The sequence below is a fragment of the Malaya genurostris genome, chromosome 1 (assembly GCF_030247185.1).
Source record: "Malaya genurostris strain Urasoe2022 chromosome 1, Malgen_1.1, whole genome shotgun sequence".
In the NCBI taxonomy this organism is placed as follows: Eukaryota; Metazoa; Arthropoda; class Insecta; order Diptera; family Culicidae; genus Malaya; species Malaya genurostris.
In genome coordinates, this window is record NC_080570.1 from 102,808,700 (window position 1) to 102,880,788 (window position 72,089).

Below are 72,089 nucleotides of genomic sequence, written 5' to 3' on the forward strand. Positions count from 1 at the left end.
GTACAGGATAAATTTTGAAAAGACGCCCCATATAAAAGTAAGTCGTATTCACGACAAAATTATTCCGATTTGATTTTGATCAAATCTGAGCTCAAATGTATGGAAGAATACACTTTTTGGGCACTCCTACTTGTGCATTTGGAATCGAAATTCATATTTTTCACAAAACCAGATTTTTCCGCAGTTGAAAATACCTCACCAGCTCATAAGTTTTCTTGCACTTGACACAAATTTGAACTTTGAAAATCACCTTTATAGTTTTATTATCTGGGAAGCTACTCATAATCCATCTTCACGTTCATTTCTGTGTCTGTAAAAATACACCCATCATATTTCATAAGAAAATCATTGTACAACTTCCGGGAAAATCATTTGGGAATCGAATTTTGTTTCAGTTTGCCATTTGGTTGTTCACAGTCCCGAGAACTTCTAGAATTCTGTACCGCAGTTTTTCGACCTCTTTCTTCACAATAAAGTTCGAAGGCTTTCTGTGTTGTGCTGGAATGAAATAAATTAATGTCGGACGGGTACAGCGTGATGGGTAAGTCGATGTTTTTCACGCAGCCCACCTGGGTTCGAATCCCAACCCCGAACATAGGGTCAAAAAAATTTCTGGCCCGAAAAGGTGAATGACCTCAAGGTTAAAACCTCTGTAATCGAAACAAAAAAAATACTATCTTTTTGAATAAGAAAACAGTAACTGATTGTAATATGTTAATTTAATTTTTTCTCTTAATTTTTTTTAGCTGACTGTTCGGCAATCAGTCCAATAAGCGTTCGGCAATCAGTTTCAAATATAATTTACAAAACAGCTCTAGGATCACTTTACCTTTTTCATTTTAGGGCAAAATTTGCAATAAAAATCTATATTAAACGTTGATAAGTATCAACGCAAATACAGTATAATCACCGGTTTTGTTAACAAAATTTCACAAATCTCACGTTTTTCAAATTTACAAAATGGTCGCAGTTCAACAGTTACTTGACATTGATTATTCAATTTAGTGAAACTCGGTAATTATAAGTTGATTTTGGTCTTTAAGTTGTAATTTTCCTGCACTCAGTGATTATCCAAATTTATCGTATAACTTGTATTTTTATTTACAATGTTCTTTACAACAACTTTTAGTCATGTGATCCTTCGGTAAAACTCGCATAATTCCTTTAAAATTATTTAAATTCATCGATTAATTGGCAAACAACGAAATCAATTTTGTCTACATTATTTATTTAGGTTCCATCTAAACGATAGTTTGTGAGAAAATATTTCGTAATTTTATAAATATTATTAAATTTAGTAAACCTACAATATTCCCGAAGACACCTATTGAATTGTACCAACCATTTTTGAAACATATGTTTTTGAAAATTTCCTAGAAGTTAAGTTAGAGTCAAAATAGTGACCTAATGAAACAAATTTACAAGTTGACCTAATGAAACAAATTTACAGGTTAGTTAAAAAGAATGTTTATGCAAAGTTTGAGTAAAATTAAAAACCTGTTTAATCCACTTACTGGTGTAAAAGCGCTTTTCTCATTAACATTTCACGAGAAATTGATGCATGTTTCATTTTGGACATTTTGAATAACTGTTATTAGATCCGGGATACGGAGACTGTCGCAGTTATAAGTTCAAGTAGTTTTGCAATTTTTTTTTCGATAATTTCGTACATTTTGTGTCGTCAACTATGCGATGGTTGAACATTTTTAAATTTTGCTAGATGAATTTACTAGCTGGTTTTAAGAAATTTGTTCCATTTTTTATTCATGCTAGCATAAATCCAATGAAACAAATGTTTCATTCTGAATATTAATTATAGAGACAAAGTCTTTGTTTTAATTCCAGTTATTTGGCTTACCTCTCTTGCTCAATTTCGATTAAACAAATCATTCGAAAACAAACGAACCACGCAAAATCCTGTACTTCTGTTAGTTTTGTATATGAGATTCCATCTCAAAAGGGTATCATTTTTTTAATCAGCCTATGCGGCGTGTTTCGCGATCAAGGCTGCAATCATCATTTTAGTACTTCATCATCAGTGAGTTCAGCTCACCTGCTAATCGCTTTCAGTAGCGTCACTGAGCGAGTTGAGTGATTGGGAACCCATTTGGATAGAGAAAACATCGTCTCAACCTTGTAGTATCAAGCATTCAGCAGATGAGCGCTGAGTGCGCGGTAAATATCAAAACCCACTGGAGAGACGATTTGTGACTTTTGATTTGATGTGCTTGTACATCAACACATTGCATCAGATACTTACGACACTGTCTCGCTTGTATTCTCATCCACCAGCGTTGCCATGGGCGGCCGATGTTCAAATCGATATCATGTCAATTCAACTTTCTATACATGTTCTCGTACGCTGCATACCGTGTTCGGTTCAATAGCCAGTTGTTTTTACCTCGAGACATGAAATTCAATCGTGTACCGTATACGTCACGCTTCGGTTCGGTTTCGTATATCAATGCTCGTGCTCCTTTTGAACACTAGCAAAAACAAAACCGAAAATCTTGGTCGTGTTGGCAGCTCTGTAGTGTAAACATATACTCACAAGCGTAGCTCAGTACGGTGATGCCAAACTCAGTACTCACTTTTCAAAACTCGGATTCTGAGTTGATTGAGGTATTATGAAATCAAAACTGAGAACCATCAATACCATCACAATTTGGTGTCAGTGATGCTCTATATAGATGTATAGGATGACAGATCGGAACAAAAAGTTCATGTCTGCACCGTGATTCTGATTTCTTCAAAATAGTTGAGAACTTGTGCCGATGTTTGCTCGGTGCCAGTGAAGTCGCTTGTGTTTTCAAAACCGAGCTTGCTTCGTTTTCTTTACCGTGTGTGCGAAATCGAATACTTTCGCGCTTTGTTAGTAGGAGCGGTGTTGTGTTTTCTTCTTCCGTACCAGCGCATGCACGTACTCATCACATTGTAATTCTGCAACCGGAAGACAGATGAAACTCAGGAGTTACATATAAAATCATAAGACCTTTCATTTGAGCCTAAGTTTGTTGAAATCAGTCGAGCCATCGCTGAAAAAAGTGAGTTTGTTCCATTTTAGAGTTTGTTATCACTATTTCTGGTGCTTCCGGAACCGGAAGCCGGGGAATGGTATAGCCGGAATGGATACGTTTGGTCATCTGAATTTCTTCCCATGCATCTGTTTCAAATAAAAAAAAACAACTCTGCTTCAAAATTGTTTGTTCGTTGTGAATATACGTATTGATAAAGTTGTAATCAATTATCTCGTTTCGCTTTTTTCACTTGTGGAAGTTTCCTTTTCGTATAGAACATTGTGAAAGAAAAACTTCAATGACTAAGCTCGTGGTAATTTTTCGTGATCATTATGGTCCCTGGGCCGCTGGTTTAAAGTATATGGCATTGGGCTCGTAAAGCAACTTCTCAATGACGCATTCCGATCTTTGGCTAATTCGGAGTATTTTGCTCCACTTCCGGCTATCAAATATTTAAATTATTCTGCATTATCTGCAAAAATCGAAGAAGACAAAAACTAATATCAAATTAGATGATGAATGTAGAAATTGTGACAAAACATGAATTAAACAACTAACAATGACTAAGCTATGAAAGTGTACCTAGAAGAATTGGTGGTAATTTGATTAAAATCCATCTTTTTGTTAGGAGCCTTGTTTATAACCGTGCAAACGATCGATTGTTTCTCTACCTCAGTCGAATCGTATCAAACCCAACAAGTCTTGAGTAAGGCTTTTCTAATGCCAAAAATAAAAACAAACAAATAAAACTGAAAACCCACCGCCTCCGGTAACCTACCGCAGATAATTTCTTGCTTTTCAACTTTGGCTATTGGCAACTGCTACTGGCAAATTCGAGTTTGCGCGGTTTTTTATGAAATACCACCCTGGTGCAGTGGTCATTGGCATCCTGGAGGTTTCGAGAATTCATCCCATTCGGCCTGATAGAAGATTATAGCTGTACAAACGAAAATACAGCATTCAAAAGACACGCTTACCATTTGAAGCAGAGTCTGCAATTCACCACCGGGGAGGAGACCGCCACTAATTAAATTCTGATACCTTTTATTTACCACTCATCCGAATATTAACACAGGGTGAGAGAGAGAAAGATTACATAAGTCCACAGACCGGGAATCGTAAACCATTCGTGGAGTTCGAACGGTCATCGGCTTCGTTGGTCTGCCGAGCAAGATCCAGTGCATTCATAGGATACCGTGGATCGCATATCTCTTATAAAAGCAATAAAACGAAAGTAATATAATAATTAGTAATTTCGTCTTTCGCGATTATCGTAAAATGTTCGCTACGTTGCAGGTAGATTTTTTTTCGGCCGTGTAGATGTCAAACCAAAATATTTTTCGCAACTAATCGATTGCTCGCTTCAACCACGAAGCGAAATCTTGGGACGATGCGGAACGGAATGACTTAATTAAAGAAGTGTGCTCGTAAACCTTCCTTCCCGGAGGTTTGTAGTTTGTTTTTAATTGTAGAAGCAAAACTCTAAATTAACATTTAAATTTTATGACATGCACTCACTAATGCACGTACACACTCGTATCACGTCTCGCCGAAGAAGACTGACGGCAGTGCAATTTAATGATTGGTTACCTTTGCCATCACTGACTGGAACAGTCGACGAAGGTCAGGATCTCATGCAAATTTGGACCGACAGCCGGGTTGCGATTACTTGCAGAGCTTTAACCGGTCATGACACGGAAAGGGAGGTGTTCATTTGGAGCACGTGGTACAACGATAATTCGTGAAAAAACCTTTTTTAATCCACCTGGTGATGTAATGATGCCTTTCTCGTATTAATTACATTTTCAAAAACATCACTAGAAAGTTCGGTCAAAATTTTTTCTTTAAAACTTGAAGAAAATCTAAAACTTCCTTTGGGTATAAATTACCATAACCTTTTCAATTTGTAAATAATTATGTTAAGTTAATATAGATTTAAATGGGGCAATCCGGCACGCTATAGCACGCTGTGCGCTAGGCAGTGATGTTTTCTTCTTCCGTTCCAGCACGAACCAATACGTACCGGTTTTGCATTATTTTGTAAAACAGTTTGAAAGTTTTGACACTCATCGTCCTATAATTTCGGATGTGGATAAAATTTCACAGTATCTTTTAAGACAATAAGAGCTTTAATTTGAATCATGATTTGTGAAAATTGGTTTAACCGTTGCTGAGAAATTGAAGTGAGTTCCGTTTCTGGAACTTTTCTTCACTAATATTGATGCTTCCGGAAGCAGAAACCGGGGAATGATAGCTTCAAAGTAGATTTATATATCGACCAACTAACAAGTTCTGCCGACTAGATGAATTTACCAGTAAATTTTATAAAAATTTGCACCTTGTTTCGCCATCACTTATGAAAAAATGTTCATGAAAATGAAAACTTTTCACTTATCGTGTTGTAATACCGAAACCAGAAACCGGAACTGGATCAACTTTTCGGGGTCCTGTTAGAAAATTTCAGGACCTTTTAATTGCACCACTGTTTTCGGTACTTCCGGAAACGGAAACTGAAGGTGGGAATAATGGAATTCGGTTCGTTTAACCTTAACTAATATAATCTGATATTGAAACAGTTTCGAGTCTATTTCGGAAGAATTCTCAAATTTCCAGCAACGTCATTTTAGCGATGGTTTGAAATTTTGAAAACTAAATAAGGAGTGTATCGAAAATAAGCTATCCACATACATTTGTGTTGTACGCATGTATTTGTGATGGCTTTTTCTGTTTAGATCACAGCATGCTGTGCGTTTGACTGTCAGCTTTCGTTTGTTTACTTGTTTGTGCGGTTGAAATTCTGCGTTCTCGAAATGTCGCGTATTGAAAAGGAAGTAAAAATTAAGTTTCTGGACACATGGTTAAGTGAGAAGGGTATTACTATGCGAAAATTGGCGTTGCGGTTTGGAATTCATCATATCAAAGTTAAAATCATCATTAATGAGTTTAGGGAATACTAATCTTTGGATGAGGTACCAGGAGGTGGCAGAAAACCCGGTTCTTCCAACCCGAAACTGGACCAGAGAGTGGTATCTCTAATCATGAAGAACAAATCAATGTAAATACGTGATTTGGCAAAAAAAGCAGGAACGAGTGTCGGAATGATCCAACGTATCAAGAGGCGAAATCACCTGAAGACCTACAAGAAGCAGAAAATCTCGAAACAAAGTGTAGAACAGAAGAAGCGAGCAGCATCAAGGGCCTGGAAATTGTATTCGCGTCTTTTGCAGTGTCCGGATGCATGCATTTTGATGGACGATGAGACTTATGTAAGGGAGTACTCAAAACCCCTTCCAGGTCTACAATACTTTACTGTCGTCGTTGGGGAGGATGTGAGCGATGCGGACAGGTCGATTCAAGTGGAGAAATTTGGTCAAAAGGTACTGGTATGGCAAACAATATATTCCTGTGGTTTGAAGTCAACCACTTTTTTACACTTTTGGAAATATAAATGCAGAAATCGATCGATCTGAGTGTCTCCAGAAGAGATTTCTGCCTTTGTATAAGAAGCATATTACACCTTCACTGTTTTGGCCGGATTTAGCGTAGGCTCAGTAGGCCAAAATCACAGTTGGCTTGCGGAAAAAAATTTCGTTGAGAAAAATATCAATCCACCAAATTACCCTCAGCTTCGACCCATCGAACGTTACTGGGCAATCGTGAAGAGGGTCTTCAAGTAGACTGGTAAGGCAGCTGGGAACATGCAGTAGTTCAGAAAAATTTGGGCTCAAGCGTCCAAAAAATGCGATGCAACACGGAACTTGATGAAGAGCGTTCGATCAAAAGTTCGAAAATTCGGAAAGGAATAACTTAAATTTGAAGCGTTCCTTCTTAGTGGAACAACAACTAGACCAAATTGGTACTGCATAAAGCATGTCTGGTCTGAAAATTTGTTTATAAATTAACAATTTGTTTTTTAGACAGAGCTTAGAATTTCTGTTTATAAGAGGATATAAACATTTAATATATTTATTACATTTTGCCTGGATTCCTTCTATGTGTTCTTTGAAAGTGAGTTTTTGTCATACGTTAAACCTAAGTATTTAGCTTGATAAGACCATGTCAATTCCAAGCCATTCAATTTGAAAATGTGATTATTGTTTGGTTTAAGGAAAGAAGCTCTTGGATTATGAGGAAAGATAATTAATTGCGTTTTTGCTGCATTTGGTTTAATTTTCCATTTTGACAGATAATCACTGAAAATATTTAAACTTCTTTGTAGGCGACTGCAGATCACTCTTAGATTTCTACCTGTGGCTAACAGACTTGTGTCGTCACAGAATAGCGATTTCTGACAACCAAAGGGTAGATTTGGAAGATCAGAAGTGAAAATATTATACAAGATTGGAGCTACGCTCGAACCCTGCGGAACACCGGCTCGTACGGGTAGCAATTCAGATTTACAATTCTGATACCTGACCTGAAGAGTACGATCAATTAAATAATTTTGAATCATTTTGATCAAATAAATAGGAAACTGGATATCAGACATTTTTGCTATTAAACCTTTGTGCCTAACACTGTCGAATGCTTTTTCTATGTCTAGAAGAGCACCTCCAGTGGATAACCCATAAGATTTACATCATCTGAAAAGTTGAGGAGTAGTTGAATGTTCATGACGAAATCCAAACTGCTCTGGTAAAAAATTGAATTCTCGTTTATATGATACATCATTCTCAACAAGATAATTTTTTCAAAAAGTTTACTGATAGAATAAAATAAGCTAATTGGTCGATAACTTGATGTTTCTGCTGGATTTTTATCAGGTTTCAGGATAAGAATTACTTTGGCGTTTTTGCATCTTTTTGGGAAGTAAGCTAACGAAAAACACTTGTTGAAAATTTAACCAGGAGTCTCAAGGCAACATCGGGAAGATTTTTAATAAGAATATTAAAAATTCCATCATTACCAGGAGACTTCATGATTTTAAGTTTCCTAATAATTGATTTAATTTCGTCAAAATTCGTCTCAATAATATCATCTTGTGATAACACTTGGGTTGAAATATGATCATATTTCAGTGAGACTTCATTTTCAATAGGACTCACAACGTTCAAATTAAAATTGTGGACACTCTCGAACTGCTGAGCAAGTTTTTGAGCTTTTTCGCCATTTGTAAGAAGTATTTGATTTCCTTCCTTGAGAACAGGAATTGGTTTCTGAGGTTTCTTAAGAACCATAGAAAGTTTCCAGAAAGGTTTAGAATATGGTTTAATTTGTTCAACTTCTTCAGCGAAATTTTCATTTCGCGAAAGAGTAAATCTATGTTTAATTTCTTTTTGTAATTCCTTAACTATGTTTTTCATAGCAGGATCACGAGAACGTTGATATTGTCGACTGAAAGATTTCTTGCTTCGATAATGTGTCGATGTCCGCAGAATTTTCTAAAATAGTTTCACGATCCACATGATTTTCAATGTGAGATCTGTAATCCAACCAATTAGCTCTATGATAATTGAATATAGAACTAATTGGATTAACTATAGCTTCGTTGGAAAGTCTGAATGTTGCAGGAAAATGATCTGCGTCAAAGTCAGCATGTGTAATCGGTTCACTACAAATGTGACTTTGATCTGTTAGAACCAGATCAATTGTAGACGGGTTTTTCACGGAAGAGAAACAAGTCGGATTACTGGGATGAAGAACTGTGAAGTAACCACCTGAGAGTTGATTATGAAGTATTTTACCATTACTGCTATTTTGCCTACAATTCCACTGGACATGCATGGAGCATTTAAGTCCCCTATTATGAAAAATTTTGGTCGATATCTTGTGAGTTTTTGCAAATCGCCTTCAAAGAAATTTAACTGATCGCCGGTGCATTGGAATGGCAAATATGCTCCAGCGATGAAATAAATTCCATGAATAGTTTCAACTTCGATTCCCAAGCTTTCAATAACTTTAGTATTGAAAGAAGGTAAAATTCGATGTTTAATTTGCCGTTGGATAAAAATGGCAACTCAACCACCTATTCCAGTAAACCTGTCAAATCGATGAACCACATAATGTGGATTACATTTCAATTTGACATGTGGTTTGAGAAAAGTTTCTGTCACAATGGCAATATGAATTTTGTGAACTTTTAAAAAATTATAAAATTCATCTTCACTCGATTTCAAAGATCGAGCATTCCAATTTAAAATATTCAAACAATTATTTAACATCACTGTTAAATTTTAAATTTATTATAATATTATTTGCAAATTGCCATCCGATTTGAAATGCTTCAAAAGTGATGAAGTCGAATTAATTCGGATAATCATTTGAAAAGGTTGATATTGTAGGTAGATCATTTTATTTTCGGTTATATCGCCTAAATCAACTTCGTTTAAAGAAGCGAATGGCATTGAAGGAATATTTATAAGCAAACTGCCATTAGAAGAAAATGATATGGCCGATCTACCTATTAATAAATTGTTTTCGTTAGAACATGAACTGCAAGGCGGTCCTGTGTTTTGATTATTTACATTAGAAGAATTAAGTGGTAGATTCCTACCTGTTATACTGGCATAACTGATACTAGAAGCGAATGATGACGAGGTCGATCTACCTGTCAATAAATTGTTTTCGTTAGAAGACGAATTGGCAGGTGTACCTGTTTTTTGTTTTAAATTCGAAGAAATAAGAGCCTTAGAAGAATTGGGCGTGGCATTTGTAACGGTTTTTTGATTCTCAGGTATGTTCTGTTAATTTATGGTCGTTGATATGACTTGTTGTCTAAGCGAACGAGCGTTTAAATTTTTTTCCCTGACAGGACATTTCAAATGATTGGATTTATGATTTCCATCGCAATTTGAACATGAAAATTTATCAGTGGCTTCATTCATTGGACAAACGTCTTTCGAATGCGATTTACCACAATTCAAACACCGTATATCCATATGAAAATTTTTGGTTCCATGGCCGAAGCCTTGGTAACGACGACATTGCGTTAAGTTTGCAATACGATGATGCCGTTTATAATGTTCCCAATGAATTTTAATGTGGGAAATGAAACGTACTTTTTCTAAAAGTTTCAAATTGTTTACATCACTTCGATTGAAGTGTATTAGGTAAAGTTCATGGGAAATTCCAGAGCGTGGTTTAGAAGTACCATTCGCTCTTTTTTTCATAAGTATTACTTGGGAAGGGGCAAAACCAAGCAATTCTTTTAGTTCATTTTTAATTTCATCAGTACTTTGATCATTTGATAATCCTTTCAAGACAGCCTTGAAGGGTCTGTCTGATTTTATATCATATGAATAAAATTTATGAAGTTTCTCGGACAAATATCGAATAAGACGTTCGTAATCTTCCAATCCATCAACCAAGACTCGACATTCTCCTCTTCGTCCGATTTGAAATGAGACTTTTACTTCCGTGAGAAAAGTAGAAAGCTCAATCCGGAATGCTTTGAAGTCGGAAATCATCACCGTCACTGGTGGCATAGATTGTTGTTTCTTCCCAGAACGACAAGCGTCCATTTTGGGAATTTTTGAAGAATTTTCTTCTATGTCGCTACAATCAGATTCAGGAAAAATCTCGTAAATATTGTTAGACGGCATAGGATCAGCGGAAGAGAAATCCGTCCGTTGTCTTTAATTTTTACATTCAGATTCTATAAGATCGTGAATGTTATTAGAAAAGTGTTGAATAACGGATTGTGATTTATTCTGTATTGAATTATTTTTTGCCTTAGGCTTGTTGCCTTTCCGGTTGGTCTTCGATTAGACTCCTAGCTAGCCTTAAAAAAGGCTGATTAATTTCTTAGTCACTCTAATATCACTCTTTGCATCACTTAGTCACTCTAATATCACTCTTTGTATAGCCTCGAGAAAGGCTGACTAATTGTTAGTCTTTAAAAAGACTGTTAGTGATTCAAGTAGCCTTGAAAAAGACTGAAAAATCAATGAAACTCAAGGTAGCCAGAAAAAATTTTCAGGAGTTAAAAGCTATACGCGTGCTGTGCGAACGACTGTTCAACACCAACGAACAAATTTTCTTTGGATTGCTTCAATGCGTTGAATATTGTTGTGGTAGTATGGTGCCCAGACAACCGAGGCGTATTCGAGCGTAGAGCGAACTAAGGCACAATATAATGCTTTGAAGCAATGTACATCATCGATTTTTTTAGTAACGCGGAAAATGAATCCTAGCAGCTTGGAGGCTTTGGAGATAGTAAACTCATTATGCTCCTTGAAATTTAACTTAGAGTCCAGGAGGACACGAAGGTCCTTCACAGATGACGTACGTTCCAAAACAATTTGTGGAATATTATAGTCGAAACTGACTACAGACTGTTTGGGACTAAAAGAGATGACGGAGCATTTGGAAAACCAGTTAGTCTAATTATTCAACTGCTCTTGTAGCAACTCTGCGTCAGCTGTGGATTTGATGACATTAAATAATTTGAAGTCATCGGCGAACGATAGTTTCATGCACTTGATTGAAAAATTTAGATCATTGAGATAAAGTAAACATATAAACGGTCCAAGGTGATTTCCTTGAAGAACTCCAGAGAATGATAGGGTTGTACAGTCTCCTATTTGCTCCTATTTGCTCCTATTTCGCGACCAGTAAGATATGAGTGAAACCAATTCAGAAAGGACCAATTAAATCCTAGTCTATTTTACTTTGAGATTATTATGTGATGATAAATCTTGTCGAACACAGCGGAGAAATCGGTGTAGATAGAATCTACTTGTAGTCGTATGATAATGAAAGTATAGGATACTAAATTTGTAGACGTCGAACGATTGGGTATGAAACCATGTTGAGTTTCAGATATATAGTTAGAGCAATTATGTGTTATAAAATCAAGAGCTATAATTTCAAACAGCTTAGATACGGCGCACAAAGCTTCTATTCCACGGTAGTTGGACTTCATCACAATATTGCAATTGTTGTTTCACACCCTTGTTGTTTCTACTAAAATGCTGTTGATTTAACTAACTTTGTTTTCTTGAAGTAAACAAAATTTCTGTATTCAAATGCTTTCACTTGGCGAAGAACGTAAACACCAAACCGAAAACAAAAATCCTATTCATTTCATCAGAAACGGTTCACATTGAAAATTTTCAATGACAAATGAACGCCATTTATGTCAGCTACGTAGTATCCGTAAAAGTATGCAGAACATAAGAGTTAATTGTAGAACAAGCTTTCCATGTACTGAATAGTTCATGTCAATGCAATTAAAAACGCTTAATGCCTAAAAATTGCTGCTATAGTTAAGTGACAGTATTTGTATTTTTTTTAAATGCATCTGTATCATTCGCTTGTCAGCAACAATTTTGAAAACGGAATCAAAAAAGCTCTTTCAGCGAACCATACTGCAAGTGAAGGAGAAATTTCTTAATGCCCTGTGAACATTTTGCTGATGAATTCTCTATGGGAATTTTAATCTTTTGTTGCATTTCTATATCATCTGTGAGTTTAGTGATAAAGCTATAAGCAGCTACTCAGGCAAAATTTCGTTGTTCAAGCGGTGAACGATTAGCTGCCGCCCGAAAATACTAGCAATAAAAAAAAAACTTTATAGCAATAGGCGTCTTAAGTTCAAATAACTGAATAATTGGTTGGAACAACTGAGACATTTTTTGCTTTCATGCATACAGGTAACTTTTTTGGGATTGTGTCATTACTCAGTTGCACGAGTGACACCTCATTAAAACGTCTCATTTTTTCCTAAGGGTGTAAGTCATTGCTTAACTGTAACTTTTTTTCACTCGTTTGTGGTGCGATCGATTAGTAGTAGCAAGTTTTAATCAATCAGATTCAGAAAAACAACTTATATTTTAGTTGTTTTGCGATCGCTGGCTTTCCCGTGTATATCCGATGTGAATTTGTGAGCTTTCCAACTAGCCAGACATGTGAACGAGAAGAATTTGTTTTCTACTTTTGAGAAATTAACTCATCTTTTCACATTTTTATGTAAAATCTAATTATTAAATTTGCATTTTTTTATGATCTCGAGTAACTGATTCAAATGGTGTATGACACTCGTCTTTCGGAGTCTCGGTTAAAGAGTCGGGTTTCACAGTGATTGCATATCCTTCATATAGGAGAAGAACAAAAAGATCATGCTGGAGTAATTTTCGAACTAATTAAAAGTAGCTTCAAAACCAGAAGTTCATACACTGCACATAAACGACATACTATGTAAACAAAAACTGCAACTATATCATATTAAAGTTTTTCCTTAAGAAAACTGAACACACATTTCATTATGCATTCGAGGCCATCCGCAAGAGTTCAAAATCGAGCTCCCGTCTACGGTTCGAGACTTTCTTACTTTCTTTCTCTTTTTACATATTCAAGCGGCAGTAACTAATTAGAATACAATTAGGAGTCTATTGATATCAGTACTGCGGGCAATGAGAAAACTGCATGTACATACTCGGGTTCAATTGCACTTACAGTTTCAAATTATTCGACGGAAAATTGCTTTGATTGTGACCGGCACATTAACCTTGCAGCAGAAAAAGTGACCGTTATAAATAAACCGTTTCGCATCGTAAATTAGCCCAGTCAATTCGGAAACGCGCCGAGTGACACAATCGCTCCCGATTTCACTATCCGCTATTTGTCGCAAGACTTTCGTCTGTCCACCGGCAAATTAGTTCAAGGAGGGTGCACACTCCGGACGGTTGCCAGCCGATGCCGAGTGGCCACGGAGTGCAAGGATGTCGACGATGGAGCTGGCTTTGGAACGCAGTGGATTGACTGCACTGGCAATGCCGACATTAGTTCTGATGACTCTGCTAGTAGTGGCCAGCGGTTTGTTTCATGTGTGGATGCAAACGCGGCGATACGTGAAGCTCGGAAATTTGATTCCCGGTCCAAGAGCATATCCATTGATCGGAAATGCTAACATGATGCTGGGCAAAAATCATGACGAAATTATGAGAAAGGCTATCGAGTTGAGCTATTTTTATGGTCACATTAGCCGTGGTTGGATAGGATATCATTTGGTTGTGTTTCTGACGGATCCGGCGGATATTGAGATAATTTTGAACAGTTATGTGCATTTAAACAAAGCAAGCGAGTATCGATTCTTCAAGCCTTGGCTCGGAGATGGACTATTGATTAGCAGTGGCGATAAATGGAAGTCACATCGAAAGCTAATCGCACCAGCCTTCCACATGAATGTGTTGAAGACCTTCGTTGACATATTCAACGATAACAGCTTGGCGGTGGTGGATCGGATGCGTAAAGAAGTCGGCAAAGTGTTCGATGTACACGACTATATGAGTGAAGTGACGGTCGACATTCTACTGGAAACGGCCATGGGATCGAACAGAACGGGAGAAAATAAAGAAGGGTTTGAATATGCAATGGCAGTGATGAAGTGAGTTAATAGCTTTGAAATCTTTTGCGTGTCGATGTGTTTTGAGACTTTTTCTTCTAGAATGTGTGATATTCTGCATCTACGTCAACTGCGTATCCATCTGAGATTGGATCCAATATTCAATATGACCAAAATCAAACGCGAACAGGACCGCCTATTGGGTATTATCCATAGCTTGACACGGAAAGTTGTCAAACATAAAAAGGAGCTTTTCGAAAAGAATTATGCTGAAGGCAAATTGCCGTCTCCATCGTTGTCTGAAATTATTAGCAAACAAGAACCAGCCGCCAAATCAGTTCCTCTTATCTCACAGGGATCTATGCTAACGGATGATCTTGATTATAACGACGAAAATGACGTCGGTGTGAAACGACGGTTAGCTTTCCTGGACCTAATGATTGAAACTGCCAAACTTAACCAAGATCTAACTGATGAAGAGATTAAGGAAGAAGTGGACACAATCATGTTCGAAGGTCACGATACAACGGCGGCGGGATCAAGCTTTGTTCTGTGTCTTCTTGGTATTCATCAGGATATTCAAAATCGCGTCTACAAAGAACTTAAACAAATATTCGGTGATTCCAACAGGAAAGCTACTTTCAATGATACACTTGAAATGAAATATTTAGAACGAGTCATATTCGAAACGTTACGAATGTACCCTCCGGTTCCGATGATTGCTCGAAAGCTTACACAGGATGTTCGAATGGCATCACAAAATTACGTGGTACCTGCTGGGACCACAGTTGTGATTGGAACTTATAAACTGCATCGTCGTGAAGACATTTACCCTAATCCAGAGCTGTTCAATCCAGATAATTTCCTGCCGGAACGTACACAGGAACGACACTATTACAGCTATATACCGTTCAGTGCGGGTCCACGAAGCTGCGTCGGTAAGTGATTCTATGAACTATCATACACATATAGCTAAATTTTTTGTTAACCCCGAGTTCGCCTTCGCTCTTGCAGGTAGGAAATATGCTATGTTGAAGCTTAAGGTGCTCATATCGACGATCTTGCGCAACTACCGCATTGTATCCAATCTAAAAGAAACCGATTTCAAACTACAAGCGGACATTATCCTGAAACGGACCGATGGCTTCAGGATTGAGCTGGAACCCAGACTGTAAAGTATACCACATCCTTCTATGAGCCACAAGATAAAATGGTCATCTTGTCGCGACAACCCGCACTGATGGACTTTAATTGATGGTTGTATCGCTTTATGATACTGTTAATTGAATTGTTCGGTTCCCGAAGGACCACTATCGCAACTAGCACTCGCCTATCCTTTCTCTTTTTTTGCGTCTATTGCATTTTGCTCTTGTCTTTCTACAGTCATTTATTTATTCTCCAACGAAAGTTTTTTCTTCCCTACATTGAAGCATAGCTGGGAGATAATAAAACCTTCTCTCTGTAACCGTCCTGCCTGCCGTCACTCATTCATATCCGAAAATCAGGAATGCACGAAAAGAACAAAAGGATTATCGGACCCGTTCAGTCCGCAGACAATCTTATCAATATGAATGGACACTAGCTGGATTGTCCCTAAAGAACTGGGCAGACTATGGTCTTGTAGTTGGGTAAGGTTTTCCGATACGGACGAGAGATTGTTGTCTGTTGAATTACCCCTCTAATGACGGCTCTTTAAGATAAACTTTGGATGTTTGCTCACTGCACTTGCCAATCGGTCAATAATAACATACAAGTCAAGGGAGGACTGTAAATATTTTGGCGACGGGTGTCAAAGAAGGTAAGCCTTTCTTGGAACTTTATAAAGAATAGAAATATAGCAGCTCGCAACTGGAAACTAGCTTTCTACGATTCTAGCTGTGTTCCATCAATTCTAAAAGATAGAAAAAAATAAGTGCTTAGTAGGGATCCCGTAATAATATGAAAATATTTGTTTCAGTACTCAGAAATCGAAAATTCCCAATGGTACTCTTAGATCTTGGAAATCGATTGTGCACTCTATTCAACTACACCGAAAAAAAGTTGATCATGCTGTCTAGAATTAGGCAATTAACTGAAATCAGTAAAACGTCTTCAAAAATTTATTTTATAATAAACGTTAACTTAAAGTCCACATTCGATTTTAATTTGATTAGTGTCTATCATAAACCACGTAGCCTTAGCGAGGATCTGGCAAAAGTCTACGTTTGTCTACAAGGGGAGGGAGCGGGGTTTTTCCTAAAGTCTACATAGTCTCATAATTATTTTTATAATTTTGCAAGAAATTTAGTTTGGTTCAGTTAACCGTATATTATATAATCACAATATTGAACAATCAAGTATTTTGGATTAGTTATTGGACAGCGTGGTTCAAAATTCCCTACATTTCACTACAAAGCTATTGTTAATTGTATATTTGTTTTAGAATAACTGTACTTACTTGTGCATACTTATTAAAACGGTGCAAATCTACAAAAAACACAAGCGCTTTGATTTTCATGTCTAAATATATCGAAAACGGCGATTTATTTCTTTTTATCTGTAAAATCATATTCTAGTATTGTATAACAATTTTCATCGAAAATGTGGTTTTATCTGTAGCTTCTCAAACTTTTAACTGACACAATAAAAATTAAAATCGAATTTGGACTTCAAGTTAACGCTTAAAATAAAATTATTTATGATATAATAATTATATTTATTTTAGTTAACTCTTTAATTCATGAAAACGTTAATTTTTTGTTTGTGCTAAGAGAGTGTCCAACAGATTTCCTACAACTGTTTCTTGTACAACATTTCTGTACAATTTACTGTTTCCGAGTTACAACGATTTGAATAAAGTGCACGCAAAAAATTATCCGCCCTTTTTGGAACTCAGTCTTATGCCGAACGAGTTCTTCCATCCATGCAAAACAAATGGTTTGCCATTCATAAAAAGTATGCACCGTTTCATTCAAATTAAAGAGGGTGGTAAACTGATAATTTCTGAAAATGCTATTTCAGTGAATTTTATGTAAAAGATAAAAATAAATACAAAATATTTAGTTTAGTTTTCTTTCGAACGAAAACCAGACTAACTCTATGAAATGATTGAATCAATTTGATACTAATATTGCATTGAGGCGAGGTAGTTCGATTGATCGATTACTTCGCCATATATTCTAAACAATGTGCAAGTAATTGGGTTCAATTTCTGCTGAAAGACAATTGAGAACTGCTGTTTTTGTGCGTATGTTTGCGTTAAATAGCAGAGTCTTTGAAAAAATCAAAACTACTTCCACTCGAACTCTTTTTTTAGAACTCTATACTGTTCAGTTTTTTCGGTTCAATAATCTTTATTTATTAATATTTGTTTGCACATACCATGATTTGGATTATCAAGTGGTTTAGGTTTACCAATGCGTCTTTGATATTTTTTACAGATTTTATGTTAGTGAATAGAAATATACTATATTTACAAGTTTATACCGAATTTGTTTGTTGTCCTTAAGCCTACTATTTACAACTTACCGTAACATAAAATAACATATTTCGTATAGGTAAATATTCAGAATCTTCTCTGAATTTGATACAAGAAAACATACGAGCATCAAATAGAAGGCTTAGAATCATTATAAGTGTTTTGTTCTGCAACACAAGTTTGCCATACCGGAACGACGGAATGCAACACTGGAACGACGATTTGTTTACATACGACCAGCTTTTTTCGTTCCCACAACATGGAGCGTCGATTGATAAGAGGATAGAGACATTTAACTACGAAAGAAAATTTTGATAACATTTTCGTTATGTGCTTACGAAACAAGAACCTGGCGTCCATCTAAAGCCCGAGCTATAGCGCTTCGGAGGACCAGTCGATCGATGTGTGAGCATCCAGTCTGGTAGTTTGCCAATGCTTGAACTTGCGTCTTCGGAAGGTTAAACAGAATTTTCCTTTTTTTTTGTACTCGATGAATATGTCCAAAAACCTCTGAAGCTTATTTTTGATCTCGTGATTTTTCACAAGGATTACACACTTCGAAAAAATCCAGTGATTTTACAACTTATTAGATGCACATAAATGGAGCGTCGCAGCTCACGCAAATTTACGTGGAAGAACATTTAATACTGTGTCTAAAATTCCATGACATGAACTCATTGAAATAAAAAAAATGAATACTGATAGCCTCCGCTGCGACTGGAACCGAGAATCATTGGGTCACAAAGAACGTCTGTTAATCGACTGATCCACAGAAGCACACATCTGCTTGGTTGGTAAAAGGTGTATTCAAGTCCATACAGTCGCACCTGCTAGCAGAATGTAAGTTGCAGTTGAAACCAGTAATATTCATGCTAATCTAACATTAAGTCATTGAAAAATAAATTTACCGACATTTGATTTTTTTTTTTGTTATAAAATTTTTAGTCTGGCCTTTTTGCGTAAATGCTTTACGTGGCCGATTGGCTTACATTTTTGATACTTAAAAATTTTTTTTTGCTATTCGATCTCGTTGTCACCCTTTTTCTAGGGGGAGATGAGTTTCCATTTCCATCCAACGAGGATCGGGGGTCACTTCGTCCGCGGCTTATCTCATCATTCATTGCTTCATCGTCGGTGTTGTGTGTGATTTCCGTTTTCTTTTCGTTGTACTTGTTGATCGTAGCCTTGGCATCGTTGAGAGTTGCTGTAGATGCGCCTTGTTGTACATTGGTTGCAGTTGCTGGTTGGTTGGAGGGTAAGTTGTTAACTGCAGCTGGTGTACTTTGTTCTATAGGGTTTCGTTGAAGGGGATGCTTCATTGTTGTTGGTGGCTGTCACAGGTGTACTGGGGTTGCTTGGGGTTGGTGTGAAGCAAGCACCGTTGTCCTTTGGTGTAGTTGTCTCCTTGTCCAGTTTATCACATGGCTTACCGTAGTGAACAGCTTTTTGGCAATATTGACATGTGGCCATCTGATTGTCATATGTAACAAGTGATTTGCACGGAATTCTTGTATCTTGACCGAAAATCACATAAGAAGGTATAGCCTTCTTCAAGTATATGCGTAATAAACGTACGCCATTTAGAATACCGCGGAAAAAATTCATCCACTTTTCGATAAAGAGAATCTCTCCATATTGGGACATGCGTAATAAACGTACGTTATTTAGAATACCGGAGGAAAAAATTCATCCACTTTTCGATAGAGAGAATCTCTCCATATTGGGACATAGTTTTGCGAATATATGAATCGGTGACGCTTGAGAGAAGATCATGCACACGCACTTCTATAGCACTATCTTCCATATATACTGGAATGTTGTACTTATTGTTCTCGTGCTCCACATAGTGCACATTGTTATTGTCTTTTGCGAATTGAATTGCATCCAACTCTTTATAAAACTGGATGTGAACAACATTATTCGTCTTATTGCATTGAAGTAAATGCACACGTTTAGTGTCAAGATGCATTTGCTCCTTAAGCAAACCTTCAAATTCTCGTATCGAAGGTCGAATTTTGCACTGCCTGAAGTCAACAACAATTGTATTCTTTTGTGTCGGCGGTAGCTTTTATTCGTTTCGTTCACTCATTTCGAGGTCGTTCTATTGTTCACTAAACAATACTGTACTTGGGTTCTTCCGTCCCGAACGTAAGCGGTTTTGTTATATCGACTGACTTGGATGAGATGTGAAAGTGAACTGAATTTGATTCGCAAACATTGACAGCCAGCAACCGTCGGAAAGAGGAAGAAAATCCGATGTAGAAATGCTGCAAAAATTCGGGCGAAACATTACCGAACGTTTTTTCGTCGTCAAGTAAAGCCACATTTAAAAAATTGGATTTTACAGGTGACCTAATGTTCCATACGAAGCAATTTATAAAGAGCTAATATGTCAAATGACGGAATGATTTCCATTTGTGATGCACCCTCACCCCCCATGGAAGATTTTTCAACAGTAAGTTCCTTGAGCAATAAAGTACTTTTTATGTAATAGTACAAATAACTTGACCTTTCTTTCAAAGTTTTGTATCTTCCTCACCTTTTGAACCCCCCTCCATCCCTTGAATCCCCACCCCCTTTGAACCACCACCACCCCCTTTTGACCCCTCCCTTGTACTTTCCCTTGAACCCTCCCTTGAACACCCCCTTGAACGATTCCTGCGCACGGGACTGTTGTGATGAGTTACTGTTGGATGAATTTTACTAAATCCGACTGTAATTTGCAATCGGCTAGCTAGTGCGACAGTATGAATTTATATGCACCATTCAAACAGTGGTGTGCTTCAGTGGCTCAATCGTCTCACGGACGTACTTTGTGATCCAATGATTCTCGGTTCAAGTCGCCGCTGTTCATGGTCAGTTTTTTTTTATTTCAATGAATTTCAATCCATGTAATTTTCCAATCACACAATATCACATATTCTTGCACGTATATTTGCGTGAACTGCGTCGTTTTATTTATGTGCATCTCTAGACATTTTTTTCAGAACGATCGTTAGGTACACACTTTAAAACCAATTCTCGAGCTCGGTGTAGTAAAATGCCGAGACAGATCGGCAATACATAATTTTGCTGGTTGTTCAGTATTCAATATTGTGTTTTCCGAGTTTCGTTTAATTAATATACTGACTCTACAGCTCATCTTTTTGCCGATCTAGTGCTGAACTAGTCAATGACTAGCAATTATCATTAAAATCAGCAAATGCGTATGCCGAAATTTCGGAACATGTCTTAACTTTTGCCGATATTCGGCGAGACAGCTGTCATTTACGTTTCTACATTTTCGCTTGCCACTACGCAGTTATTTTCTGATGAAATCCTTCGAAGAAATTTTTCGGTGGTCATTACACCAAATGGAATTAGTTCAAAAGGAAAACGTGAGGTTCTTCGATTCTTTCTGTAAGTATAATAACTACAAATTATTGTTGGTTATTTATATAATGCACCTTCCATATTCTGCTTTCTCTGTCGGGATACAAATATTACAATTGTACCTATTCGAAACAAGTAATTTTATGTACATACATATTTTGTGAGCTCATACGAAAATAAAATAACATGATTTTTTTGTTTACTTTCAATCAGTGAAAGTTATGCCGAGTAGATCGTAAACTTTTTCTTGATGATTCCGGTAATAACTGACGTTTGTCAAATTTGAGATTTCCGAGATTCAGCAATTTTATCTTTTGCCTAGATGATTACCGAGTACTCGGCGGTGCAAATTTTGGCAATTAGTTTGCTGAGATTCAACGAAAGACAAATAAGTGTGTAGGTGAGTGTCCCGAGGCTCAGATTTTTCATTTTCACTGTATAATGTTGCTGATGGTCATTTGTGTTAGATGGAGTTTCGTATGGGGTAACTGGGCGAAGTAGTTGAATCCATATTGTACAGATATAACTTGACAGATTCTGTATGGATTCATTTTAGATACAAATGTTTTGCGATTATAATATTTTGACCGAACAGTTACTCTCCAGAAATGTCACATGTTCTAGTTCGATACAGTCAATGACTCCTTTTTACTTCGACTATTAACCAACTGTCTCCAAGCCACCGTGGCCGGAAATTCTACAATCTTTAAGACTAACCTTACTGAATCAGGAGCAAAAAGCCAACCTGACACCATATGTGAAACCTGTAATTAGCACCAGGGAGTACAATATTGCGAGAGAGAGAGAGAGAGAGAGAAAAAAAACGCACACCCAGCAGCCATCTGAGGCACGAGTCGGCTTAAGTAATTCGATCCGTTGCCGACGGAGACGTAGATGGAGGCGCTGATTGTCGCAAGAGTTCCGTCTGGCACAAATTTATGCACGGCAACATATTGTTCCTTTCAGTAGCTGCTGCAACAGCACCGAAATTAGCATTAGAAAGAAAACTCGAACCGACACGGTTTGATCCGAAGAAGCAAGGGGAAACGGTGCGACGCACACGTGACAAGTTCCCGGATCGTCTGAAATGCATTGCATCGAAATGAGCGGCATTAGAATTTAGATTGGAATCAAACTGCAATTTTGCCTTTGATTCCGGCACGTTCCAGACGACAGAAGTTTGGGTTAATTAAAAATGTTGGCATCATTCAGTCTCGTATTATTTTGTTACACATTCTTCTGTTGGTGGATTGTGGGTAACCTTGGGACGTGCAGTGCCTCTATAGAAAGAGTGGTCCTGCGATTGGTTGGAGGAATGGATTTCCTACATTGTAAATATTTTTGTTTAATAGTTTGCAACAGTCAATGTTTCTATTTTAAATGGGCAAGTTGACCAGCAGTCTCTTTCAATGAGCACACACCTGGGTGCTCTCAATTAAACTGTTGTCAAATAAAAACCACGTGTGTGGGTCCTGAAGACACCAATCAGGGCAAATAGTGTTGTAAACGTTTCTCGGTACATCCGTAGGAGGCCGGTTAATGTGGAGTATTTGTTTAACCAAAACATAAACAGCTTCATCCCAACAGCCAGCAGGAATCGAATGGGCAAATAAGGACCAAACACGGTGGTCGACGATCGTATCCAGCTGTTCAATTATCTTCCCGAATGATCGATTTGAGGTGTTGTAGGACACACATGATTCCATTCGTAATAGAGTCCAAATAGGTTGTCCAGGACAAATAACACGAGGCGCGATGGAAGGCACGAGCCCCTGCAGCTTGTCTAGACGATAATGAGGATGTCCTGGGGAATGACGATCGCTGAAAACATTTAAAGGACACATATCAGCAAATCATACAATCTGACTTTCCACATCTAACCAACAAGTCAGTCAGAAAAAAATATGTATATGGAAGACCCGGAGAATTTGTGTATGAATGATACCGTTCTGCTGATAACAAGGGCACCAAATAAGAAAAGCAAACAAGAAAGCGTGTCTATTAGAAACGAACCAGACTATAAACGTAAGACCCAACTATTAACGCTGCTGGCACTGGCACTGCAAAATCAACGTCGAACCGATTGTATCGTCTAGGGACGTCACCCTGCGTCAGCAAGCCCAGGAGGAAGAATAATTCATAGGTGATATCTCCGATGTTTACCTGCACTTTCTTCACACCTTCTTCGCACTGTCGGAGCTCGTGGCCCCATACCGATTATGTTTATCAGCAGCATGGTCTATCGGACCGGAATTCAATGAAAAAGCAATGTTTGTTGAGACTCGAACCCTATTGAGCACGTTTGTGCGGGTGGCTCGTCGTCGTTTTGTGTTACTTGTAATACGTTTCGATCAGTTTTTCAGTGCATCGTACTTTTTGCCTTTGCCAACTTGATGTTTTGGATTTTCAGAATTATGATTTTGTACAACTAATGTGATTTTAGCCTTATGCATGATATAATCCACCTGGGGAATTTCGGTTAGAGTTATCATTCATCATAATTTTCCTGTATATGTGCAGATTTGATAGACTCTGGATAACCGTGATTCTTAAATTACTCTTCAAAGTGGATGTTGACAAGACAAGACTTACTGGCCATTATCCGGATAAACACTTGAAATATTGTTACATCATCTTCCTAATTTTTGTTGGCCTATCAAATTATTTATATAATCTTGCATCTATTTGTCACCGATCACTCCTCTTTGGAAGCCTGTCTTTATGGCTCAGCACGGAACCACCCGCGATCCCATTTCAACCAGAATATTAGTTGATTTTCTGAATTCGATTGGTTGAAATTTGGTACAACTAATCGATTTTTGTTTTAACTAAACTGTCATTTTTGTTTTTCGATTAACAGAAACGATGGTTGAAACAACTAATTTGACTGTTTGAAAAAAATGCTGTCAATTTGTGAGGACACATACCTTTCAATTTCAACAAATAATTTAGTTGAAATAACTGGTGTTGTTATTGAAACAAAATTCTGTTAGTTGCAAAATAAATCGGTTTTATTTGTTTTAGACGTTGCAAATAGTTGAATCAACTCGAACAATGTTATTGATTTGCGAAAATAACTAAAATATACTTACTGATACACGTCATGATCTATTTGAAATAAGTTCGGTATGTTGAGATTCATGAAATGAATATCGTTGTTAAAATAGAAAACAGTATTTTATATTGACATGTGATATCATTAGTTATTAACAGGGCTGTGAAAACCACCGATCACTGCTGATTTCAAGTGATCTTAACCAAGGAATAAATTATCATTACGAAATCAGAACTGATCTGATCTCTAAGTGATTTTGATTTTTGTATGATCATGATCATGTCAAGTCGAGATCAGTAAAGATCTAAATTCTAAAAAAATACTTCTGATTCGATCGGAAATGATTAATGTAGAAAAACGTTTCTAATCAGCAAAAGTGCCCGGAGGGGCGAGTAAATTAGCGAAATTATTAAACTTATCTAAAATGAGTATTGAAAGATAATGCCTTCAAACGGTTGAACTAAAGTTATGCACTGATAATTTTAGTTAATTTATATGAACTTGGGTGCATCAACCGCTGGGAATTGGAATTTTGCGACGGCAATTCACACGCGCCATTCAATCGCAGCGCGTTCTGTGTGTTTGAAACCCTTCGCTCCTGTTACTTTTATAAATTAAATTCATGTCAAAAGCATTTTATTGCTAATGTATGAACATCATCATCGGTATCAAACAGCTGGAAGTAAAACAGTCTGCTAGACGTAAATCAATGATCGAATTAGAAGCATAAAATTTGTGCGCATACCTGAAAGATTACGAGATGATCATTCATTAACATTTTCTAATTTGTCACCAAATCTTTTTCATCTTAAACAAAGTTAACTTTATCACAACACCGCTGTTAGATAAACACTTGTTATGGAATCATAAATTTCTCAAATCGAATGAACACAATTTCACCAAACGCTATAACCATCGATGTTGTTTTCATTGACATTTTTAAGCGACGCGAACAGATTTCAACTAAAAAAGTTGTTGATTTTGCATTGCGATTATTGTTTTGATTTTGCATTGCGATTATTGTTTTGATTTGATTTTTTTGATTTTTTGATTTTTTTGATGAGTAGTTATTTAGGGGTTCGGTACCACGTGGGTACCGGATTTGTGCTAAGTACACATAACTATTTTCATTTTTTACGTATGTGTACTTAGCATAAATCCGTAACCCACGGGGTACCAAACCCCTAAATAACTACTATCTGTTGACAGCCAGAACCTCGTCACTTAGTTTCGTTTCTTTCGACGCGTCAGTAAAGACATAGCACTTCGGTGTGATAAGTGTATATGTAAATAGCATTAACTTTACGTCTGCTCAGCGGTTTATGTTGAACCGTTAGGTGGCGTTAGCAGTTCAACATAAACTGCTGACGCACTGATGAGCTGAAAGCGAAACGTAAAAAATGAAAATAGTTATGTGTACTTAGCACAAATCCGGTACCCACGTGGTACCAAACCCCTAAATAATTATTATATTGTTATCATAAGTTTTAACTTTCAACAGTTTTAATTTGTTAAATATCTCAAAATAACACAAATTGTTATACATATCAACTGTTGATATACTTGTGTTATGATTTAGTTATGTGCATCTGATCGGGACTAGTTTTATTCCTATATATGTCAACGTAACGCCGTTAAGTGTGTGTGTGTGTTTCATTGGTTGTGCAACTCAGATTTTCATATTTTTGAAAGAGCTAATCCAGATTAATCTTATAATAAAGTTTTAAATGTAAAACGAAAGAAAACGAAAACGACCCAACAATTTATAAAATCCCAATTGATTCCAAACTGGTTTCAAAAATATACTGTGTTGTCTCACAGTTGGCATTCGGTCTATTTAAGAAGAATTTTGATATTCTTTGCCTGAGAGTCTAAAAGTGCAATATTTTGTTCAAATTGCTGTCACAGTTGCTCTTTACATCCCATAAAAGAGTTTGACTTTCCATACGATTAATACTATGCTTCAATAAAGAGCAGTACACTGAAATGAAAATCTTATTTATATTCATTAGATTTGTCATATGAATCATATGCAGAATATTATTTATAGAAGTTATATGAAAACTTATAATCGTTATTTAAAGTGTACGTTAAATCTAAATAGACGTTACCATAATAAAAAAATATAAGAATATCCCATATAATTAATATGGAAATTCGATCCAACCTCACACGTTACATAATCAATATTCATTGGATGTATAATATAAATCGTACGCAGATGATATTCCATAAAAGACATATGACAACTTATGACTTTTAATGGAACTTTACATAAAATCTAAATGATGTTCCATCTATATTTTATATCTTCATAATCTTTATGATATTGATATGAATTTCAATAGAATTTTAATATTCATTACATTTTTCTATGCATGATTGAATGCTGATTATAAAAAAGTCATATGAAAACTTATAACCTTCATTGGAAGCGTGTATAAAATCTGCAACAAGGAAGAAAAAGACACACTGTTTTCTTAAGTTGAAGAAAATAGCAAGTTTTATTGCGATAATATTTTAATTTTAAAGACATATAATGGAGTTTATTTTTACGAAAGAATAGTCGTGAATCGTACTGTTTGAAGCTGAAGAAAGAGTTGTAACCTCGATATTCATCATATCCTATAACTTCAGCAGACAGTTTTTTAGGAAGTTGTCAATGTTATTTTAAATCGTTGACAAGACGGCTCATTCAACTTCGTTCAAGGATAGGCTCTTACGGACCTTGAAATAAATATCCGGTACGTTTCATTACGCTGTCTGTCTAGTAAGAGGATTTGAATTATTTACTTTCAGTTTCGGGATCCCATTTCTCCTTCGCAAATATCAGGAGGTGCTCTCTTACGGAACTGAACACTAGTATAGCATAAATCCTCGAGAAAGTAGAAGTTTGAGAATATCTGCTATTCGTAGTGCATCTGATTCGTCTGGTAACAGTAAATATCCGATGAAATCAGCCAGTTCCAAAGAAGTAAGGAAGTAAGTAATATTAAAACAAAGTTATATTATGAAACGCTGTATATACAAAAAATATTACAATAAGTTTTTGATAATTATTTTTATTGTTGTTTTTTATTCCTGTTTACGGATGATTATTCCTTAATCCCAGTATTTTTAATTTGAATCTTACACGTATCACTTGTTCAATCAACTGGCAATCTTTTGATCCATTTAAAACTGCTATATAGCAATGGGATAACCTCCATCAAAAGTTATATATAAATTTAAAAAAATAACCATATGGTATAGATAAACCTATCTATATAAATTTGAAGTGAATATAAGATGCGTTTCATGAATTGTTCCAATGTATATTGTGTGTATATTTAGTAATAGTTACAACGCGCGCCAGTAAATTTGACTCAGGCTGGAAATTTTATTCGTTATATGAAAGTCTTGTAAAAATAACATTAAGAAGAGTTTTATGTTTCATAAGATTATATTATATATTTGGCATGAAGTTTAATACACCTTGTAGCTATCATTGGAAATGCTAATAGTGCAAAATCATGAGAATATCATATAATGTGAAAAAGAAATTTTAGCTCAGTGTAGCACAGTAAAAAAACACATTTTTCTATTTCACTTTACTGAAGATGTTTTTAAAAACAATGATATGACATTTGGTTTTTGAATGACGGCCTAATTTCAAAATTTGAAAATGTTTATAATCAATTCCAAATTGAATTGTGTAAAGTTTTTATTCAAATATTAATATTAAATTAAAAAAGATCATTTCGCTCTTTTTCTCTTTCGAACGGCCAATACGTTTCCTGATGAAAACAAAACAATATGTAGGGGAAGATGGGGTAAAACGTACCCCCGAGGTATAATGCACCTTTTGCTTTTCTCAAAAGTTACCAATATTTTTTACTGAAATTTTAATGAAACTGAAAGTCCGCCATAACAACAGATTACTATAAACTTTTGGTAGCGATGGTTCAATCATATCTGGAAAACTTTAAAAAAACCAATTATGTCTCTGTTATAAGTAATATTTGATGTTCGTTCCATAGTAATTTTCTAGGGTAAGGAAGACGATTTGAACTTCTTTGCCAATCATTCGGATTTCTAAAATTAGTTCTAATACAAACGATGTATTTGCAATTTCATAGAAAAATCATCAAATTTATCGTCTAAAATTTTTGGGGGCAAAACGACCCGATTTCCATGACTTATGCCCAACAAATCAATCAGCTGTTAAGATTAAAGGCATAAAAGAAACCATTCGGCAGGACCCTGAGCATAATGTATTACCGACTCATAACAGTATACTAAAAGCTTCGGTATAGCTACACACTACATGTAATGAAATCACGACGAATTTACATTGCTGTTTCTGAGTTTTAAAATAGAAAACATATTTACATACACGTAAATATGAAATTTTGGTTATAATTTGCAATAAACAATGGTCAAATAAAAAAAAACATAATAACTATGTTTCCAGCTTTACTCGATGAAAACTCACAACAAGATAGATTAAACAATGCCTTTTCAAATTTGTATTAGTTCTTCAAAATCTTCGAAAAATTTATAGGGATATCTAAATACATATAAAAATTTTTAAAACACGTTTCTATTTTAAATAAATAAAAAAAATTGGAGGTTCCAAAAAACAGATTTTTCGTGCATTACTCGACTATGTATACAACCTCCGCTGTGTCATTTCTCGAGTGTATCAATTTTTTTTGTAGCACCGAGTAATTGGAAAGTCCGAAAAAATACATGTAAAAGAAGATTCAAAGAGTATTTTCCTTGTCCAATACTATCAAAGCCAGAAGAAGATATGCAAATCTAACATGGATAAGCCTGAATGCAATATAGAATATAGAGGTTCAAGATCTCAATTCTGAATGCCGTAATTCAGTTCAACCTTAGTAAAATTGGAAGAATAGTTCCAATATGAATCATTAATCATTAACAGTCGTCGGTCGTGCTTCGGCCCAGAAATTTTTTTGTTAGTCCGGCAGTGTAGATGGTAACCCTAGTCACTACTCAAAACTGCGCTTTTTTTAGTCACGCAAGTGGTTAGTTGGTTAACGGGTTATGATGTACACGGGATCTTTTGTTTAAGATTAAACTGTTACGTATATAATATGATAATACTCATCAACGACGTAGACGAAATTAAGTATCTGTCATATATTGGTATCTATTAAGTACTCGTTGTGCATTCTATTCGTGCACAGAAAATGTTCAACATAATCGAAAGAATTTTTTTTAACTAAGATCAATGCTTGTTCCTCATATGTGCCTAAGAATACACAATTGTAGGTCTGTGTGGTGAGATTGTCATGTAAAAACAAAGCATTAGACTAGACAAAAAGGTCGGAATGAAAATATTGATACATTTCTGTAAAATGTCACCTATCGGAGAATGAATAGGATCAAAAAGGGGCTTGATCCTTTTGTCTCTTTGGATCGGTTCGATGTAGCAATTCCGAGATGCTGGTGGGCAAATTTTGGTTAGTTTATGTTTTCATTTAATTTCGATTCAACATGTGGACAAAGATCAAATCTTTGCCTGTTTCGTAGAGATTTGTGACGAGCGATAAATAGAGACCTCACGCAAAACCGTTGGATCTGTTTTGACAGATTTCGATGGAAAATTATGATTGAGCATGGATGACAATTCCGCAATCCAGTGGTTTAACCACCCGCCGTGAAACCATGTTCAGTGGAAATCGAGAGAAGATCTGCAACGTTGAATGAAATCTTGTTGTTGGCATAGGTACGATCATTGTCTCTATTCGTTACCCACTCTATTGTTACTGTGTTGGAATAAATGCTCGGCACCGTTAGACAGAGATTCAGTCGTTTTTCAGTCAAGGACAATACAGATATCATAGAACAGAGGATCACAGTTCAGCGTAGGGAACAGGATCCATTCCTCAATAGTTCACACTTGAGAGCACTTAAGTCGCGCGCGCCTCCTTCGAATGAAGAAAGGAATATGTAAAGCAAAATTGAAAGCACGCCCTGGGCGCATTTCCCCGCACGTCCCATGCTTGTATGGTAGTCCTGGAGTGGTAACACGTGTTCTCACAGATTTTTTTTTAGTTTCTCCAATTCGTTGAATACACATGGTATCACCAATGAACTTGCTGTTCAAGAGTTCTTCAAATAACTTCCAACAAGTCCACATTTCTTTCGCAGTCGCTTCGTTTTTGCCGCCGAGCGGGAGGCGACACACAACGACCAACTGTGAGTAGTATGATTCTGTCATAAATTTTCTAAGTATCCGGTTCGAGTTGTTAGCTAACTGAAGTCCATATTGTGATTGTAGTTGACGATTCAATTTCAGACATCGATTTAGTTTCACGAAACGGTTGACAAAGTATGCGCCATTCGTCAGCGTCGTGCGTCCGTGCGTTGTCGAACTTACTTCCTTATCACTGGCAATTCAATATTTGCATGCATCTTCATTTCGTCTGCGCCACTGTCCAGGTCGATAAGCGTGGATTTGGTGTAATGATTGATAAAAAAATCGATAAGAGATTCACTTCCATCGGGATACAATCGAGATGATTGACTTGGAATTACGACAATGTTTAGCAGTTTGACAGTATTGATACCGAAATCGGAAGTAACTTATTGTATCCTAAATTTTATTTACCCAAACGGGCAGGCCTAGTCACAGAGAAATACAACTACTTTTATTTGCCTAACAGGATTTTTAGATAAAAATCTCAACACTAGAAACAGTATCATTGGAAAAAAAGAGAAAAATGTGCAATATTTCTGTTATACTGATGCGAAAATTTGAAGCGATTGCACCTATTCTCTTCTTATTCTTTGGGCCAACGTATTAAACAGAAATGGCCAATCTCACTCTAAGTAATGGTTTTACCTTTTTTATAGGTATAAAAAAAGGCAAAGAATTCGCTCGAACATTACAAAAGGTTAGGCCGGGAGGGCCGAGTATAATATACCAATCAATTCAACTCGACGAACTGATCAAATGTCTGTGTGTTTGTAGTGAATATGTATGTGTATGCAAAATAAAGAGGCGTAGATATCAGAGATGACAGGACCGATTTTGACCAAACTAGTTGCAAATGAAAGGTTTTCCTGGAGGTACACTGCGCAGCAAAAGTTTGGACTCAGTTAGGAAAATATGCTTGTTTATTTGGCATTTGAATCATCATCCTCAGACAGTTGTAACGGATTTGAGAATATCATTTAGAAAATGAGTACAAACATATCCGCTATTTGTGATATTTCTCTTTGCGTTACTTATTGGTTTTATTCAAAATCACTATTTGAGCTCGGTTTTCTTTCGGTATTTGCTTTGCTCTTGCCATTTTAGAAATTTTGATCAGAATCTGGAAGCAGCAATTCTAATGAAAATCCTGTTCAGTGCACCAATCGTCAAATTGTCTAGATTGATGTCATGTTTCTTGCAATTTAAATCTGGTGGGCTTCTAAGTCATTGGAGGACATTTTCAAGTGTCGATGCATCGAATCTGAGTTTAAAAAATAGCTGTTGCACTCCAATAGCATTATTTATCACAATGTTCATATTATAATATTTCGATAGAATAAATAAATGATATTTCGAAGAAATTATTCAGCAATCATTCATAAATATGCTGCCACACAAATACGTACATCAAAATGTAGAATGATGAATAAAATAACGAATAGAAAACTGAACGATTTTTTCATGTTTTCATGTTCATGAACTTTTGCAGGGCAGTGTATGTACGCTATTGTTTGTGTTTACTTTCTGAGTTATGCAAACTTTTATGCCAAAATTTGCAGATTTAACTTTATAAGGGGCTCTCTTCATTCAACCTATCAATTTCCGTCTAGCTTCAGAGAAAAGTTTTATTTGGATTGTTTTCTTCTTAGATGTTATTGATTGTCTTTTGGGATTATAAATTGAATGATAAAAATCAACTATTGCGCAAATCCGTGGATGTTACAAAGTTAACAACAGAGATAACATATATCGGTATATTTAATACATAGTAAAAACACTTGATATTAATATTTGAAACAATAAATTAACATTTTTCTCGGTAGCCGGCTACCCAGATCAACCAATATAACCAATTAATAATTTATAAAATTAAAAAAAATCGCGTGAAATCTGTTGACCATTATTTGGTGATTTAAAATGATTTTATAATAACTGTTTAGAATATGTCAATGCAATGAATCAACTATTTTGTCTAAATCCTATCCACTCGTTTATTTTGTGTCACGTAATTTCATTTATAAAAAATAGGGAAGTTTTCTATTCTTTACACGATAGTATTGCAAATTTTTCTTTAGTTTCCTCGAATAAGAGCAGTGAATCAAGACTACCCGGGGCTTCAATATAGCAGACTGGTGAAACGTTCACTCGGGAAGTCAGTGAGTTTAGTGGTGCATCCGAGCATCTTGAAACCGGAACATACTGAGTCGCGCGCAAAACCAATACTGAAATTTTTACTAACAAATATCCTTCTCCCGTGACACTTGTGGAGTGCGCAGTAGTATATACGGCCTCTAGTAACAACAAGTGTTGGACTAACATCCCTTCCCATTCCTTAGACGATCTACGTTCGGGCCAGGCCGGCGCCGGTACTGATCAATGAATTCTGGGATTACCAGAAGATGTACATTGAAGGATGATTTACCAGTCCCAGGTCGGATCATCTAGAAACTCCCTGTACAATTTCAGCTAATCCCGATCAGTAACGGAGTAGCAACCAGGGGTGGTCGCTCAAGCTCAAGCTCATGCTCAAAATTTGCAATTTTCGCTTTATATATAGGGCAGAGTTACATATACCAATCTTCTCAGCTCGACGAACTGAGCAAATAATTGTGTGTGTGTGTGTGTGTGTGTGTGTGTGTGTGTGTGTGTGTGTGTGTGTGTGTGAGAGAGAGATGATTGGACTGATTTGAAAGGTCTATTGAACCGAGATGCAATATCCTTTCTGATGGCTAGAACGAAAACGAGTGACGACTGACTACTGGTCGCCGCAGAGTGTGAACATTTTGAACATCTCGGTGTAATATCCAAAAAGTCGTTACATAAATAGTGTAAACTTTGCCTCTGCTTAGCGGTTCAAATTGAACTGTTATGCGGAGATGGTAGTTCAATTTGAACTGTTTTATGCACTGATGAGCCGAAGGCGAAACGTGAAGAAAGCTAAAATGAAATATGTGCTTTTCTGTACAAACCAAAAAAAACCCTAAATGTTCATGTCTGATATATTAGAAAGATCGCACTATATTCGAATTCAAAACCATATTCATTATTTATATTGATTTAAACTGCTTACAGAAATAATTGTTGGAAGAATATAACTTCTTAAATTCATAATTCAAATCAGATTGTCGAGATCAGAAAATATGTGTGACAAATAAATTAACTTTTTCTCGACTATGGCTTAACCGATTTCTACAAACTTCGATTCATATGAAAGGTCCTATGCTCCCATGCAAGGTTCCTCAATTTAATGTCTATCCGACTTCTTGTTCCGCAACTTCAGGATATGTGTAACAAATTTAAAATAATATCACTCATTTTCTCGTAGATGGGTTTTCCGATTTTCTCAATTTATGATTCAAATGAAAGGTTTTAAGATCTTCAAAAACTTTGTGTTTTTTATAAGATGAGAATTCCAGTTCAGGAGATACATGGTGATTAGTATAAAAATGTCAATTTCACAAAAATTGATCGGGTTTATCGGCCTCACAGATTTTGAGAGTCGATGGCCAAATATACTTTTTTCTGTTTCACCGGTATTCGATTATCGATTCCGGATGGTACCCAAACAAGTGATTTGGAACGCACCACGATTTCTCAAAAATGGCTACACTTAACTTTGAAAAATGTCGAATCAAATAAAATGGTTTACAATCACTTAGGTTAATGTAACTGACTTCGGTTACACCGATTTCCGGAATAGAGAAGCTCAATCGTTTCCCCAAAGATGTCCAAAATGATTTTCATTAGCAAAACTTCTAATTAAAAGACTTATTGACCCATACAAAATTGCTAAGATTTATCCGATTCCTACTTTCGAATCTGGAATTGCAGGGTGATGAGTTTTTAAATTTCAAACCGTCATAGAAGATGACGATAACACAAAATCTTCAAAGTTAGTTTTTAGACTAGTTAAATGTTAGAAAATGACACATATTGATCCCGAACAAAGCTCTGATGCAGATATTGGCATCTCTGAATAGGTCAGACCTTTCCAAAAAACGAGTGCATGAGCTGATTCGAAGGAGTGTGAACGTTGTAAACGCCGATTGATTTTGACCGATTTGTTAGTAAAAGCAGCATTGGAGGAGGAGGAAATCTAAATCAAACGTAAGCGTGTACGCTGGTATAAGAAAAGATAGCAACGAGAGCTGTAAAAAGTTCGCAAATGCTTCCGAAACTAAGTGTACAATAGTTAAAAGGGCTGAAAAGTGAGGATCGAAGTTTTTTAACGTTTCTACATAATACAAAATCGTGCACGCTACTTTTTTCACTAATAAACGTTTTCCATTGATGCATTTGATATGTTTCACATATTTTACCAAACTCGGCCAACCTACCCAAGCCCTTGGGTTGTTGGGCGAATTTTTTTTCTCCGCATTTGATTGTTAAAAACTATTTCCCTGATTTTTATTCAGTAATTAAAACATCCACATATATGCTCAAAAATTGTATCTACAAGACAGCGTAAACTGTTTATCAAAAAGTCTAACCAGAATGAGTACAGAAATTGCGGAAGTAAAACTTGGCGAACCCACTCCTGGGAGACCTTCGGAATGTTGCGATTCCCAAATTAGTAAATAACTCTTAAGCAGTTTACAAAGGTTATGAATAGCATTCCAAGCGTCCTGTTTTACCCAGCTCGTGGACAACTTGACAGCTCCCATACATCGAGAATATAAGGTTCCTTGGTTCCACAATGGCGTCGTAAATAGAATAATATTTGGAAATAACGTATATGTTTTTCGTCAATCTGCGATTTAAATTTTTTATTTAAATAAGTAAAATAAGTTTTGGTAGCATTTCTTGACATTAATAAAATAATTATGATGATAAGTTACTATGGTTTAGTATAAGTATAATTTTTCTCTTTTCATCAATAGAAGGTTTAAAAGTAGTTCATCACATTTTAAAGAACAATGAACGTGAAGTAATGTATTCTACTGAATCTTAAAGAACAATTTCCTTATCTTTATCCGAGTCGTTAGAAGATCATCCAATGATAACAAATACTCCTACCACTGGCTACTAATTCATTGATACGACTAAATACGTTAGGTATTCTTTAGTCACACACCAACACCACATTTCAAAAAACACACTTAATTTCTAGTTCTATCAATTACTATTAGTAGTTATCTTTTAGACCAAAAATAAGACGTTGGGCAGAGTGAATTAAAAGATTAAAAAAGAATTAAAATCTACGCATGTTTGGAGATTTATGACGTGTGTTATTGATGAGTTTATTGCTATGCAGCGCTTTTAGAAAAATTCGTAATATTTTCATTTCATTCAGGAGTTCTTGCGGAGTCACAACATGAAAATTACACTCCTTTTAAATATATTGCTGAACGCATACACAGTGACCGTAGATAACGTAATAAAGCACTGGTTTATCTTGTAATCTTTTTGTTTCATAATTCATTGCACCCGTATTGTTTAGGTACACTAGCGCCGTCCTGAATTCAGTGGAACACATATGAAACAGGCTCATTTCTTTCAGGTTGTGCATGGGTTGGTTTTACCATTTTTGGCAAAAAGTGTAGAATTGCTGGGAAACCGAATTTTGTAAGGAATATTTGAAATTTCTAGTGTTACGGAACATTCGAACTAACTCGACTGAAAGTAGTTTTAATTTATTGTTATTGTAGTGAAAATAAAATCACGGTATATTTTGAAATATTTCTCTATGTACGCAATTCTTCATAATTGATTTTATTCTATACGTAAACTCACAAGGTTGCCATATTCCGACTGTTTCCTTTGCAATTTCAAGTAAATTACAATTTCAATAATTGTTGTCTTTCCAATTTTTAGAAACTCGATTTACTTCAAGAATATTTTTTCATAACAAAAAAGAAAATCATTCATTTAAGGGTTAAAGCCATGAAGTTGGTATATTGCGATCTGCTATCTGCGCTTAAAACATTGTCTTAAAGTGCATAGGATTGGGAAGGAGAGTCAATTAATTGAAGTTTACATTCATCTTCGAGGGTTTGGGAGAGAAGGTTCGTAAAAGATCCACGTAGTCTTATATTTATTTTTAAAATTTAAGATGAAAATTATCTTTTCAATTTTGACAACTCAGCCAGAACAGTTTTTCATGTATTTGTAAAGATGTGATGTCGTCATTATCTTAGTTTTATTCAACGAAAGCAAAATTTTGTGAAAAAATAACCCCGTAGCCGAAACTTGAGCGTTCGCCTAACGTTCATCCTTTACCGGATTTCATATTTATTTCAACTCCCTTCCATCCGGCATCTTGAATAACTCAAAATTTATGGCAACTTTTAAAGATATCAAGATTACCTGTTAATCCCTTGGTTTTGGAATTCTCTTAAGATAATTAATATTTGAAATTGCGGACCAAAGTCTCCTCCATAAAAAAAAGTTTTTGAAATTTAAGGCTCTCCATACCTTTTTATCCAAGTACCTATAAGCTAACTTTACTATGGGACTTGAGCACGTGAATCAGATCCATGGATAAATTACACAATCATTCCCTTATTCTCAATAGAGTAGAAATGATTAAAATAGTCTATTGGCATGTATCATTTGGACATCGTATTGATTGTTGTTTTAACAAATTAACGTTAATCGTTGAATTGTTTCACTGCTGGGTACAATACTGTCACGATATTTTCGGCGAAATTTTCAATGGGTTCATAAAACTGAACTATTTTTAATGTGAATTTGAATTAACAACATTAAAAAGCCGATGTTTGTAATGATACATATAAGACTATAAGTCATCGTCAGATTTAATTAGTCTATGTTAATCACAAATGGAAGTCTAAGGATTCAACCGATCCGTTCTTAAGTAAAAGTAATTTCTTTCTACTTCTTCAAATTATTCTTAGAGAAAATCCCTCAGTATTATTATGCCCAGCGATTTTTATTTTTCTTTTTAACGAAGCAAAGGACACAGAAATACTATTCTCAAACGACGTAGGCATCCCATCATTCATTTCCTTTGAAAGACGAAACCTCCTGTCTGAAAAAAAATGAATTCAGTTTTTTTTCTCTTTCTTTTTCAAATCTTACACCGATCTTTCGTCCTGGTTGCCTCCTTTTTCCTTTCGTGATGGTTGGTGGGTTGGATGTTCTGAGATTTTCTTTTCGTTTGTGTTTTTTTTTATTTCAAGTTCAAGAAAAGCAAAAATTTCTGCAGTGTTCGCCCATAAATTCCCTTACCTAACCATAAATCACAGCAGTAGCAGAAAGGAAGAACCACTTGAGACGGTGCAGTACCTGGAACTGCAATCAGCATGGTCCCTCGTTTGAACGCAGTGCAATGCATGTAAACAGGTTCAATAAAATGCAAATCACATCTGGCGAACTAGGCAAAATTTTTCTTAGGAGGTGTGAAGTAATTAACTTCACTTTATGACCCTCACGGGTGTTTCGGGAAGGATTTCGACAGGTACGAAATTTTATAAGATAAAGTCAAGGTTTAAATTTATTGTTTCAGTTTATTGTTTTTTCCAGGCCGGAAATAATTTTCAAAATTTGTATACAACTTAAACGTTTCTTATACTTAACTTTCCCTAAACTAGGTTTAAACTTAACGTACATAAAAGTCACTGGTTGTGCTGTCGCCTAACAAATTCTGTTTCTCGCAAAGCATACCTCATACAAACTCCTAATTGCTACTAACAATGTTTCTTAAGGCACAAGCTAAACGATTACAGATTACATATTTACTTGGATTACCACTTTGACTCACCGTCCCACTACCGATGGGAGTTTGACTAGATTTCACATGTGTGCGTTTTTTTTTGTTGATCTCATATGCTAAAGACTAACAATTGGCAGTATACAGTAGTAGGACTTGCTAACCTTAGCCATTTTACTAGATAGTTAGTTGTAGTACAGTCTGTTTGTTTCCCGGATGCCACCAATGGCCAGCGGCGTGCGGCTGGAGTTCGAGACTTAGCTTTCCAGGCTGAAGTTCCAGACATCGCGACTGCCAATGCTGTAGAGCACTTTCGATACGGCCATCCGGAATTTTCGTTCGACACACAAGTCGTACGAAGAAGTTTTTTTTTGGCTTGCTCTGTAAGTAGATAAAAGAAGAAAAATCTTTAGATTCTTTTCTTCCAATTTTTTTTGTAAGACTATTTGTTTTTTTTTGTCGTTCTGAGCGAAAGAAAGCCCGAAAAAACAATCCCGTTCATTGGAAAAAGGACAGAGTGGAGCGAAAATTCGATACTAACCTCAAGGCGATTGTCGCAAAAAACAAGATGAAATTACTGCTGCTGCCACCAGGAGATGGCATCGAGAAGCTCTTCATCTTCGGGGTTCTGAGGGCTCATCTCCTCCGCGTAAGGATTTGGATACAGTTCCGTTTTGTACACCACCGGTTGGCTACCGACTGCGTGAATATAATTGTTGTTGCCACTGGGACTTAGACTAGTCATTCCGGGGATAATGATCTGATGGTGCTGCTGAGGTGGTAGATGATGTTGCTGAATGGAAGTCTCGGAGGTGTAGGACGGAGCTGGCGAAGTTGATGGATCAACATAAATGTCGTAGGGTTCATGTTTGAATGTAGTTCCACCCATCTGACTGTAGATAATCGTTCCGGAAGTCGAACTCTCCGATAAGTGTGACGGAGCGGGTGATGAAGCGGTTGAAGGTTCCGACATAGTGCCGTAATAGGAACTGGAGGAAGAGACCTGATTCAAACTCTTCTGGCTGGTATTTTCACTGTTTTCATCCAGCATACGCTGCAGGTTGCGAATGTACTCGACTGCTATGCGAAGGGTATCCACTTTGCTTAATTTTTTACTGGCACCACGACCTCCATTTGTTAAAGCGGTCACAACCGTGCCGGGAATATGTTGTCGTAGGTTAGCAAATCCGTTGTTGACCTGCTTGACACGGTTTCGCTCCCGAGCGTTTCGGCGTTGAACCGACACCGTTTGCTGGGGAGTCTGAGGATACGGAAGCCCACAATAGGCAAACTTTTTCGATGCACTTATCTTGGTCTTGAGACCGACGGCCTGCGGAAGACTGGTCACCATCATCGGGGCTGGAGCAATCGGTCGTTTTCCCTGATGATTCGTCGGTTTTTGTTGCAATAGAATACAATTATTCGGCAAAATATTGTGAATATTTTGTCCCAGAGCCATGCTTCTCACTACTGTTGCCATAAAATCACTGCTGCCTGTTTGCACGTGAGTGTTCCAAAATCCAGACGCACTGCTATCTTTCACTAGATCCTTTTTCGATCGCACTTTGCTTTGAACTGATCTTGAAACGAAGTCCAGAAAACCAAAATGTTATTTTTTATTCGTTTGCCTCAGCCAAAGCCCGCACTAGCACTGCTTGTTCCGAAAGTCTGTTGATGTTAAAACGATGGAGGTTACTCCCGAAATGATACCTTTTCGTCCTAAGCCCTTGCATTTTGTACACTCTCGCTCAGGTGCCTACTCCGGACGATCTAGCCACCAACACTCATTCATTCACTCACGCACAGGTCCCGAAGTCCTTTGCGTCTGTCTTTCGAGGCTAAAACACATGTGCAGCAGCAGCATAACCAGGATACCTCCACCACCCTCGCTGAGCATAAGCAAGCATACAGGAGGAATAAGAGAATAGAAAAATTCTCTCTCTCTCAGATTGCTACACTACTACTAGTGATGGCTTAAGTTTTAGGTTTATGCGAGCCCGAAGTTGAGCTGATCGGTAGCCGAACTTGGCGGCACGCGTGCCACTCGCCCGGCAAGTCGCATGGCTCAGCTGCCCTCGCATTCACTCACCTGCCCTGACGACTTCCACCATCAGTTCTCAGGCTGTCTCACTTCATCCCAACACACATGTGCACCGGACTCAACGCAGCATATTTTCCTGTTGGTGCAGTGGGTTGGCAGAGGGAGGAAGTTGTATTTCTATCTTGCTCGCCCGACTGTTGGAGCATGGCTGGGAGCCTTTGGCTGTTGGTGTGCGGGGCAGATGTGCTCTGTGTATACACAGGACCAAGTCGCGCGCGCCGATCACTTTTGAGTCGTGCGACGCAAAAGCTGCATTTTTTTTCGGTTGTTTTCTTTTTTTTTGTTCATTATTTTTGATTAAACTAAGAAACTGAACAGCATAAGACTGCTTCTTGGACTCACGGTGATCTGTGTGCGTCACAAGAGAGAAAGAGAGTCTGACGATCCTGATGCTGCTGGGTGCCGGAGTGTAGGTCAGGATCTCATAAAGTTAGTTGCATGTGCACCATCTCGGAGGCTGCATCAACTCCATCAGATGCAAGTGTACGACAACAAGTTGCCCGACCGAATAATTTGATTTCGGGTGATGTGAGGCATTTGAGTTTTACTAGATTTTCATCGGTTACAGTTTTTTCGATAGATCATATTAACCCCTTCACGACCATAAGATTTGCAGGACGAAATATGTCAGTACATGACAATATTTTAGCTATTGGGGGTGGAAATTAAGAGAATATCACCCGAAAACATAGCAGGGTGCATAAGTTTCCTACAATTTCATGGGAAATATATTTCCCTATTATTCTTAGAAATAAATAAAAAAGAGTTGGGTTTATTATATCGTAATTTAATTTATTGCTTTGATTATCAGAATAGTAAAATAAATAGTTAGTAATGGAATTCTACGAAACGATTTCATGTACTTGTGGACGTTGCACATAACACATTTATTGTGTATTCTATTTTCTATACGTCATTTTGCACAAACTTTTTAGTGCAATAAAGATTGATAGTTCTTTTTAATTATTCATTCAGAAACACATTTTGTCGCCTTGGAAATGAGTTTTCTTTAACATTTAGTAAAATAAAACATCGATTTAATAGTAATTGAAGAATCTATAACGATTTTTATAGAAGGGAAACATTTCCCTTGATCGATAAGGGGTTAATCTCTGAGAAAGCTTGTATGATAGGAACACACGAATAAATTGGTGCAGTTTTATTTTTGAAGGTTGGTAGCATCATTGTCTTTTCCTAAAATACCAAATTAAGAAAAACTGAGTTAGGCTTTTGACGCAACACAGCAAGCAAGTATAGCAAAACTTAAACTTAACCATTTCAACTACATGAATTCGCATGCTGTAACAATATCATTCATTTTGTCACGCTGTGATTTGTGTAATTCGCTGTTTTGTTTCGTTCTTTCATTGATTAGAACAAATTTATCAAATAGACATGATGAGCATACGTTTTTGCGCATGGTAATTATGAATATTAATTGAATATTAATATTGGTAAACAGCAATAGTTATTAAATAGGTAATTAAAAAATTTTAAAATAAATCTCTGGAAATGAATTATGAAAAAAAACCAGCTGGAACAATATAAATGAGAAACAGGCTCCCAAGCATAAATTCACATGATTATACGCATAAAAACTGCTCAGTCTTTATTGGCTACCTTCATATAATCCATTATTCATTATGATTAATATCTTGAAAGTTCATCCCATAGCTGATGATAATCTAATATAAAAGCAAAAAGCAGGATTGTTTATCAGTATCCAACGCGAAAACATACTAGAAAAAGATTGAAATGAAGTTCTGCCAAATTTGTGTAATTTTCTAACGTTTTTTTTACTATTTCATTAATTGGTGTTTTTCCCGCATATTTTTCGTCTTCGATACTGATTATGAGAAAAACAAGTTCAAGTGGACTTGAAACAATCGTTAGTCAAAAGATGTTCTTGAAGACCTTCTAGAACTACTACACATAATATAGTATTGGAAGTTCTGTGAATGAACATTCATTAATGGTGTGAAGAAAATGTATACAAAAAAAAAGCTATTGCAATTCAACAATTTACAAGCTGCTTTCATCAGAACACGCTTTTTTGTGAATTTCATGAATTATGATCGACTTCAATCTTCAGTGTGTTGGGAACTAACTGACAAAGTTAAATGGTTAATAAAACAATCTCCAGTATTTCCTTAACACTCCAAATACCAAGGAGCTAAAAAGTTGTGTGGACTACCCAGGGTACCCTGAAAAGTGGGAACGCTTTTTTGACTGACTATATCTCAGCTGATCTAACTATAAATGTAATCAAAAGTCCAGGCATTAGTAATGGGAAACTTCGTATTTATGACATATCTGTATTCTCATATACCAACATATTGTATTCTCATATACCAATAGATTGAATTTGATAATAGCAACAAGAAATGAAAACTTATGTTTTGAGTTTTCTCAAAATATCACAAAAAATAGATATTTCCACAGAAATTTTAGAAAATTAGATATACTCGGTACTTTTTTAAGAATACTGAGCAAACAGCTAAGATTTTTCTTTGATTTCTCATCGATTGATTTTTATAAAAGCTATGATTAACAGAAGAAAAATTTTCAGTAAATAGGACATTATTCCCCTCCACCAATCTTAGCTGGTGCAAACTTCAATCGATTGGAGAACAAAAATGCTTAAGATGTTAGCTTTGAATATCACTTTGAATAGCAAATGTCAAAAACTTCAAAGATTCTAGAACTTTTGTGAAAATATTTAAGTTTTTGAGATTTTTAATAAATACTAAATAATTCCACTATTCAAAGTTTAGCTGGTATCAAACTTATATGATTGATATAAAAAATCTTGGATGTGTACTTAGTATGGCTTGTTAAATCCGAGATATCGCAAAAATTTAAAATTTTTTGAAACCCCGTGTTGGCGGTTCAATGCATAGGAGGCTGGTTTACAAGCCAGTTGTCGTATGTTCGAGCGCCGATCTGGAAGGATTCTTAGTGTCAGTAGGATCCATCGTACTAGCCATGCAATGATTCTGTACACTAAGAATCGTCTGTGAAGTCTGTTGAAACAGAAATGCTAAATTCCACAAAAGGAATGTAATGCCAAGACTTTGATTTTTTTAGGATTTTTCAATAAACATGATAATATTTCCTTTCACAAATTCACGCTGGAGCATTATTCAATCGATTGTGAATGCTTAAATTATTGCTTTGAATACCTTGTTGAGTGTCAAACATTTGATATTTGAAATTTTCTGTGCTTATATCAATTTTTTTAACATTCCTGGAAAATTAGAAAAAAATTCTGTTCTGTTAATCATGGCTTGTATAAAAATCAATCGATGGGTATCCAAAAGTACTTAGCTATTTACGCAGCATTCCTAAAAAGTGCCGAGTATTTCCAAAGTTGCTGTGAAAATATGAATGTTTTGAGTTATTTGGAGAAAACTCGAAATACAAACTTTTGTTTCTTGTAATCTATTTGTACATATGTCATCCCTTTGTATTTCAAGATATGTAATAATTTCCGTTACTTATACTTAGATTTTTGATTACGTTTATAGTTCGATTACGATTTGATTATCAATGAATAATTGAAGAATGTCACAGTTCATTTATATTGTTAAAAAATTATCTTCTAAATTTTCAAAATCGGACTACTAACGACTGAAATATGATCAGTCAAAGTAAGCGTTCCTACTTTTTTTTACAAACGACTTTGATTCTCAGTTTTTATTTCGGAGTGTTAAAATAACAAAATTTGTTAAATTTGTTAAGTATCAAAGAGAAAAATAGTTTAGATATGATATATTAATTGAACAAGTACTATCAGTCTCGCAGAAAATACACAGCCCTACGAACTTTCATTTACTGTTCTACTAAATGAACTTGATGTTTTGGAAGCATTCATTACAACATGGTTGATTGTAGAAATGCACACTCACGCAGATGTTTGAAGAAATTATGATTATCTTCGAAAATGGATTGCACGGTTATGAAATTCCCGTCAGTTGAACAAACTTCGAACACAATCGTTAGATGGTTGATAATACTAAATTACGCTCACAACACAAAGCTTTGAAATCAAAACTTGTTCATATTGAATCCTTCATGAAATTGAGTTGACTTCACTATGAGACTTGTCCAAGGTGCCATAATTTATCCATCTGATTGGAATGCTAGAGAACGATCAAATAGGAATATCCAACTGTAACTGGATGAAGAAGGTTACTTTTCATTGACGAAATATTTATACCAAATAGGGTAACGATACCCCCATTAATCTCTGCTCCTGCGTTCTTTATCCATCTAGCAGTGAGATGATACATTTTTTTTCGATCCACATGTTTTTTGCATCAATGTTTGCTTTTCAGTGGTTGTAGTCGAACACAGTTAATCGATTTACACTAAGGTAGCTTTTTACACAGTATTTTTATGGACGGACTCCGGAATTAACATGGTTTCTGATTAGAGTGTAATAATCACACTATCAACGAAAAATTTAAAAAAAAAGCAGACTGTATGTCAGAAAACGTTTATTAGAGCAAATTTAACAAAAAGTTTGAAAGTTATCCAAAACCGTTCATTTAACAATTCTCGTGAGTAGTGACTGTCGTTCCATGAAATATTGATTCAGTCTTCGGATCTTCAATCACTGTCGTAAATTACCATTGACTCTAACATGGATGCATAAATTTACATCAAATACCCATGTCTTCTCACTCAGTTATAACACAGATAACAGATATACAAGCTCGAACAATTCCTGTGTAAATTTCAAATTTGTTATACGTTGAAAACACTACTGCCACCTCCTCGACTGTTCACCACGATCTTTTAAAACGTTCCACTACGTTCCGTAACGAAAAAAAAAATCCTCCAGCCAGTTATAGAAATATTCCAACTATAACAATTTCAACATTTATCACATGAAGTGTTAAAGACAACTTTATTTCCATGTCACATAAATCACACGAGAATTCGATCGGAATAAAACAAAAATAAGCTTGTCATTTTAACCAACAAAACAAAAATCTAGTGTGTAGTGAATGTTGCACAAAAAAATGTGTCTCAAGCGAAAGCGGCACCCAAATCGTGGTAGCACCTTGTTTCGATCGTAGTGACATCTGCAAGTGTTCGCCACGCTGATTGAGCAAATTTTACACACAGTTCATATGTGAGCGTGTATATCTGTTAGCTGCGGTTATAGTCATGTTGACGACCGTAGCCGTTTTCTCATTTGTAAGGACGTTACCTTAAAAACCTGATTCAGCCACCAAAATCACTACGATTTTTTCATATATCTGCTTAATTCGCCTTGCTCCACATTCCTTCGAAATTATAATATTTAAAAAATCAGCTAAAAACACTTATGATATGTTCACTACTGTGCTCCTAATTCCATCTCAAAGGTTTTATATTCATCCTATCGTTGGTCCTTTATTCATCCCATGAATTAGCAATGGCGACAGCAATCAAAACCAAAATATTGCACTATTACACTCTCAGGTTCAAAATGTCCGAATTTTCGTTAAAAAGGGCCTAATTCCAACTATGAGACAACACACGATATTTAAAAAAAAACAGTTAGGAATCATTTCGACGTTTAAAACTTTTTGGATCGTTTTTATTACCTTTCGTTTCAAAGTTTAAATTTTACCCTGCAGTTAATTTGGAGAACTTAAAATAAAACAAAAATAGAATTTTTACTATTTAGGCATTACCCCTTCTAAAAACAAAATGCTGTATCAGAGATGCCATTCATACAGATTTATCTGTATTGTATAGATTTTTGCGTTCGCGTTCGTTAAATCAGATTACAGATTTTCTAAATTTAATACAGGTTTGTAAAGGTTCATAAAAAGTGGGAAGTAAAACGTTAGACTTTTCTCTCTGAGTATCTTAATAGTATTTGATTGCAGTACTTCTTTAAAAGTTTATTAATCAACGGACAAATCACATGTTAAAATGGAAATCTTTTGTGCAAATGTTTGATGATGAAAACTGATAAACATTTATATTGAAATTTGAAACCAATTTGAATTTGATTTAAATTTGAGTTGAATATGAATTTAATTCATTTTATTAGTGAAAACAGATAGAGCAGATACATATTTTCTAGGAAAATATCTGGCATCTCTGTGCACAGCCGATGAAACACACACATTTAACAGTGTTATGGTGACGTATAGCGAAAAGAAACCAGTGCTACTAAATTTGCCACAATGGTTATTTGATTAGTATTTAACACGCTTTATTTGGTAATATTAGAATCCGAAACAGTTTTATTTATATATAAAGGGTGATTTTTTAAGAGCTTGAGAACTTTTTTAAACAATAAAACGCATAAAATTTGCAAAATCTCATCGGTTCTTTATTTTAAACGTTAGATTGGTACATGACATTTACTTTTTGAAGATAATTTCATTTAAATGTTGACCGCGGCTGCGTCTTAGGTGGTCCATTCGGAAAATCCGCTTTTTTATCGACAAATTTTGTTCAGCGATGAGGCTCATTTCTGGTTGAATGGCTACGTAAATAAGCAAAATTGCCGCATTTGGAGTGAAGAGCAACCAGAAGCCGTTCAAGAACTGCCCATGCATCCCGAAAAATGCACTGTTTGGTGTGGTTTGTACGCTGGTGGAATCATTGGACCGTATTTTTTCAAAGATGCTGTTGGACGCAACGTTACAGTGAATGGCGATCGCTATCGTTCGATGCTAACAAACTTTTTGTTGCCAAAAAAGGAAGAACTGAACTTGGTTGACATGTGGTTTCAACAAGATGGCGCTACATGCCACACAGCTCGCGATTCTATGGCCATTTTGAGGGAAAACTTCGGAGAACAATTCATCTCAAGAAATGGACCGGTAAGTTGGCCACCAAGATCATGCGATTTGACGCCTTTAGACTATTTTTTGTGGGGCTACGTCAAGTCTAAAGTCTACAGAAATAAGCCAGTAACTATTCCAGCTTTGGAAGACAACATTTCCGAAGAAATTCGGGCTATTCCGGCCGAAATGCTCGAAAAAGTTGCCCAAAATTGGACTTTCCGAATGGACCACCTAAGACGCAGCCGCGGTCAACATTTAAATGAAATTATCTTCAAAAAGTAAATGTCATGTACCAATCTAACGTTTAAAATAAAGAACCGATGAGATTTTGCAAATTTTATGCGTTTTATTGTTTAAAAAAGTTCTCAAGCTCTTAAAAAATCACCCTGTATAAATATCAATGATATAATTAAACTAATGTCACGGATACCAAAAAATACTTGTTGATGGTATTTTAAAGAAGTAAAAATAAATTTTTTTATTTAAAATTATGAGATAACTTGGCAACCTTGCAATACGAATGAGATGAAAACTAAAGCGCAATCAAGTGAATTAAGTGCAAATTTTCATCTTATATTTTTCATTGCTTTTATTGCTCATCAGGTAATTTCAGAAATCTTTAATCGTTGAATAAATGAGTGGAAAGTGAACATTACTAACTATAAAGTCATCCAACATTGAATAGTTGTGTAATTATGTGAAATAATGATCATGTTTTGAGACGAATCGATTAGTAAATATACAGAAACATGATGAATTGTAAAACTTCAGAAGAAAGTGGTTCCTAAATCAAAAAGTGAGTTTATTTTAAATGAAAAAAGCGATCGTTGAAGGTTTTTTAACTATTTTTTTCAATTGGAAAGTGTGGCAAAACCTAGAATAAATGTTTTAAAACGTTCCACAGTTTTGTTCAGGTACGTTTAAAGATATGATTAATGTACAAAGCTATGAGGTGAAGGAATGAGATGGAAATTGGAGCTGAGATGAAATAGGGAGCCCTTACCCTAGTATCTTCGGAAATGAACAGAACTTTTTCTCAAGCTTCATTAGTTTTACAAGTGCTCATGGGTGGTGTATTCCAGCCCTCTCTACTCAAACGTTTTACACGCATAGAAATGGAGAATGTTTTAAATAACAAAACGGTTATAGAGGTTGTAGCCTTAAGTTCATTTCAAACTTTCTGATCCTATGTGCGTGCTTGAGAATTCCATCCCATCACGCTAAACCCGTCCCCCATAAATATGATTCATGTTGATTAGAATTTCTCCCTTCAACATAAATCAAAAAATAATAAGTAAAATTTTATCTGCTTGTTTTATTTCCTAGATAACTTATAATAATTAATTTCTATCTGGACCGGACTGATGAAGCACCGATTCTTTGGATACTATAAATATTAAAATTCTAGAGCTTGATTAAAGTATGTGAATAACTTTAATTTCGTGACAAAAGGGCTAAATGTCAGAAAAGTTTCCAATATCAATCAAAAGCTTGGCTTTTAAGATTTTGGAATCGAAAATAAATCGAAATTGAATTTGTATCAAAAATTTCTTTGCAAGCTAGTTAGAAAGAAATCATTTTATTCCTAACAACAATGTATGATTTTATTAAACAAAAGCGTTAATTTTAATAGCTAAATTTAAGTTAATTTATTCCAACCGAAAATTTTGTGAATCTGAAGCGATACAGTTAACTTTATCTAAAGTTCGTTCATTTGAAACATTTATTTTCGATTTAATTTACTGTAAAAATTTTCTGTCGAAAAATTGACAGGGACGCACAAGTTAAAAAACTTGTTTTTTTTTCAAAATATTGATTGAAGCAATCTAGTCTACTGAAAAAAATAAATCTTGTTATGAAGTTTCCAGCGGCAATATTTTCTTTTCGTTTGTTGTTTCGTCCAATCTTTCGCAAGGTTTTACCTTTCCTATATAGAAAGGCTATACAATAACAGTGAAAACTGAATTTTAAACGGAGGCATGTCTATGTGTATGTGACAAATAATGTCACTTTCTCAGAGATGGATGAACCGATTTTCACAAACTTAGATTCAAACGAAAGGTCCTATGGTCCCACAGCTCGCTATTGAAATTCATCTGGAGCCGACTTCCGGTTCCGGAATTACAAGGCAATATGTGCACATCTATGAAAAAAGTGCAATCAATTTTCTCGGAAATTTCTTAAACGATTTTTACAAACTATGATGCAAATACAAGGTTATTAAATTCTTTGAAAAGTCCCCGAAAAGTTCATCCAGATCCGACAGAATTTTTAAGTGATGTTTTTTGAAAAGTGAAAGTGTATTAAAAAAGGTAATAAAATGTCTCTTCAATTAACATGGTTTTTAAAACGGTATGGTACCTCCATGTAAAAAAAATTCTTATTGTAGTTATAAAACTACATGGGATATCACATTGAATTTGGAGAAAATGCAGAATTTCCTATATAAGGATTAACGCGTCACAGTCGAACAATTATGTTGCCAAAAAGAGATAGAGCTAAAAACAAATTGAGCCAAAATACTATGGTGAAAATTACTGTATTCAATGCTTCAATCATTCAAAAACGAATGTATTAAACATTGTTTCTAATTTTGATTTAGAATTGGGACATGGCGAAAAAATCGACTTCACAAAAATATCATATATTCGTGAATATTTGACTCATTCTTACAATCGATACCTTGTTTGATACGTATTACGATGAGGTATCTCAATTTTAAAATATATTTGATATTCAAGCTCGGTTGGGACAGATATTATTAAAAACCTGAAAATTTTGATGTAAAGCTTTGAACAATTCAAATAGTAAACAAAGGATCAAAGAACGAAAACAATAGCCTTCTGACTGACAAAAAGATCTTCCATTTGCAACTAGTCCGAGTAATCGGCAAAATAATATGGCGACTGTACTAACAAGAGAGACTTTCATCATATATAATGGAAAGGAAAAATCTAAACAGATATTCAATGGGGAAGAAGTTACTTTGAGGTCTTCTTTAAGATTTAGTACCCTAAGTTTGTTTCTCTCTTTTCTCAGACATTATTTTCACATAAATATGTGATCGTTTAGCAGCAATTTAATAATACACGAAATTATGAAGTAAATCAACAATCTGCAACAAACATACTATGCATGCTTCGTTGACAAAAAACATAGTTCCGATTCGAATTTCTGCAAATTCAAAAACACAAATCATATTGGAAAATTTACACCAGCTGGTGCTCACTCATTTCATCACGAGCCACACACGTTCATCGAACTATCGGTCGTCGACTGCCAAAAGATCCTCCCGAAAAAAGTCTACACCTGGCATAACCGCCAGCACATTAGCATCGGAAGCAAATGCAACAACAAGAAAAAAAAACTAAATCCGAAACGATGGAAAATCTACGTCGCAGGCCCACAAGAAAACATGGAAAGAATGAAAGAATTGGCATTGATGCAGTAGGCTTCAGCAATAAAGTCCTTTTTGCTATAAAGTCTACCCCGTCTGTGCCGGAGAATATGCACCGACAGCTTTGCAACACAATCTGCAACCTGATCCTTTCGTCTCCCGATTCCGAAGTCTGGACGCACGCGCGCACCCATTGCATTGCCTGCGTGCCGGTTGCAGGATGAATACGCAAACAACAGTTTTTTCCTTACTCATTCCTTCATCCTATTGTATCAGTTGAAACTTCGCGCACCGAACCTGGAAAAAGGAAACGGGAAGTCCAGATGCGAGTGTGTCCTTATTCCCGAAAACTAAAATCGGGCTCTGCCATTTTTTTTTCTCTGCATATACTAATTCTGACGATTGCTGCTCAAGGTGCATCTTTTTGATTGCTCTAGATTTGAGGGCGAGTCAAAGTACGCGATAATTGCACAATAAACTGCAGCTCTTTGGAACCGGAAAAGGGTGCATCTGCTGTATAAGATGGGACATGAGTTATATGCGATTTTTTTTATGACAGTTCCGACTCTATATTCATAATTTTTTCATCCAAATTAATTATGGACTGTTTTCGAGGTTTATACTGTTCTAATAGTTATAAAATAATCTTTTGCAATCAAAAAAACATTTTGTCGTCTTAGTGTGTACAACAGAAAAAAACGCCAATTTTACTGGTGCCAGATTTTTATGAATTGAATTCTCGTAATTAATTATAAGAACGTAATTCGTCAAATAGTTGAATTTCACATTACTGAAATAACTTTTCTAACCTCTCGTAATTTTCAATCTAAAAGGGAAAATTCGAACTATCTCAACTCATATGCATGTCACCAGGTAACTCCATACTTTGCATTTTGCAGCATCACCGAACGCAATCATTCGTATTATTCTGACGTAACGATCAATTGTGTGAGAAACTACAGACTGTGAGCTGCCGTAACTAGCGAGTTAGAAAGTTAAAACAAAAAAATTTATTTTAATCCACCCAGTGGTGTAATGATGCCTTTCTCATATCAATCATACTATCATATATAATACTGTGGTATTGATTCTTGAAAGAATAACCGAAATCAGTTTGTTTGACCGTCTACTGATAAAAACTATCAATTGGAAAAGATTTGAGGTCGATTTTAAAAAAATTTTAAGGTTTTTCCCCATTTTCAGTGATGGTATACAATTTCTAACCCACTTTACCCTACAAGTCGGAAATTACGTATGGGACCACATGACCTTTCATTTGAACCTAAGTTTGTGAAAATCAGTCGCTCCATCTATGAGAAAAGTTAGAACACATATTTTCTTTTTTTTGCACATTTTACCTCATAACTCCCGAACCGGAAGTCGGATCCAAATAATATTCAGGTATGGGACCTCACGACCTTTCATTTGTATCTAAGTTTGTGAAAACCGGTTCAGCCATCTCTGAAAAAAGTTAGTGCACTTATTTTCACAATTTTTTGCACATTTGACCCCATAATTCCGGAACCGGAAGTCGGATCCAAATAATATTCAGGAACTTTGTATGGTACCACAAGACCTTTCATTTGAATCTAAGTTTGTGAAAATCGGTTCAGCCATCTCCGAGAAAAGTTAGTGCAAAAAAAACGTTACATACCCACATACGCACATACACACACATACACAAACAAACATTTTGTGTACTCGACGAACTGAGTCGAATGGTATTTGACACTCGGCCCTCCGGGCCTCGGTTCAAAAGTCGGTTTTCACAGTGATTGAATAACCTTTCTATATGAGAAAGGCAAAACAAAAATTAATGTATGCTAGTGTTTAAAATTGTATAAGATAGAATGATCATATGTCATTTCTGACTCAAAAATCATTAATTTGGTTTACACGATTTTTTTAATAGAATGTAATATGACAATCTGAGATGATATTTTACGTTTAATTTACAATAAATTGAATCAAATGGACTCCTTAAATGCTCTTTTCAGCATCTACTCGTTTGGCCTGTTTCAAACATATTTAGGTTTTTAAGAGTTTCAAAAGTATATCAGGAAACTTTTAAAACGACTTCCAGCATTCTTGACGATAGCCCAATACTGTTCATGTCCTTGGGTACCACATGGATGTTGTTCATGGCATACCACTCCATAGTTTATTCTCCGTAATGGTAAGATGCCAAATTCAGTCAATACAGAACGGTACATTCGTTCTGCATTAGAAAATGCAGTAGACGTAGGCGATGTAAGAGGCACCATGGCAGCGACATGACTATATGTCCTGCCAAACGAAATATTTCTTTGCAAGATTTGACAGCTTAATATATTTGAACATTTTCGCTAGCTTTCCTCTTTCTGTATTCGAAAAATGTTCCTGTTCAAGAAACTGTTTTAAGTTTGCTTTGAAATTGGTTTCATCATCTTGTATATCGTAACAAAATTTCATCTTCATCTTCGTTTTTTATATCGATTCTAGATTGTAGTGATACTTTTAACTTGCTTGTACCTCTTCTCGGAAGGAAAGCGGAGGGCTCCGTCTAAAACTGTTGCCCATTCTTTTGGACGCTTTTGCAATTTTCGACTTTCAATTGCCCTCAAATCATGATTCCTAAGGAACGATCTCCGAACCCTTTCATTGGGATAATGACAGTTGATTTGGTCACATTCAACCATTTCGCCAACAGGAAGTACGAGTAATAGTACTGTGCGAGTAGTTCGGATTTCGCGATGCGCAAGCAAAATTTTCAAGAGTTTTTGTTCGACGATTTTGAGGTAGTCAGGCACATCATCAACTGAACGTTATAAAAGGGGAACTGTGGTCGTAAATCGATCATTTCTTCTTGTGCGTTGGATAAAAGCAGACGTCGGGGCGAGAAGACGCATTCAAACAGCGGCATCGGAGAGCTCACCTTCTGCGTGGTTAAAACCCTCAAACGCTCAGGTCGTAGTTCTCATTTGCCTTCCGGTCGTCAAGACGAGAAGACGCATTAAACCAGTTTCGCATCATTTGGCACTGCGAGTGTATGTGTCGGTTTGTACGCAAAGCTAGTTTCAATTCAAGCAAGAACGATTGCATCAGTTGCTGATGGTATGCATTGGAGAGAAAGAAAACAAGAAACGAAAAGTGGACAACATTATATAGAATCAGCCGTTCTAATGGCTCTAAATGTTATCTAAAGAACTATTAAGATTACTTCTTTGCAAATCGAAGGTAGAAATCATCAGTTTAGTGAAAATCCAAAATAATTTGATTTGCTTCGTGCACTTTTCGCTGTGCGAAAATCGTTCTAGAAAAATGTTCCGAACTGTGCTAAATATCGTAGAGAATTCCACAATTTGGTCCTTCTAAAAGGCAAAAATGAATCCTTTACAGCATCTTGATAGTTTCTTTCAATGAAATATGCAAATCCGAAATGAGATAATCGACGTCAAAAATTTTTGAAAATTTTAGTAGTGAAAACGGGGAAAGTTTCGCAATTCACACAATCGATCAACTATCAATTCGAATTCGAAAGTGTAAAGAAATCGTGTCAGTTTTATTCGTATTCACGACATCCAGTTATGTCTCTGACATTACACACCCGTACTTTTTTTACTACGTAAACTCCAAAACACCTTAGCAGCTTACGATCTGATTCAATCTAAGAACTTTGACATCCTACACCACACTTACTAAGACGTAGTCTCGTTGAATATTAATTTCAGATTATATCTTAGATCACGTTTGATATTGAAGACCCGTTTTTCCAGTGGGTAGACAAATCTATTTTATCAGAATCAATTTGACCATCGGTATTTTGCATTAATAATTTGATCAGTCGATTCCGTATAAAATTAATCAGAATGTCAAAAAACTTCACAAACTTTGATTTGAATCTTAGTCGGTGAAATCCGATTTAACCATTTCTGAGAAATATTCGGTACATCCGTAACTGAAGAACGATATAGCTTACGCCGATTTGACAATCAACTGGCAAGACAAAATATATTGGACAGCACATTTTGTGCCGAGATTTTACGTTTTTTGTATCGCGTCTAAAATGATGGGATTTGTTGGAGATTTTCAACATTTTTCCCTTAATAATTCCGGACCGAGAAGTCAATTCGCATATAACTTCATAACAACTTATACAATCAAAAGATCTTTTATTTAAATTTAGGTCTGAGAAATGCTTTCTGGAGTTTATATTCACTATTTCCGGTATTGTCGAAATTAGTTTGTTTGATCATCAAACGGCAAGATCTGCAATTAAGAAGACTTTACTAACCTGTTTTGTGTACTATTATAACTCCTGAACCGAAAATCAGATATGGATAAAATTCAGAATATTCTCATAAGATCCTAAGCTCTTTCGTTTAAAAATAAGTTTATAAGAGTCGGTCCAGCCATCTCGGAGAAAACTTATGTTCATATTATTATTATTTTTGCCTTACTCATATAGAAACGTTATGCAATCGCTGTGAAAACCGACTTTAAAACCGAGACCCAGAGGACCGAGTATCATATGCCATTCGGCTCAGTTCGTCGAGATCACAAAATGTCTGTCTGTGTGTGTGTGTTTATGTATGTATGTATGTATGTGTGTATGTGACACAAAATATCACTCAATTTTCTGAGAGATGGCTGAACCGATTTTCACTAACATAGATTCAAATGGAAGATGTTAAGGTCCCATACAAAGTTCCTGAGTTTCATTTGGAGCTGACTTCCGGTTCCGGAATTACAGGATGATATGCACCAAAAATAGGAAAAAAAGAGTCACATACGTTTCTCAGAGACGGCTGATCCGATTTTCACAAACTTAGATTCAAAAAACATTTCATTTGAATCTGACTTCCGGTTCCGGAGTTACAAGGAAATATGTGCAAACTTATTAAAAATCGAAATTTTCTCGGAAATTACATAACCGATTGCCACAAACTAAGATGCAAATAAAAGGTCTTAAAATTCTTCAAAAAGTACTCGAAAAATTGATCCAGATCCAACTTTCGGTTCGGTATTACAGTGCGATTAGTGAAAATTGTCTATTTCATGAGTATTTTTCACAAGCGATAGCGAAACGAGGTGCACATTTTAATAAAACTTATTCAACACATTTTAATAAACTAAATTCATCTAGTTGGTAGATCTGCTTGGTTAGTGAATATATAATACTAATTTGGGACTACTACTAATAGGTTTCCGCTTCCGAAAGCACCGAGAATAGTGAAGAAAATCTCCAAAAACGGAACTCACTTCGATTTCTCAGGAACAGTGAAGCCGATTTTCCCGAATCATGATTCAAATGAAAGCTCTCATCGTCTTTAAATATACTGTGCAATTTCATCAAGATCCGACTACCGGCTCCTAAATTATAGGGCGATGAGTGTTAAAGGTGTCAATAAATCATTCAAATCGTTATTCAAAATGATTATTCAAAACTAATAAGCGACGTACGAATAGCGTGAAGGGATGCCACATTAAAATTTATATTTTTAAGGTGAAAAAATATTAATATCTAATTCTTTTATTCAATTTGTACCATGATAACGATGCTTTTCTATAAAAGTGCACTTATTACCTTTCTCATATAGAAAGTTTATGCAATCACTTGAAAAATTGACTAGTGGAAATTGGTCCAGAGGGCTAAGTGTTCTGTATCATTCGACACAGTTCATAAAGATGAATTCTTATAGTCCCATAGGTTGCTGTTTCATTTCATCCGAATCCGACTTCCGGTTCCATAACTTAGGTTAAAGTGTATTTAATAATTTGGTGTGACGATGCAAAATTAAGAAAAGTTCTTAATAACTTGACATAACTGTTTACCAATTTAAATGGTTATGTTAGTTTATACCCAAAGAAAGTTTTTTATTTTATTGAGCTAGTTTTAAATATGATCAGTATCTATGTAACTATGCAATGAAGACCGCGAAAATGTTACCGCAGAGACGAGACTCGTACCCGTAGTTAGCTCCCAGAGACAGCAAAAGAATCAAAATCTCAAATCAGGTTTCCAATCTGTTTTCACCTTTAGATACTGATTAAATTTAATGTACCTCATTTTTCTTGCAAATGGCAAAAAATTGAATTTCACAAGTAACCTAACCCCACATATGATGTAATTCATTAAGATCTACGACGGAAAATTTCGTATGTAATGGCTTAACAATGGATTAGACTGAATTTTACTTGTTCTGAATGTAATTTCCATTCAACTAGCAAGTGCGACTGCATGAATTTATGTGAACCGCTTACCAGCCAAGCAGATTCAAGTCGCCAGTCTTGCTATAATCATTTTTTCTTAACTCCAATAATTCCAAGTACATGTTCTTGAACGTAAATTTACATTAACCACGATTCTCCCTTTATGTGAATCTTAAAAATGTAAGTTCACAACATTTTTTCAAAGTGTGCACCTAAGATACAAATTAAAGGTCTTAAGATCACGTCACTTCATGTTTTTAGTCAGATTCGACTTTCGCTTCAGGGAATGATATGTAAAAATGTTAATTTCAGATAGGTAATTAGAATAAATATATCAATTTCACATAATTCAATCGGGTTTATCGGGTTTTCAGATTTTGATAGCTGAATAAACTCAGCTAAAATAAACTTATTTCATTTTACCGGAATTTACCGTTCCAATATAACTTGGAATGCCCCACGATTTCTCAAAGATGGTTGCACTGATTTTCAAAAAATTTGAATCAAATGAAATGGTTTTAAATTCCTAAGATGAATTAAACTTACTTCGGCTATACCGAATTCCGGTTCAGAAAGTATCAGGAACAGCAGAGCTCAATCGTTATTTCAGAGAAGAATGAATTTCATGAACAAAAATTCACAGACTATTCACCAACTTTGTATGGTCCCATACAAAATTTGAGTATTTTATCCGATTCCGATTTCCGATTATGGAATTACAGAGTGATGAGTTTTAAAATTCAAACCTTCATAGAAGATGACAATACCAAAGATTTTTCAAAGTTGGGCTCAAAACTATTCCAATTTATTCGTCATATTAATTTATAGTAATACGAAGTTTTGCATTAAGCAGTTAAATTTGAGCTGCTATGCACGGATGAATCAAAGACGTAAGTAAACATATTAATAATTCTTCGATTTCATATAATTGTTCTTGCCGATCCGACGTGCAGTTCCGAAATTTCAATGTAATGAGTGATTGATTCAAAATGACGGTCATAAAAATAATTTCATGACATCTAAAATCACCGAAGAATAGGGTAACAGAGGTATTTTGGCCCATTTAGGATTGATTTTATTTTGGCCCACTTTGAACAAATATCCACCAAATGTTGTAATATCTTTGAAAAACCTTTCCGCAATAGGTAATTTAATGTGTTTACCTTCAAATTTTTGTAACATGAGTTACTTCACATCAATTAAATCCGATAAAATCGATAAAGTTTGTTAGGTGGGCCAAAATATATGAAGTGGCCAAAATACCTCTGTTACCCTATTCATGCAAAAACAAGGATGCTGATTGATAAAAAAGGTACAATCTCACTGGTGGGTGGATGAATCACGGTTTGACGGGGGTAGGGTCCAACGAATAAAGCAAAACATAACACATGCCTAATACAAAGAATTATTCGAACAACATTTTATAATTATTTCGTGGAAAAATATTGAGACATAAGTCGGTGAAGAAATATTTTCGAGGACAAAAACATCCACAATTTTGTAACTGTAAAACGTCTTCAAGGTAACAGAAACGTTGGGGTTGCGTATTTTATATGCAGAAAGCGTATGCAAAGTTTAAAATTAATTGGTGAAGTAGTTTTTTAATGACGAAGGACACGGAGAAAAACGCGTTTAAAGTTTGTTGTCTATAGAATCGAAAGGAACAATTTATATTTCTAAGGGGTACGTAGGGCCCAACACTTACGAAATATCATATTATTTCTTTCAATTTTGTTATAATACAATATTTCGAGAAAATTTTGTCAATTTTTCTAGTCAATCGATACAAAACTCTTGAGTCTGGGCGCCGAGCTCTTACCTCGATTTTTCAAAAGTTTTAGACCATACCCGCCCCTTTAAAGAATAATAGATAAAATATGTATCCAATGAACTATTCCTCACTAAATGTATCCAAACTTTTAACCATTACAACCAGTCAATTTCAAATTCTTAGCAAAAGGTCCTACATAAAAAACTAACAATTGAAGGTAGATAGATAATTTTATTCAAAGATTCAAACAATTAAAGGTAGATAGATATATTTATTCAAGATTATTTTTATTCAAACAGATACGCTTACTCATAAGACGATGCTACTACAAAATGTTGAATTCTTCAAAAATAAGTTGATACTTCATATAATACAGGGATTTTTCCGCCGGTTCTTATAAAAACAAATCAACAAGCCTACGAACAGTCCAAATAAATAAGAACTAAACTCAAACATTATGAAAAAGAAGTTGAAAATTTTTCAGCAAAACGGCGGCAAACAGAAATACTAGACCGATTTGAAGGACCTTTAATCAATTTCGCCTATTCAAAAGACATACAAACCAATTCGCATCCTCTCATTCTGCTACTACCAACTTGGAAACACAAGGATGCATGAGACAGGAACTTGGGATAACTTAGTTATCTCATCTTTTGACGACGAATAAAACACCGTGATTTGAAAGTACGTTAAATGCGTTATACAATTGCACTAAGTGTGCTTTAAACGTTGAAAATCCTAATGCAGCTCTGTCCTTTATCATCGATGACATCCTCAAACATAAAATGTGTCAGAAAAAATGCTCCTTAAAACATGTGGCACACGAGGTGATAAATTTTGCCCAGTAGCCATTCGGAATTTGCATTCTTTAGCATTTTAATGGCTTGAAATCGATTAAATCTTCCGATAGAAGTTACCGATGTTCCGATGACTAAAAAACACGAGTGGACAATTTTCCTACGAATATTCAAATTGTTTTGACGATGCATTGTTTCTAAAACCAATAAATCATAAATCTTTCCCGATTGAGCTGGCATGTGTCGCTGTACACTTTAGTCGTCACACTTTGGCACCCGTCTCCACTAGAATGTTGAGGATACACGAACACATTTTTTTAGATTGGTTGTAGACACGTTGCGCGGCTGCAGTGTAAGAAGTTTGACAGGTGACTAATCACCTCATCAGATGGGCGCCTCGTGCAGCAACGAAGTGACCAATTTATGACGGGAAAGGATGGCATATAAATCGAAAATTTGATAAGCCTTTGCATATCAAATTAGTAAGAGATATCTAAGCACAAAAAATGAGGTGCGCTGTGATGGTAATTATCCTAAATCATTTTGCTTAAATTGATTAGCACCCAATGTATGTTCAGCGTCGATTGCAATTAGTTTGCTGAAAAAACGCGACCATAGGTTCTAACATTATAATCAAGGTTTTCAGTCCTCAACTAACTATTCCACGAAACAGCTTGGTTGGAATCTTTCACTGATTCAAGGGTATGATATTAAAAAGGACCGAAATATCACGTTACATCTTTCTGTGACCGAACGACAGAAGAAAGTATAGATTCAGAGATCAACACACATTCAGTAGGATCATATGTCTCGCTATGCTACATTCAGCCTTTCTCTTCGATCTTTCTGGTAAGGATGAGCTGAGCTGGGTGATGATCCTCACAGTCGGCTTAGACGCAAGTGTTAAATGTCACTTTTAATGGACACGTTCCAAAAATTGCATAAGCCCTTAGAGCTAGATATTCAGTGTGCGATGAGCTTAAGCGTTGAACTGATTGATTCCAACTGTTACAGATTAAGAGATGCACTAACATACTTCATATATGAGAAATGTTCAAGAGTCATGAACGTTCCGCGTATGTCATAATTCTTCAAAATGAAAATGAAATTCCCCTGATTACCATTAAATTGTTCTCAACTGTTGGACAATAATCCAAGTAAATGATCGGACAACCAACTGATACGGAACGAATCCGTTCCGGAAGCTTGCGTTTTTAGAAAACTACTTCCTACATCCGGAAGATCCGCTCTTTTACCCACCACAGAGAAAGGCTTCCCTGCAATGCTTCATCAATCCAGCAATCTATGGTAAAAGTAATCTGGACCTCGCGCTGAGAGCGTGACAATTTTCCATTCGATTCGCGCCAAATTCTGAGGTGTCAAAAGTATTTACTTTTTCTACTGTCATTTTTTTCTTGTGCAAAGCGACAAAGACCATGTATCTCTGTCGCGTAATCCTCTTGTATTCTATGTGAACGATCGTTTCTCTTCCTCTTCATTGAATTTGGCAGGATCAGGTACTTGATGATTACCTTTCAAGATAGCAGTCAGTGTCTAGGAAGGGAATGAAAACGTGTACCTGAAAATTTTGAAAGAGTACGCAATTTTTCCCTCTTCTTTTCGGTTGGTTCTGCGTTTTGTTCCATCATAGTCTAAAATCTTCGCAAAGTTAGGTACGAATTGTGCAACAAAGACGTGCAGAGAAAAAATATAATCGATTCTACTCGAGATCTTTAAATGCAAGCTCGCCTGCAAATCTTATGAAAGAAATCAAAAAAAAATCTTCGATGACAGATCTGGTTGAAGTTTCATGATTGAAAAACAACAAAAGGGCGAGCGAAGAAAAAACTTTTTGAGGTTTGTAACAATTGCTTTTCAAAAAAAATGTAACGATATACTTAACAAATATATTTTTCTTTGCTTTCTTTACTGCTCAGAAAAAAAGATAAGAAGAACCAGCAAGATCCTCCGAAAATTGATGTATGATTGGAAATCTAATTTGTCCCAAAACAAGTATTAAGAGGAACTTCTGCTGTAAACGGGGGTTTTCACTCTTTAATTTCGAACGTGAATTAAAAATATCTTTGAGTGGCCTAAGCAAGGAACTTTATATACTTGTTATTCTTTATCAGAGACTGTTACAGTGTCGATTTTATGTAAAAATATAGAGTCATTGCTAAAATATGAAGTTAATAGAGTCAATTACTACAATAACACAAGAAAGAAAAGCTTCTATAACCTTAACTCAAGAACCATATTTGCGAAAAAGGGAACATCTACATCGGAAAGTTACTGAACCTAATCTTCGTTGGTTTCAACGAGAATGTTATGACTCATACAAGTGAAATACTTCGATCATGCATACTTACAAATAGTGCTAGCGAAGCATATGAATCAGCTTAGATATAAAATTGAGAGGCCCTAAAACAGTTTTCTTCAAAACGGTGATGAATATTTGATAATCCATCTGATGATGCCTTGGAAATTTAGTTGAGAATATTATGTGAAGAGATTAATTAAATTTTAATATGTGAAGAATATTTTAAGAATGATTTATTGAGTTTACCGCTCGTGTTGTATTTTTCTTCAAACTGGAGAACTGCGGAAAACTGCAACGCATGCAATGGCATACTTCTTTTTGTTCATCGAATATCTCGACTAAATAGTTTAGTTTAGGTACGATTAGTACATAAAAACAAATATGTTGTCGCGAAAAAATTTAAGTCTTATAAACACAGTCAGTTTCAATGTGTCCGCCAATTTATCCTCGAGTTCGGCAGAAGAAGAGGAGTGGAGGGAAACAATATTGACTCAACAAGATTCCTGAGTCACAGATACAAAGAGAAACCACGTGGTCGATTCAAAATCTCTTCACGACCCACTGTCTTCAGACATTAAGAGGAGTTTCTCTTGTAAACAGGGGTTTTCGCAATATATGAGTGGCCTAACCTTGGAACATTATGTACTTGTTATTCTTTATTAGATACTGCTACAGTGGTAATTTTATATGAAAATCTTCAGTTATTCTTACGATATGGTTGCTCAAAGCTGGACTTGCTACTTTTGCAAAGGTCATAGACTAGAATAACACAAGAACCATATATGCGAGAATGAAACTTCTTCGTCGGAAAGTTACTAAGCCCTGTGTTCGTTGATGTTGATCAAAAAAGATATGACTCATCCATGAGGAATACCTCAAGCATGCATTCTTACAACCAATGCTCCCGCTGCATCTGTGATGTTACAGTTAGGCTGACTATTGATGGTATAGACAGGAAATATGTCAGTCATATTTGACGCATAACTAACCTTCGCCGGACGTTGACTTCAAAAAGTAGCATTTCGAAACATCCATTTAGGAACTGATTGGAGGTTCGTAAATCGTGTTAGTTTGTACAAATAACTTCGTAAACATGTTTATATTACTTGAAATTTAGTAGGAAAAAACTTAATCCACCTAGCAGTGAGATGATACCTTTTTTATCAATCTACATATATTCTAAATCATATGCAAGAGTTGCACTTTCAATTCAATGCGAATGAAAAATTTTCAGTGCAAAATTTAACACGTCACAGTCGCTAAGAACAAATCGAGCCAAAATACTACGCTATTCAGTCATGCAAACATTTAGAAATCAGTGTATTTAAGCTTGTCTAATTTTGATTCCAAGCGTCGTCGTTTTATCGTCCTTCGTTCAAAACCTCAACTATTAGGATTGACGAAAAAATCGACTCCTTGAATAGTTGACGGATTCTCACAATCTTTGACTCACTTGATTGGTATTACGATAAGGTATATAAATTTGGAACATTTTTTTTTAGTTTTCAAGCTAAATTGTGACAGATATTGTTAAAAAAACAGCAAATATCCGAGTTATACAAACTTTTATTCCAAAGTTTGTATAACTCGGAATGTAATCATCAGATCCAAAAACAAATATAATAGTGTTTATACTTCCTGGAAGACCTTTCATTTTCAACTCGTTTGGTCAAAATCGGCCCATCCTTCTCTGAGATTCGCGCATCTTTATTTTTATTTATAAAAATGGTGAAAAGATGAAATTACATTTTAGAGCCTCCGATAAACAATACTTCATATCACGAAACCAATCCATTTTAAAGAGTTCATGTGTTCGGCATGTTTTCTTATAAGAATATGGTCTACAAATTCCCAGAAGAAATAAGTTCTCTTTGACGCAAAATTATAACTTGAGCCTCATTTATGACTACTGTGATTACTGACAATTTTTATTATATCAAGAGAAGGAGACAGTTAAAATCAAAAATTATTCTGAAGACATGTAGCCTTCAAAATCAACCTCTGAAGCGCAAACAAAATAACGCATTTTGGAGTAATTGGGACCACTGTGCAGTGGAATAGGGCAAAAGTCGCTTACACAAAAATATCGATATCTCCGTCAAAAATAAACGGATTTTAACAATCTATAGCTTTTTGGAAAGCTATCACCGGAATCTAAGTCTGAAAATATATTCTGTTTTCAAATTTTCAAACATTCAAAAGCGTTCAAGACGACGGAGAAACCTTTCGTTTGTGACATCCGTTGATATTTCGGGAAAACCCTTACAATATGAGTATTTTTTAAATGAATTTTATGTGTTGGTACAAAAAAACTGATGTTTGAAGTCGATGTAAAATCCTAGTTGACGACTCGCGGTCTATTGCTATTACTTTGAACCCCTTATACTAAAGCTCGCTTCAGATAGAATTGGAACAAAGACAATTGCCTGTATTTCAGTTATTTATTATTGAATTCAAGATCTTTTTTATACAATTGTAGCGATTTCTTCATACTTTAAAAAAAAAATACGGATAAAATTATTCGTCACGGTTTCGAAGGAATTCTCGAATTTTTCCTGTAACACGGCTCATTAGGCGGCGCACACCTTCTTCGTCCATCGTTTTAGCTATCTTATTCCTCCAGATCGTCATCTGATTGATATCTTTGACAGCCTTTCCCTTTGCCTTGAGTCTCCTCTTCATGATTGCCCAGTATTTCTCAATAGGGCGGAACTGGGGGCAGTTGGGTGGGTTAAGGTTTTTCGGAACAAACTGGACCCCTTTCTCTGCATACCATTCTTGAACAACTTTGCTATAATGACTGCTTGCCAAATCTGGCCTAAACATTACGGGATGGTCGTGAGATCGAATGAACGGCCAAAATTCGTTTTTGGAGACACTCTTTTTGGTATAGTTCCGATGTCATTGTCTTATTTTTAACGAAAATTTTCGTTTTTTTTTTTGCCACAGCTGCAAATGCTCTGCCAAATTATACATTTTCTTGCAAATTTGTCGGCAAAAACAAATTTAAATTTGGCTGGAACATCACCCCGAGCCGCTACCAAGTAAAATTTTTGACCTGGAATTTGCCCGAAGTCAGCCTTGACATAGGATTCATTGTCCATCAGAAGACACCCGTCGAACTTGGTCAGCACCTGATCATATGGTCCGATTTAGCTGTTTGATAGCTCGATACGACTTGATTCCTTCCCGGAGTCGAGTTCTCCTCACGGTACTATGGGCAGCACCGAATTCTCTGGCCAAATCACGGTCCGACAGATTAGGATTCATCTTAATCGTCTTCAAAATCTTACCACGCAGTTTCCGGTCAACAGTTCCACTCCGACGATTGGCTTGAGGCTTCCGAATCGTCGTCAATGTTTCCTTATACCGTTTGATAACGCGCCATACGGTATTTATGGGCAATTTCAGCTGTTTAGTATTTTCTGAACGGGTTTGAAGAGCAGATTCTGAAAAGCTATTTTTGAGGTCGTTTCGAAATCTAAAACGGTGAAACCCTTACAATTTGAGTAAGGGTTTTCAAGAAATATCGATAAACCGGAAGTTACCGGAATTCAATTTCGAAACCAATTCAAATATCGTTTTTCAGTCCGTTCAAAAAATATCCATATTGTAAAAGTTTTCAAGGAGTATCAATAAACTGAAAGCCGACATTTTGGATTTTAAAACGACCCCAAACATCGTTTTTCGGTACCTACACCCTTCCGAAAATATCCATATTTTAAGGATTTTCAAGATATATCAATAAACCGAAAGTCGCCATCTTGGATTTCGGTACGACCCTACTTAGGTATGTAACTTATTGAAATTGCAATAGGTTCTACAATTATCTTAGAATTGTTTTGTTTATGTTGGATATGTTCAGAAAGATTTTTAAATATATTAAACTCGGTTGTGCAACTTATCACTGTTAGGTTTTAAAATACTACCGAAAAAATCACTACTTGCCACGTTGCACTAGTAGTTATAGAAGCTCTGCAAAAATTTTCACATCGTCATGCAAAAACGAAGTAACTAAAACAATTTTTCAACCTATCAAAAATTTTCCAAATGACTGTCATAATTGTATCGGACTCAATATCTCTTGTAAACAGGGTTTGGAATATTCATTCACCAAAAAAATCGCCACACGAAAATTTTTCAACTTCTTTGTATAGACGCCAAACAAAAACTAATCGTACGATATGCGTCAAAATTTTACAGAAAGTGTATAAAAGAGTTGCCAACGTTGAGAGAATAAAAGTTTACCGATTGGACAAGCGCGGGAATTTTAAAATGAAAATTCCGGTTCTTTTTTGATCATAAGGTATATAGTTTCCATTGCATTATGAATGAACAATTTCACCGCTCACAATGAGGACGTCTTTCCAGCCAAAAAGAACCACACAAACTAAACGCTGGTGGAAGCAAATATATTCCACATATGCAGAGATGATACAGTGTGCTGGTATTAGAGTCTTCATGAAGAACAGAAGCAGTGAATAGAATTTTCTCTCTCGTGGTCTGAACGTCATTCTTCTCACAAAACAATTCATTGCAAGTAAACTCTCTTCACGGGGCTAGGAAGTGATGAGGATTATATATTCAGTTTTCGTTAACAGCTGTTAATGATGACTTTATACCAGTAAAACAGTTGCATATCACTTATTTAATTCGTGTCAAGTTAGTAGAGGGTAAGAAAACTTAATTATACTTGAATATTATAAACATAAGTAGCAGGAGCGAAGGATTAGCGATGGCAATCTGGTGATTTCAGTAAATGCTGCAAACAAACAAATGCTTCGTTTGCTAGCAGCTAGAAAGGAACTAGTTCCTGCACTCTTGTTACTTCTGTAAATGAAATTCCTGATGAATAGCGTTTAATTGGGTTTAGTCGAAATAGTGCATGATAGTTAATCAATCAGTAGGATAAAAAATAAGTCTTTTGATCAGTATTGCGCATTGAACATTTTTTATTGAATTTTCATTGTGTATTGCTATGAGCTGTGAGAGCAGTGAAAAACACATACCTCCATTACAGCAAAACCTTTTTTCTAATAGACGCTCTCGCGGTGGCAGTACACACAAAATGAATTCTGTATAAACAAATGTGAGTCGCGTTTAGACCTCGAAGAAATATGCGACAGTTAAGAGTCAGTCATCAGTCTGCTAGCGAAAACTGAATATATAATCTTCATCACTTTCTAGTTTCATGAATAGAGTTTGCTTGCAATGAATTATGGGGCTAGACCTGGTCTCTTACCGAAAGAAGCAGAAACAGTAGTATGGGTGAATATTGTTTGCTCTCTTTAATTTTCGTTCATGGACAGCCATTCCAATAAAGCAACAAGGCTCACGCTTCCTCAAAAGCGACATGGTTCATAATGTAGGTATATTCATGAATATCATACGCCGTGAAGCATATATACTCATCTTCACTACTTCTTTCATCCAAACCCTGCTTGTGAAGAAAAAATAGTGAAATTATGCCTCCGCAAGGCAAAAAATGACAAGGTGAATTGAAAACCCCAGAGTAAAAACTATTTTGCTGCCAAGTTCGCATAGTCTTGGCTGGCTCATGAAGTTTTATGTCAATGTGTGCAGTTTTCTTCATTTTTAGAAAAAACAATTCGAAACTTACAAATAAGTTGTACCAGATTTGAGAAAATGACTAAACCGTATTGTTGTTTAAGTCAACTAGTTTGATAAAAATAAAAACGACTATTTTGATATGGGTGAACCATTTTCTTTTCAACACATTGTTACCCTCGATTCCATAACGGAAAATATTGAAGAAAAATTCATTACAAGATTTTTCAGATTTATTGAAACATCAATATGATTAAAATCGTCTGAAAAAGTGTATGAATGTTTGATAGCATCTTATACATATTTTCAACGCTTTTCCGATCATATTCATTGAAAGGAATAGTTTATTATTTTCATAGAAATTGATGTGTAATAATCGAAACACGTATATTCAAAGGCGCTTGAAAATTTATGGCGTACGAAGACATGTTTCACCATCAAAATGCAGTTCGTTGTCGATTTTCTACTTACTAATACATAAAAGATCAATTCTACAATATGTAGTATTACCATTTATTTATGTGCAGAATATTTTTAAAGTTGCATGTTTGTGTTACGAGCAGTTGTATTGAAAAACAAGTGTGAAACTTATTCATTAGAAATTATGTTTGCTATGTTTTTGTAAATATCAATTCAATTTTTGTTTACATTAAGTAGTAGTTTCCATGAGTTTCAAAATTGTTTTTTTCGTTGATTTAATTGCTACATTTGTAATGGGATCGATGCATAAGTTTTTGTGTCAGTTGCACAATAATTGTGCATAAATGCTCGTGACAACGGAAGAACTTAAAGATATGTTGCACAACACAGAAAAATTGCGCTTTTCCATAGCACAATAGTTACTAGAACGGTAATATAAACTAATTTGATAAGAGTTACGCAAAAAGAGATAACGTAAAAAATAGTGTACGTAAACGGAAGATTGGGTGTGGTGAACGGTGATTTAAACACTTACCCTGTCATATGAAAAGCTTAGATAAATGTTTGAGAGGCTGCAGTTTCTGAGCAGAATAAATCTGCACATATTCAACACGAGTAACAATCCAAGATGAAGAGAGGAGGTTTTCGATACTCTTCCTTGGATATGACTACTCCAGATGGAGACCTGGATACTGAGCATATGCGGGCATCCTCAAGAAAGTGAATTATTACATTTTTTCTCATCCGACAAAACCGATCTTAGTGATTAAAAGTACCGGACAGTTAAGTTCCTATATTTTTTTATTCAGTCTACCTACTAAAATAAACCTTAATCAATTCTCCGGCATATCGACTGAAACGAACTATTCGATTATTAGTAGTTACAAAAAAGGAACTAACATTTCTTCTCTATCTGAAGTATGGTTGTCAACACCACATACTTTCAATATACTTCAAAATTTCAATTTCAGTTGAATTTGAATCAATTACTGGATTCTCAATCTATGTTTCCAAGTATCATGATCCAGAAAGCTAACCGCATTTAGAAATTTGTAGCACTAGAGCTTGAACTCCGATTCGGATTCATTAGTCTAGATGACTTAATATTCATTAGAAGAGAATCGGTGCAAGTATATATGAAAAAAAAAATTTGAGTTTAATTTTGACTCTTTGGTAACTACTTCCGGAACATACTGAATGATCAAATAGACTTTAATTGATCATCGTTATTCAAGATTTTTCTAAACCATTTGATAACCCGTTGATAGGCCGAGTAATAAGCAAAATAATGAGGGTGACTAATGAGATGATTATTGGCACAATTTCCCTACATTGCACATTTTGCGTCTCAGATGTCATATCTGACAAGCCCGTTAAACAACTAATCTGAACCTGTCGCATGGTGAAACGTGGTACCATTTCACTAATACCATACGTTTACCATACATACATTAACTTTGCGAAATTTATTTGGTGCTTAGATCTACCTAAACAATTATATCGAAAAATGTAAGCAATTTCTTCTCTCTCCATTCGCATTCGCTCACACAATCGATTGTTTCGTTTGTCGCATTGTCCCAACGACGATCACCCCCCGCTATTATTATACGACCTGAACCCTTCCTCTTTGTTCGACACCTTTTGTGTGCACTGTGCGCCTTCACCTTTGATTGGTCAACAATAGAGACAGATCGGGATAACACTGAAATTCGTTTTTTTTTTAAAGAATAGGGACTGAATTAATAATATTTCTCACCACGCGCTTCGGTGCATTTCTCTGGGTAGGTTGGAAAAAGTAATTTACAATTCATTTTCAGGGGAAAGTGAATAATATTTCTCGGAATGGTCCACGCTATGTTGGATAAAACAATGAGGATCGCAATTTTTCAAAATTCAAATAACCAGGATGTGGTACGATGTACGATTTGTCAAAAAATAATACAAACCTGCCAATGAAAGGAATGGTAATGCTAATCAAAAACTAACCAGAACTGATATATTTTGATTCTCTAATAGAAATAGCACCCTTACTTTGAATAGTAAGTATTTATATTCAGTGAAAAATTATATTTACTTGCTGTGGCTGCAATAAAATCACGATCCAGATAGATCCCGATTTTTGTGCTCTTATTTATTATTCTTCACGTTTCGTCTTCAACTGGTCGGTGCAAAGCAGTTCGAATTGAACGACCAGTACTCCATAATCTTACTCATTCTTGAAGTCCATTTACTCGACTACTTTTGAGGACATAAATTTACCTCGTCAAAGTATTGAAAGATATAAATGATTGAAAACAACTACGTTAAGAAGCAATGTAAATAATGTGCATAAATTTAGTTGAAAGTAATGCTCATTAGAAAATTTGCAGTTCATAGATTTAGACAAACGCATCGTACCTCCTGCAAGGTTTCAGTTCGACCAAGTTCAAACCGCATATCAGTTTACCACAATCAGCGGTCAATCCGCAAAACAACGCATGTTGTTCCACCTTTGCCGGCTTTGAACCACCCGCCAGAGTTGCATCATTACATGCTACGGCATTTCATCTCTCGCCATGCACTCCAAAGTGCGGTCAGCCAATTTGGACCATTCTGTGTTGAGCCGGATTTCACAAACTTCAATTACCTTCATGCATTAGTTCGTTCTGGTCAGTGGAGCGGCATCCTCTTAATCCTGCTGCACACTCCTATCACAGATGTAAGAACATTTTTGCATACCGTCGAATTGCAAGCCACGGAATGCATTGTACAATCTCGTACCTAAATTGTTTTTTCGTCGACAGAAATGTCTTAATCCAGGCTAATTTCTTCGATCTGCTCATCGATATCGGTCGGTTTGCAAGACGGTGGTTTTAGCATTCACAAAACGATCCATAGCTTCTTAAGACACCTCGGTAAATAGGAATTTTCATGTAAGACTATTCTTTGAACTAATTTACTGATCCTCACTCCCTTGTCCGGAGGAAGAAACAGGTCACAAAATTCTTGATCGTATGATCACCTTAGGACCGCAAACAGTACCGTCAAAGAGAAGGATCAAATCCCGATACGCAAAGAAAGAGAGAGAGATCCTGCTAATTACTTTTGCGACCATTGTCTGAAACGATTGTTTTGCTAATGTTGTTTTCACGCTTCCTCTGTTTTTTTTTTCAGCAAAGAAAACCAGCCACCCACCTAGGACTAGCGATGATCACCGTGACGATCGAAGAGAGCTGGTGGACATCTGGGTAACAAAGGACTAATACTACTATACTGATGGGTGTGGTCCGAGTGGGACACGACGATGTGCGAGAACAAAATCATGGGACGAAAAACGCAAATCAAGCGTGAATCAAGAAATTTTGCCGCCTTACGTCCAGAATTGTCCTACTTTGAATGCATATCGAATGTGTGCTGTTCGACCGTAGGTGACAATAGGTTTCGATGATTTGCGAGTATTCGTGGAATTTGAAATAATCATTTTAGGTGGTTCACATTAGTTTGAGACAGGAGGTGTTCCACAAGCATTAAACTAAAAACATAAACCGCTATTGATGGACGCTTATCAAGCAAGGATCATTCTAAGGTGGAAACTGATCGAGCACCTTTCGGTGGGAGTTCTGTGATTGATTACCAGTGACTGCCATGAGCTTCTTCAGTTGCACATTCGACGCTTTGATCGACGCCCGATAATGCGATTAAGACGTCCTTTTAGTCTAATCAGGTCAACTAGGATCAAAGCGCCGCGATCAAAATTATTGAATCATTCATGCTAATCAAATCGTGAAAGCGAACCCCTTGCTGCGTAAACAACACGATTATGATTAATGATCGATTTCTCGCTGATCAGATCCTGAATTTTCCCTCGCCGGCAGTCAGGTGAATTCGGCGGCTTTGATTGATGTCTGTCCAGCGGGAACGATTGCGTCCGTCTGCCTGGTTTCGTGGAACTCCGTAACCACGAGGCAGCAACAATGTACAGTTCATAAAACTAGTGCCGGGGTACTGGTATTCTTTTTCGGCTCACTGGATACCAATTAGTGTCGAATTAGGATTCCCTTTGTAAATCGCATGGGTTTAATAACAAGCTGCATCACGCAGTGTTATAAATCCTTCTCTCGTCGACGAAAACGGTGCAATCCATATCCTCGATAATTCTGACTTCGATAAAATCGATTATAGCTGGAAATCGAAACGAGAGTCATCTCCTTCTAATGTGTCGAAATTTGCGCCGTTTTTATAGCTATTCCACTTGGTAGCTGTTTAATTTATTGTTCGGAGCTGTTAAGGAGTCGCGTTACTGTTGCTTTGTGTAATAAATTTCGAGGTTTACTGCTGTTCTCCTGAAAAAACAGCGTAGAATAAAATTAATACAGTAACTTATAATATTGCATAAGGAACGGCAGTCCAGTGGATTTGTGAAAATTGAAAGTGAATAAGTGTTCCAGATTCGCTTTGGTAAATTTGTTCTTAAGATTCGTACGAGGGTTGTTACTTATGTATTCAGCTTAAGAATAAAAACAGTATTATATTTGATCGGAAATGGTTTTATTATTTCTCAAAATGTTCCCAATAATTTGATCAATAATAAACTTTTGGATATGCTTGAACCAGTTTTCATAACATTTTTTCCACTCTTCTTAAACGATTCGACCGCTTCTTCAGGAGTATTAAATCGC

The 72,089-nt window shown here is 35.8% G+C and overlaps 2 protein-coding genes across 2 annotated transcripts; one reads left to right on the plus strand and one right to left on the minus strand.

The window, feature by feature from the left end:
* The first annotated feature begins 13,530 nt into the window (after nt 1-13,530).
* Nucleotides 13,531-15,766, plus strand: LOC131425279 (cytochrome P450 4g15-like). The gene is made up of 3 exons (XM_058587038.1): nt 13,531-14,343; nt 14,404-15,239; nt 15,316-15,766. The coding sequence occupies exons 1-3, from the start codon at nt 13,679-13,681 to the stop codon at nt 15,474-15,476; spliced, it is 1,662 nt and encodes a 553-aa protein (XP_058443021.1). The 5' UTR covers nt 13,531-13,678; the 3' UTR covers nt 15,477-15,766.
* Nucleotides 15,767-37,845: 22,079 nt separating this feature from the next.
* Nucleotides 37,846-39,760, minus strand: LOC131425282 (achaete-scute complex protein T3-like). The gene is made up of 2 exons (XM_058587040.1): nt 38,610-39,760; nt 37,846-38,449 (listed from the first exon to the last, which is right to left on the minus strand). Exon 1 carries the CDS (start codon nt 39,546-39,548, stop codon nt 38,643-38,645), a length of 906 nt encoding a protein of 301 aa, XP_058443023.1. The 5' UTR covers nt 39,549-39,760; the 3' UTR covers nt 37,846-38,449; nt 38,610-38,642.
* Between the last annotated feature and the right edge of the window lie 32,329 nt (nt 39,761-72,089).

Excerpts from the sequence above, each read along its gene's own strand:
- LOC131425279 (XM_058587038.1), top strand. The coding sequence starts at position 13,679 with ATGTCGACGATGGAGCTGGCTTTGGAACGCAGTGGATTGACTGCACTG. Across the intron at positions 14,344-14,403 it reads TATGCAATGGCAGTGATGAA|AATGTGTGATATTCTGCATC; the intron begins GTGAGTTAATAG and ends TTTTTCTTCTAG. Across the intron at positions 15,240-15,315 it reads GGGTCCACGAAGCTGCGTCG|GTAGGAAATATGCTATGTTG; the intron begins GTAAGTGATTCT and ends TCGCTCTTGCAG.
- LOC131425282 (XM_058587040.1), bottom strand. The coding sequence starts at position 39,548 with ATGGCAACAGTAGTGAGAAGCATGGCTCTGGGACAAAATATTCACAAT.